This window comes from Pelmatolapia mariae, linkage group LG23 (genome assembly GCF_036321145.2).
Source record: "Pelmatolapia mariae isolate MD_Pm_ZW linkage group LG23, Pm_UMD_F_2, whole genome shotgun sequence".
Taxonomy (NCBI): Eukaryota; Metazoa; Chordata; class Actinopteri; order Cichliformes; family Cichlidae; genus Pelmatolapia; species Pelmatolapia mariae.
In genome coordinates, this window is record NC_086246.1 from 26,264,886 (window position 1) to 26,336,974 (window position 72,089).

The 72,089-nt window shown below is 40.2% G+C and overlaps 3 protein-coding genes across 11 annotated transcripts in view; 2 read left to right on the forward strand and 1 right to left on the reverse strand.

Moving 5' to 3' along the window:
• The first annotated feature begins 10,161 nt into the window (after positions 1-10,161).
• On the forward strand, positions 10,162-37,864 carry LOC134620135 (poly(rC)-binding protein 3-like). Of its 9 annotated transcripts, none has more exons than XM_063466108.1 (13): positions 10,162-10,262; positions 20,342-20,510; positions 20,647-20,670; positions 20,771-20,803; positions 20,893-21,009; positions 24,402-24,533; positions 24,845-24,973; positions 27,996-28,139; positions 30,340-30,381; positions 32,298-32,376; positions 32,872-32,930; positions 33,616-33,785; positions 34,565-37,864. In XM_063466108.1, exons 2-13 carry the CDS (start codon positions 20,436-20,438, stop codon positions 34,617-34,619), a joined length of 1,059 nt encoding a protein of 352 aa, XP_063322178.1. In that variant the 5' UTR covers positions 10,162-10,262; positions 20,342-20,435; the 3' UTR covers positions 34,620-37,864. The 9 variants fall into 9 exon arrangements, with proteins under 9 accessions (XP_063322178.1, XP_065325770.1, XP_065325769.1 ...); XM_065469698.1 differs by having other exon boundaries at positions 32,875-32,930; XM_065469697.1 differs by having other exon boundaries at positions 32,301-32,376.
• An 8,610-nt stretch (positions 37,865-46,474) lies between these two features.
• On the forward strand, positions 46,475-51,116 carry LOC134620587 (leucine-rich repeat-containing protein 3-like). Its single transcript, XM_063466800.1, has 2 exons — positions 46,475-46,617; positions 47,624-51,116. The coding sequence occupies exon 2, from the start codon at positions 48,076-48,078 to the stop codon at positions 48,862-48,864; it is 789 nt and encodes a 262-aa protein (XP_063322870.1). The 5' UTR covers positions 46,475-46,617; positions 47,624-48,075; the 3' UTR covers positions 48,865-51,116.
• An 11,737-nt stretch (positions 51,117-62,853) lies between these two features.
• Positions 62,854-72,089, reverse strand: part of atp7b (ATPase copper transporting beta) — a 93,433-nt gene continuing 84,197 nt past the window's right edge. Inside the window, exons 12-21 of the mRNA XM_063466094.1 lie at positions 67,939-68,073; positions 67,669-67,863; positions 67,023-67,205; positions 66,766-66,949; positions 65,346-65,486; positions 65,125-65,267; positions 64,851-65,054; positions 64,656-64,773; positions 64,380-64,482; positions 62,854-63,417 (exon numbers count right to left, since the gene is read on the reverse strand). Of these exons, the coding sequence (XP_063322164.1) occupies positions 63,135-63,417; positions 64,380-64,482; positions 64,656-64,773; positions 64,851-65,054; positions 65,125-65,267; positions 65,346-65,486; positions 66,766-66,949; positions 67,023-67,205; positions 67,669-67,863; positions 67,939-68,073 (1,689 nt within the window). The 3' untranslated portion in view covers positions 62,854-63,134. The remainder of the gene's footprint in view (positions 63,418-64,379; positions 64,483-64,655; positions 64,774-64,850; positions 65,055-65,124; positions 65,268-65,345; positions 65,487-66,765; positions 66,950-67,022; positions 67,206-67,668; positions 67,864-67,938; positions 68,074-72,089) is intronic.

A 72,089-nucleotide genomic window follows, 5' to 3' on the forward strand; every position in this document is an offset into this window, starting at 1 on the left:
TCAGAAGTGCAACATCAACAGTACATTTCAGTTTTTATTCATGATAAGGAAGTGCCACTGTAGTAAATTATTGTAATTATAAAAGATTTTGTTAATTCACAGAAAATGTCCTTTTTTAAAACTGTAGACCCTTTGTTTAAAAAGAGCTACATTTTTAATGACTACTCTTTCATGTAATTGTTTATCTGTTACTCATTTACTTTGGTTTAATATGAATGGCAATGATGGAGGTCTTTATCTGTTCCAAAGCTCTAGTCTTTGCTGAGTCGATTCTGTCCCTTCTCCTTAAGTTTGAGTTAATGCAATAGTCTTCTTAAACCCCTTAAATTAAGGCTAAAAGTCTACACTTCAAACAATCCACTGTGGTGGTGTACAGAAGCAAAAAATGGTGGACCAAACTCACTACAGGTTTATGTTGGGGGTCGAAACAGCAGGTACCAATGCAAAGCAGCAGATGAATGAGACATTTTGCAGTTTAAACAGACTTCAAAATGGGAGGGTGTGTTTTGTATGAGGAGAGAAGCGTGTATGACATGGTGTAGCTGCCTGAGCTGGCTCGCAGGCTTTTGCTCCATTCAACTCAAAAAAATGTGCAAAGAGTTTGAGCCCATTATTATCGTGACCTTCATATTGGAAGTAGAGTTTCAGCGCCACTCCAGCTTCATTAAGCCAAACTAATTCACCCAAGTGACTCATCTTCATCTTGCCTGACACTAAACTGTTCATATCTGTCCGACTATCAAACATCCCCTAATCTGGTCTAATCTATGTTTAATACCCCAAACCAGGATTTCCTTCTGCTGCTTTGGTTGTATAGATTTTGATCAAAATCCTCAAATCTGCCAGGCGCTCTGATCTAAATGTGCTTGCATGGATTTGTGATCCCTGAGAAACACTTCCCGTAAACATTTAATACTTCATATAAACTGCACATGTTTGAGGTATTTCCCAGTACACCTTCTGCTGGCACACACACACACACACACACACACAGGCCCTTTGCATACAGTATGGAGACACTCAGACGTGCACCCACACGCTAACAGTGACACTTCCAGTATATTCAGGGCATCAAGGCTTCAGTCCTACTGACACCCAGGGGAACTTGTGTCCTTTGTCAAAGCAACTGGTTCTGTTGCAATGGCAGCTTCAGCTAGAAGGCAGCCAGACTGTGTGTGTGTGTGTGTGTGTCTGTCTGTGAGTGCGTGTGTGTGTGTCTGTGGATAAGAGACACTATGAAGGTGAAATAACTGTATGTGTGCTGTATTCGATTGGCAGGTCTACAGTAACACCTACAAACCCAATCTGCATAAAATGCAAATGCAAAAGTGCTCTCAGCTGCCAGGTTTGATTAGCATGTGAGCTACAGCTGCTGCTCGGCTAGTGCTTAGCAACAAGAACGGAGACAAGATGCATCAGCACTTAATCTCTTATCCTGAAAACATTTTCCCGGCAGGGACTGCAGCCAAAAAAGGAAAACAATTGCTGTATGTCAGAAACGTCCACATTTAATTAGAAAGAGCCACTGAGAAAACACTTATCAATAATCTGGAGTCATGGAGCAGTGCCAAATCTTACATCACGCCAGCATCCAGCATCCTAAGGTTAAATCAGTGGTTTTCGTTACAGTTCCACCGTAATTAAAAAAAAAAAAAAAAAAAAAAAAATCCATTATACAATACATAATAATCTAAAAAACCTAATATTTTGCATGGCCTCCTTTAGCCTTGATAACAGCTTGCATTCTTGCTGGCACTGTTTAAGTGGGAGAAAATGGACGGCTAGATAATCTCTGCAAACACACATCTACATACAAACACACAAAGTCTTTCAGCGGGGCTTAAGATTTACAGAGTTGTTTGTAAAAAGTAAATTGAGATCATTTGCTCATCAAACATTACTTGCTTCAATCATTCCTTTGAAAAACTGCTCTTCTAATGTGAAGATTTTCTGCTTTTCCTGGTGTTCATTTATAACAAACAGAATGATTTGATGGAGAAAAAAGGCAATAAATCCGAAGACTTTATTTGGGAAGTACAGAGCAGATAATCAAGAAAATAACTAGCAGATTAAAGGAGAGTTTCTAGCATTTTTTTTTCAAATCCGTGCCACTCTGGCTGCTTCAGTTGACTGTACTTGAGGCCCCCGAGGTTGTCTGGAGTGTTTGTGCATTACGGGCCCTCTAACTTTGCTAGCGTCAAAAACTGTCCTTCTGAGGTTCAGTGATGTTCCTTCGTGTGTGTGTGTGTGTGGTTGTGTCTCATCTCCAGCCTCTGGCATGGTCAGGTCCAATTTCTATCACTGTGCTCTTTGGACGGGCTAAGAAAAATGGTTTGCTCTGCCTCTGCAATGCACCAGTCATCCGTCCATTCACTCATGCATCCTCTGTTCGTCCACCTATAGATCCTTCTGTCCATTGATTTATCCATCATGAGTCCTCTGCGCTTTAAATCATCTCCAGATGTGCATTCTTGTACTGCCTGCACTGCAGCTACCACACCCATAATCCCCTGGCTCATATCACTGCAGTTCAGCACATGGTTGCCCCTTGCAACATCATCATCCTCATCTGATTTCACATCTGCACATACCCCGCATCTTAACGCGTCAGATCTCATCGAATGGCATGAGTCTAAAATCCTATTGGGACTGTTCCGGAGGAGCCCACGTGTCGATGAGTTGTGATGATTAAAATAGATTTCAGTCATAGAGTGTTTGCCGTGACTCAATACTAATGTTCTGTCCTGTATTACCACCGAGGTAATCCTCGGATTGGAGCAGACACCCTCAGAGAGAGACTGTGCCACTTCCAACGCCTCTGCGTGTCTGCGGAGAGCAGAGAGACACACGCTGAAAATGTAAGCAAGGAGCACAAAAATCAACACAACTGCCGTGGTGGTTTTAAAGCTGAGCGGGGCAAGATTTTAATAAGATACTACAATTTTATCAGCACAGGCAAACGATTCATGAATCTGCCCTCAAGAAATGACAAATATCAGTTGAACACCATCAAGGTTGGTTTGCAGCTTAAAACAGTGACTTTGAGGTTTTTGATGAAGTCTGATGCTCTGCAAAAATGTGTTTAATGTTATGATGCTAGCATTTCCAAGAAGGTAGAAATGTTATAATAGGGGATAAATTAAAGCAGGAATTTCATGTATAATCTTATGCTTGAGAAAAAAAAATGTTTTTATTCCTTTAAGTCTCAGGAAAAGCTCCAGCAATAAGGCCTGCTGCTCATTTTTAACCTGTTCACACAGCAAAATATAAAATAGTATTCATCGAGACAAACTGTGCCCTTTTTTTTGCTTGGAATGAACGTGAGGACTTAAATCTGTACTCTTCTTAAAAAAGGAAAATCGCCATTTCATGGAGTCAGCAGATATACTGATGCAAAATGTTGTTGATGTAAATTTTAAAAAAGGAGGGAAATGTCATATCCAGTATCGTGGGAAAGTCTTGAGCCACCCTTCATTTCTTCATGTTTTGCTAGGCAAATGGGAAATAGGTGCAACAATTTAATCAAACCTGTGCAAACATACATGGAAATAAAGTATATAAGGTCTGATTTAGACTTCTAACCTATGTAAGTGGCAGATGTCGTTATCAGCAATTACTGTGTGGTCATGCCCCAGTGTTTTATATGCGGTACCAGTCGACTGAGACAAATAAAGTACTGTGACTTTTTCCCCTCCTGGGTCACAACTATTTATTGGTGACAGTGTTTTTTCAAAGGCAAACATATTCGTCCCTGAAGTTTTTCCACTTATTTGTGCATTTCCCTCAGGTCACTTCCAATAATTTCAGATGTCTCCCTCCAAGTAATTGCTGATGTTCGTGAGTTGAAGCTATTACTCTTAATGCTAAATTTAACAACTGTAGTGAAAAAGTACCTAAAAATACTCAAGATGAATTGACAGCACTGCATCGACCCGACGTGTGGCTACATTTCTCAGGAGGTCCATGTCAAGTTATGACGTAGAGTTTCTGAGTAGTTTGGGGTTACAATATAACAACGTCACCAATTTCATGCTGAAGTGTAAATCCCCAGTAAGGCCAAAACATAAAAACGACATCTAAACTAATTGCCTCCCCAGAGCCCAGACCCCAACATTATTGAAGCAGTGTGGGATCATCTTGACAGAGAACAGAACAAAAGGCAGAAACATCCAAAGAAGAGCTTTGAAAGTCCTTTAAGAAGCCTGGAGAACTATTCCTGAAGACTACTTAAAGAAATGACAAGAAAGCTGCCTAAGAGAGTTACGGCTGTGTTGAAGAACAAACAAATCAGAGCAGGCAATGTTTTTCTAATCTTCAACTGACCAATTTTGGTGAGCTTGTGTAAATTTTAGCCTAATCCTAATCTAGCATGGTCTTATTAAATTGAGCTCTTGTTTTTTTACCGTTGGTGCTTTTATTTGTGTGCAGGCGTGAACACAGTAATCGCACTTGCGTGTGGACCAAAATAACTGCACCGAGACCCCTTTGGGGGAGGTGCTTTCTGTACGGTCCCAACAAACTCCAGAGTGACTCGTTTACAATGTGAATGTGGCCCAACACCAATCTGAACCAACTACCAGGTGTATGTTAGAAGTTTGAGCTAAAAGATTTCCCGTAGCCACACATGCTTTGTATTCTCAATACAGGATGGTGCAACGGTCTGCATAGGCTAGCAACTAGCTGTGAAATGAACGTAAATTCTCAGTGTTCTCCGATAGTCCAGAACACAGCACCATCTTACTGTACTTACTGCTGTTGCCCCCACCTCAAACACATCTGGTCACTGAGAAGAGTGAATATTGTCACATGGTTTGTAGGGATGCATTTTGGTCTGCTTGGAGTTCACTTGGGTTTTTCTCTGTGTAAAAACAGACCAAACCACACAAAAATGCGACAAGTTTACAAACTAATCAACTGATCTTGACCAGAATAAACAAACTATAGGAGTGAAAACATCCTAAGTTTCCTGTTTGTAGCTCACAGGAGTGGCACCTGATGTGGTCTTCTGCTTCTTCAAGTCTAAATATCCCGTGTGTTCAGAGATGCTCTTCTGCATACCTTGGGTGTAACAAGTGGTTATTTGAGTTACTGTTGAAGAACTCTGAACTCTGTGACCTCTGACATAAACAAGGAATTTTCTCCTGGAGAACTGGATATTTTCTCTTTTCCAGATCCTTCACTCTAAGCTCTATAGATGGTTGTGTGGGAAATACCAGAAGATCAGCAGTTCCTGAAAGTCTCTTAAATCACCTTTTTGCCTCCTTCTGATGCTCACTTTGAACTTAGGTTTGGCTGCATGCCAAAATGCACAGAGCTGCTGCCATGTGATTGGCCAATTAGATACTGGTGTATTTAATGAAGTGGTCAGTCAATGTATGTAAAGCTCCGTTGCACCGACTTGATTTTTACATAAAGTGTTTTATAAATAAAAGAACTACTATTTCTTCTTCCAGTAATTTAATTCAGTGTTGATAATAAATTCTGTGGCATTAAAGGCCAAAGAAAAACTACAGCAACTTCTTTTGAAGGCCTTAAAAACTGAGGCGACAGTACTCTCTTTCTAATAAAACCTCCAAACTGTCATGTTTGTTCTGATGTTTCATGTTTCAATTTTTAAACAGTCGGGATCCAAAAAAGAGGCAAGAATTTATCCTAATGTTTATCTGCTAAGCAAGTTAGACCCTGACAACTGTGAAGGAGAAAAAAACGAGCCCTTAAGATGTTGAAGTCTATTTTTATTCATGCTTTTCTCTTCTTCTTTCAAGGTAGACAACATCTGCATTTCCTAAGGGCGTTTTGGTTTTTCTAAAGAGGATATACTTTGATAAGAGATCTGAAGTAATCTGCAGCTTTGGAGTCAAGATAAGGCCATGTTCAAGTGTTGAGAAATGTGCAACTTTGGAAACTTATGAGACCTGTTTTCCATACAAACTCGTGTTCATTGTTAAAAACGCTCCAGGAGATCAAGGTTAATATTTCATTGCATCCACCTTTAGAAGACAACGAGATGGGAAACAAAGCCTCCCTCCTGACTCTGGTCATCAATGTGTAATATGTTTTCTTTTTCCTCCTGTGTGCCATCAAATAAACTAAACTTCCTTACAGATAAATGCTCAACATATCTCATATTTGTGTTGTTTTTGAACACTAGTAAAGTATGACCACAGCATTTGAGCCCAGAGGAGTTGCACACACTCAAAGCTCCTCACCAAACAAAAGTCTATTCATCATCGGTTTTTGCCAGGAGGCAATGTGTACCCATTATGGGCCGCATTGACCACATGAACAGAAAGGGTCAGACAGTATTTTCCATTAGGAGCGTGGAGCAGCTTTAGAGTTGAGGGCGAAGGCTTTTAGAGCATGCTGAACACTTATGAGTGCTTTATTGTTCCCAAGACACAGGAGTGCTCCGGTTTGAGCTATCGGGGATAAATTCTCAACATAAAAGAGGATAGGAGCACATTATAAAAAGGAAATTGGTTCAAAAGGGCTTATATGTTGCTCTTCATGATTGTCATCATTTATGTTTAAGCAAAGCTTCATCTTTATCACCAAACCGTATATCTACTTCTTTTTTTCCCACTACAGGCTTAGAAAAATAATGTTTTAATACCTATAAAATAGGAAATCATTGGAGGTTTTCATGTCCTCACCCAGATTTAAAATATTTCAAGAAAGAGTGGAGAGGGTGTATCAACTGTTCCTGTAACAAATATTTACTGTAATCACTATTTATAAGAGGAAAAAAAAATCCCCAGCATTAATCCACCACCTTCATCAGAATTAAATGTTTGAATAACCATCAGAGTAATTTGATTTTGGTGTGACAGAAAGGAACCCTGAAATGGGTAGCCAAAGGAAAGATATGTAGATGGATGGATGGATGGATGGATGGATGGATGGATGGATTGAGAGGAGCTTGACATTTGTGATTCTGAGTCAACATCTTAATCCGTTTCATGGATTACAGTGCTGATGGTCCAACTGGCAATCCACCCAATAAGGGTGATTAGAGAAGTCTAAAGTTGGCCAACACTGGCTTATTACCAATTCCTGCTAAGATTTTCACATGTTCAAATGAATATTGTGTCTTAATTATTTTTGTGATGGTTATGTGTTGATTTCACTTTTGGGTTTGCAACTGTAAATACTGTGCCAGTGACCTGGTCCCTAGTTTGGCTTGTTGGTTGATTTTATTAGAACTTCCATTAGGCTGCAATCTAAAATGATCCAATTCATATCAGAGAGCCAATATAGGAGACCAGTGATACATTTTACAGATTCAAGCAGCCAGACAGCATTGAGAAATTCTTTTGGAGAAACCTGTCTGGTTTCTCTGCATTACTGCGTCTTCTCATCATGGAGTTTATCTGTGGAATCTGATAAGCAGCACTAACAGCACTGACAACAAAAGCTTGAAATACAAAAAACCAACACTAAGTGCACCGGATAAAAAAGAAGTATCAAATCTTACATGGTAACAATAGTAAGACAAACTTACACTTCAGGGGGTAAAATGCTTTGATGTTTATGTATTTGAGTTCTGGGAAAGGGGCTCATGAAAGCAACAACATCAAATTAAAAATTGCACTCGCCAGCCACCTCATTATAGATACGTGTTCAACGAGTTGCTGCCATATGATTGTCTGATTAGATATCTGCATTAACAACCAGTTGAAGTTCTTAGTGAGCATCACAATGGGGAAGAAAAATCATTAAAGTGACTCTGAACGTGGCATGGCATTTAGTGTGAATATTTTAGATGATGATCTTCTGGGATTTTCCCACACAGCCATCTGTAGAGTTTACACAAAATAGTTTGCAAAAGAAAATATATCCAGTGAGTAACAGTTCTCTGGGAGAAAATGGCTTTTTCATGTTAGAGGTTAGAGAAGAATAGGCAGAATTCTTTGAGATAATAGGAAGGAAACAGTAACTCAATCACCACCACTTTACAACCAATTTATGCAGAAGAGCATCACTACAGCATCAGAAGACCACACTGCAAACCACCCCTGTCAGCTAAGAACAGGAAACTGAGGCTTGCAGTTCACAAAGGCTCAGCAACTGAAGAAACTTTGCCTGGTTTAATGAGTCTTAATTTCTGCTGTGATACTCGAATAGTAGGGTCAGCATTGGTCTATGCACACTTTGGGTCCCTTAGTACCAACTGAGCATCATCTAAGTACCACAGCCTACCTGAGTGTCGTTGCTGACCATCCCTTTATGACCACAGTGTACCATCTTCTAATGGCTGCTTCCAGCAGGGTGTCACAAAGCTCAGATCATCTCAGACTGGTTTCTTGAACATGACAATCAGTTCACTGTACTCACATGGCTTCCACAATCACCACATCTGAATCTAACAGGGCTGGGATGTGGTGGTTTTTGATCTGTAACTGACAAATCTGCAGCAACTGTAATGCTGTCATGTCAATACAGACCATAGATGAATCTATATCTTTGTGGCATTGATGAATCTATGCCATGAAGAATCAAGACAGTTTTGAAGGCAACAGGGAGTCTAACCTGGATCTAGAATGATTTAAGTAAAAAAGTTTTTGTATTAGAAGCCGAGTGTATTTTTTAAAAAGCTCTTGATCACATTTAAAGCCTCAGAGCAATTTACCTCAGTTTGATTTAGAAATAAGTCCAATAAAAACATCAATATACAACAGCCTTCAGCTGAAACAAGAAAAAATATAAAGGTAGATACAGAACCTATATAAAGTTCAAAAAGAAGGTAAAGGCTAGCCTTAATATAGATTATCTGATGTGGGATGCAGAAAAACAGATCTGTATCTAGCTAATGGTAAAACCAACATTGTGTCCTTGAACACTTATCTGAAAACTCGCTAGAATCTAGTATTAGAATAATAATATATAATATAACAGACAGGTGAAAATCTAAAATTACAGGGGGGCATGAATACTTCCTCGTGCTACACCAAAGTTTTATTAAAAAATAAATTCTGGTCATCTATGGACATGTCAGCTGTGTAATTTCTCATAAACATGACTAAACCGTGCCTGCAGTCATCTTTAAACAGCTATATGGCTTTTTAAAAATATCATATAAGGATTATTATCAGCATATAAGTGACAACACATACAGATAGATGCAGGAGGCCCAGAATATTGCTTTATGACACATACAAGTTTTATTAGAATATTTTGATATAATTTATTTATTCTTTACTTATTTCATTTCCAATAACCAGCAGACGGTGGAGATTTTGAGGATATTTTGAAAGTTGAATGGCTGTAGCCCAAGTCTATGACAGTCAGTGGTTACATGTTGTTGCTGTTACTCACGGAAAATCAATACTGACTGCAGAGGAAGGGATAACAGGCGTAGCTCAAAGTCAGTATGAATCGTCACTCTCCTACTTTGCCTCTTTAATGTCTGCATGAAAGAGATTCATTACATTTCTAAGTTGAGGTGTTTCTCAGAGTCATTTTAGCACTTTTAATTCTAGTCTTTTATGCTCATTTTCTACTTTAGCTCAAGGTGGCCTAGACTCAAGTCTGTGAATTGGAAACTCAAGGAACATGAGAGGCAATAAGCTGTATATTGCAACTTAGTGTTGTGCAAAAGTCTTGAGTCACTTGTTATTTCTTTATATTCTTCCCCCCAAAAAGAGAAACAGTTGTAGCAATTTACACTGAAACAGCAAAAGAACCCAATTAATTTTGGAATTTCCTGTATTTTGTGACTTAATAATTGCAGTGATGGTAGATACTGGTACCTTAACTGCTGAGCCACCAGGACAACCCTTTATGAGTTTGAGTTTCACAACTAACATGGAAAAGTTGAATTCTGCTGCCAGCTCTTCCATCTCTTTCCCCACATGTGTGACCACTTTCATCCTCTCATCAACAATCAGTGGGATTGACTGTCAGTGCGATCTTCCCTCACTCTCTCCTTCACGCCTCTCTGCCTCCATTAGGACCCTGGTACCCTGATAGGGGATGTGGGTGGATATGAGGACAGGCTCTGTTCGGCAGGAGTGTTGGGGGTGGGGTTGGGGGTACATTTACTGGATCAGCCTGGGTTCATCACCTTGCTGGAGGCCATAGGCAGCGGGGGGCGGGGGGGGGGGGGGGGTGGGGGGGGGGGGTGGGGGGGTGGACTCTACTTATAGGGCCTTGGGAGCTGTCCCAACTCTCAGTGTGCCCAAAATCTGCCATCTTGGTCCTAAACTCCCAGACTGCACCCAGCCTGCTCTGCCCTGATCAGGAGCATCCCTACATCTTAACCGGTAAGCAGTTTAACCTTTGACCTTTTGGTCCTTGTGGCCATTAACACTCCATCTCAAAACATTCCACAGATTCTCAAAGGACTGCTCACAGAGCGTACTTAGAACCAACAAAGATTAGACTTAATTATACAAGGGTGTTACATAAACTAGCTTTTTTTGACGGTTACCACTACTCTTGGATTTTTTGGAGTTCTGAAGATGAGCCAAGACATTTTTTTTGGGGGGGGGGTCAAATATTGAGCAGATTTCCTCTGACGTGGTGCTCCATTTTACCCCACACTCCTTCTCCTTTTTTGCCTCTTATGATTGAATGTGGAGCAAATTTAATGCTCTATTTGTAGTTTATCCCATGGGCCATTTTACAGTCGGGTGGGTAGGTGGGTAGGCATGTTTACCATTTAGTGGGCTATAGGTAGAAAAATTAAAAGCCTCATCACAAAAACCCGCTTTTGTAATTTGATACATAATCAGTTTTTCCAATGGAGCGCTTCGGTGTCAAATAAAAAACACAGACAAAGAGGTGAATCATGTTCTTCATTGTCTGCACTTGCCCCTAATCCAGACAGTATAACCCCACTGTTTTGCTTTCTCCTGGCAGCTCCCTTAAATGTTCTGCCGCTGCTGCCGTCCCACCCTAATAATGTCAGATTAAGCTCTGCACAACTGTCCATCTGACATGAGGGCTGGATTTGTGCTGGATTTGAAAATCTGGACGGGATGCCTCCATCCAAAAGCTCTGTAATTCTGCACACACACACTCACAGAAGCAGATTAAAAAGCAGAGGATGCGCAAGTCCACGCAGCCTGTCGGTCCGCCACGCTGCCGTGCACAGTTTGGCGCGGTTGCATTTTGCTTTGACCTCGATCGCTTTGAGGTGTCTGGTTGCATCAAGCCCCGAAAAAGTTCCTCAACTGTCCTGAGCCGAGTCCCTCATAAACAAGCACTTTGGCAGCAGCGCCGCAGCATTGTTTTAATCTGAGGTTGGGATTATTTGAACATGTAGCTGGGTTATTCATGTGTCGATTGTTATCGGCAACGACAAGGACGCCGGCTTTGTGGATTTCAGAGATTTGGGGGGGTTGGTGGGTGCTCGACCCTCCCCTGGCACAGATGAACACCCCGGAGGCTACAGTTCTGATTCAGACCAGCCTCATCCCCAGACATGCCCCGGTGATGCCCGTGTGCCTCACTGGGCACGTCCCTATTTTGTTGCAGCTGAGGGAAAGAGGGGGGTGTTGGGGGTTGATGGGGTGGTGGGTGATGGTCACCCAGATTATGCCTCATCATACGGCCTATTTACAATTGGCACCAAACAGTGCGGCAAACAGCGGCGCAGAAACGCAAACTGAGCTCATCGGGGGAGTCGGTTTTGTGTCATCATATAATTTCGAGAACCGTCACGTGTTCCTCTGGTTGCTCATGTGACCTGTCGGCAAGGACCAATAGGGTGTAAGAGTTTGTTCTGGGCAGAGCAAAAGGCAAAAAAAATAATTTTCCCTTTGCAATTTTTAATCGTCCAACGCCGAAAGTGGTCGTCAGCGACTGTCTCCTGCACTGCATAAAGGTAAACCCTCTTCTTGTTGCTTCTATTCAGGAAAAACTTGTTAAAGCTCCAGAGTGAGCTTTACAATAATAATAATGAATAATTTGCATTCTTATAAAAATGATTTGTTCTCTACTTTAGTTAAATACATACTTGAGTTGATTACTTGACTTCCAGGCACATTAAACAGTTGAAACTTTAAAAAATGCCGCTCCTCACCGAGTTGGGTATCGCCATCAATAATTAATTAACTTGATAACTTACCCACAGCCAGGAATAAATCATTACGCACATAATGAGCTGTGACATGGTGCAACTTATCGACCTATTGTTACCTAATTTGATGCTTTCAAGTTTATGTTTTTTGTAAGTTAGCCTCAGTGAGCGCCAATAAGATGACCCATACGGGAGGAAATATTTTGGTTCTCCCTGGGGAATTGTCGATTTTATGGTCAGTCGATTTTGCTTTCAGGCGTCTCTTGATTCACATTGTTTAGGTGTTCGTTGTCTTGGTTTAGATTCAAGCATCAGCGATTTTATTGTTTCGAGAATTAGCAGTGAGCACGAAAACAATAGTAAGTGGAAGAAAACCTGCTTAAATTCTGCTAACGATGAAGCCAGACCGCCCGAATTTATAGTAGAAATGATGCTCAGTGGAATTGATACATCAGCCCCCGTGCCGCCCCCCAACAAAAGATCATTATTCCAATTATCGTCACACAGATATTAGCACTGCTGATGGCCTTATTTGCAGCTAGTCATAGACCAAAAATGTCATTTGCCATTACTTCAGAAGCGGCTCTCTGTGTTGCACTTGGAAACCGGCGATGAATAACTCCTTTGTTTGGGTGAAAAGCTTCTGTTTGGCACTCAGATTAATAAAGTCTGATACACTCGGAAATTTTCTGTTGGGAGGTGACAGAGGCCGAAAAAGAAAAGAGGATGAGGACCTGGATGAGGATGCGATCTCGAGCCGTTCTGCTCGACCGCTCGGCGAAAGCCCCCACGTATGGAAGCCATGACTTTGTGACAAGCAGTGATCTCACATTACAAATTGTGGCAAATCTAAAATGGCCGACTTAACGCTGGGCTCTTAGCGCCGCATTCACATCACAACATGGTGCGCCTGCATTGTAAAGCCTCCTCCTCGGCCTCCCCACCCACCCCAGGACACTCGGGCTATTTTAAGGGAACGCAGAGTAGGCGGTGAGGTACTTTTAAAGCCACTTGGCGATACTTGGTCTTCACGTCTTCCTCGCTCAATTTGTTCTCTGATTTGACTGGTCGCGGTGAAGATGTGGTGGCCAGAGTTTTGATTGTGATTTGGGCTGAGGTATCAGGATGCTGGGCTGCTGATGTGGGCTGACAGCTCTTGAGAGCACTGTCATAGCGGCGTATAGGAAGGCTAACTGGGCGGACGCCCCCCCACTCAGCCGCGTACAACAAAAGCCTGTGCCAGACGAGACGAGAGCTGCTCATATACCAGGAAACGCAGGGCGAAAACCTCAGGACTTAGAGCAACTCTTCTCCATTTCTTCTACTTGATCTGCCTACAGTTCCTATTTCTGACAGCAGCTAGCAATTATACACCACCATTTTCCTGTTACTTCAACTATCACAAACTGTAACTGAGAAGAGATTTGTGGGTGTAAATGTAGAAGAGAATTGTCAAACAGTGATTTGAGCGGATGCACGGGAAACATATGGATCAATGAGGTCACCCTCTGCACAACAGCCCGGTTCTGGGCAAACATATTGGCCACATTACGGATACACCTTTTCTCTTGGTTGCCTGACATGCACCTGCACACATTTGTCAAGGGGTTTGCAGCATCATTAAATACTGCACCACTGATTTACTTAACCCCATAATTGAAATGCAAGTGTTTACTGAACCTTCTGAAAAATTTAATATAAATGAATTAATACAATAAACATTCATTAGCATATGTACATTTTAATTTGCATCATATTTGTTCAGTTTGGCATTGTTGTGAAATTAATTTTGTTTTTTCAGAAGGAAGAAAAAATCACACTGATGTAGAAGTCTCAAAAACTCATGCATCAAATACGATACAAATGGGGTTGCAGGCTCAACGTTAGCATGGTTGGTGCTGGAGGTGGAGCTAACAGAAGTCAGAAAATTTTAAACAAATCTTGTCAAAATTTCTAACAGCCAAATGCAGTTCAATTTTTATGACATAAAATACAAAAAAAATACCCCTATATTTTAATGAAAAGAGAATCTGCTTTAGTTATATTCTCTTGGTTATCAATATGGTGGTCGACCCACATAAGCTCCACCCACCAAGTGCTTGAGAAACTAGGACTGGTGACTAAAGGACCAATTGCATATGTTGTTGTCGCCCTTGGCAACAGCGAGAGTGACTGCAGACTGTAAAAGTGCATTATCTGTTTTACAGAAGCTTTTGTAAATGGTAAAATTCAATAGTAAAAATATGTTGGTTAAAAACATGTATATGTAAAATACGGCACACTGTACTGTATTTTTACATCATTTTTACAATCATTGTTTTACCATGCTTAAGCCACGCCTTCTCATTTTTTGCCTCACACAAAGGTTAGAGTGGTTTTATTGCAATTTAAACGAAATACCAGCTCAGAAACTTTGCGATTTTATACCATTGGAATAGCTTGAAAAGGTGAGACTATTTAGATAAAAATAAAAATTTGAATTTAACAATGAAGAGAACGCTGCAGCTGGTGACAGGTCTGTGCTGATGCCACTGTTTACAACAAGTACAGTAAAAATAACGGGCCCTAATAATGAAGGCTAAATAAAACATGTGCTGATCGAAAGTTAGGTGTTTAATAGTTCGTTAGACATGTCATTAATGTCCTTTTACCTTTATCAGAACGGTTGCAGAGATGGGAGTGTTGGGAGTGCAGCTGTCCAAAGAGTTCAGGGAGACCTCATAAATGAACACCACACAAGAAATTGGATGGTATTCAGAACAAAGATGTTCCGATATTTGCATTATTATATTAAAGGTAATTAATTAACTATCCCATGAGCACTTTTTTAATGACAGAAGACTGCACACAACTCGCTTGAAACTTGCCACCTAATCAGTAAAAATCTTGCCGTCTCAAGCTGCAGATTCAATTTCACAAACCTCGGCCGTGCAGCTTTGGCTCAGGCTCTGTTTGATGTCGAAACGTCATAATGACATATCTGTAGATATGTGGATTAGGATGGAACAGATGACAGAGGCTTTGGCCTAGATTAGACTACCGGTCGCCCATTTAATGATTTTTCTTTTTCTGCTCCTCTGTTATTCTCGTGACATGAAACAGCAGCAGTTAGTGCCTTGTTTTTCTATTCCACAGGAAGGAGTTTGATTAATTATCCTCTTTATCTTCGACTTTCACATTATGGCGGATGTCACGGTGACGGTTTGCACCGTCAGTTTAGCCCCGCAAAATAAAAACAGCTCAGAGTCGAGGCCGAGGGTGGAATGAGAGAAAGTCGCAGAGAGTGACTTCATCCATAATGTAGCTCTTGAAATGCAAAGCACCGACAGCTTCTGAATTCATTAACCTACATTTTAAATCAGTATGTGAGGCACTAGATTAGTTTCCTGGCCAGATAAAGTTTCACATTGCAACGTTAATCTATACAAAATGGCCTAAAGCTGAACATTTTATGCAGAAATCTGATATTCTGACCCCTCACACCAAGTTCACTTTGATCTGCAACCACCTCTGCCCAATAATTTCCAATTAAGAATAGATAATACAGTTAATGTTAGTTTATAATCAATAACCAGCTTCCCTCCTTACTAAATCAATTTTCAAAAAGAACCCCTTAACTTCACTTCTGCGAGTGTTTTTCCATCATTCACGCAACACCGGCTCTGCACAACAACAGCGTCTCCTCATTGTTGGCGGGAGATAAAAGAGGAGGAGTTCGAGTTCTTCTAGAGCGGCGCTCGAGCCTTTTCTGTGGCGAGTGCCGAGCAGACGCAGCGTGAGATGATGGGAGGAGAGGGGAGTTGGGAAGAGTGTGTGTGCGGAGGTGTGGGGGGGGCATTTTGTGCACTGCGTTGTCCAGCCGAGCGTAAAGCGTGATTAATTCAATAGCCGCCATAGAGGAGGAGGCTAGCAGTGCTGCAACACCGAGCATGACCCACTTTCCCCATCAGATGTCATGAAAAATTCCCTCTCTGCATTCCCCTTCTCCAACTTCCTGCCTGAGCAACGGAGACAAGGAGAGCAGAATTATATATAAAAAATAAAAGTATATAAATCAATGCAATAGCAGAAATGATGGACACAGGAGGAAGGACTCCTATCAGAGACCAATCCTTTAGCTTTTATCAGGATGTCTTTAAATTAGAGTTTTTATCAGGCTTGGAATTTTTTTTTTTAAAAGCTGCAAGGTTTTTGCCCATTGGCACCAATGATTCACAAGGCCTTGACCCAATTCTATTATTATACAGGAAACATGAGCAGAATACAGTCTGAGAAAGCCACTACTGAAATGCAGCTCTTAGCGCTGTGACCCCGTTCGACTCTGAGGTTCAGGCAGCCTCGAATTTTGTTGACCTAAATCTACAGAGAGGTTTCACGGTCTTAATCACAGGGAAGGAGGCTCCTCCATCAAGGAGGGTTTTTTTGTTGTTGTTGTTGGGAGGGGAGCTGTATTGTCCGAAATATTTAAAAAAGAAGAAAGGATGTGAAATGATTTTTAATCTGAAAGATCAATCTTCCCAGCAAAGACCCTTCTTTAAGCACCTTCCTGCCCCTGATGTGAAGTTTAGAAAGGGATAAGGATCTTCCCTCGCTCATCTTCAATCCCGTTGTCAATCTTAAATGTTTTTACTTTTTTTTTTTTATTCCCCCCTCTCTCTCTCCAAGCCCCTGGAGAGGACCTGCACCACTGGCTTGGGTCTTAAACCCGGATTAAAGCTTTTTATGTAATCTGGTCTCCTCTGGGAGATTGGAGAGACAGCTGGCAGCAGAATCCCCGTCCTTATCTCTCGACCCTCCTCTGGCCTCTGACCAGCATCCCAGCGTAGATTAAAGGATGAATCTACGGCTATCGTTTCACAAAAAAGCATTATTTTCAACATATGTCTGTCTAGGTTAGAGGGTATAAGAACTGTACATTACAAAAAGAAAGATTAGGCATTTAGTCTACTAATCGATTTTGATATATTCAATTAATTATTTAACCCTGTGGGGTCATAGTTCATGGCATGTTTCTTTTCCCCAGCACAAACCCAACCGTGAGTCCGACATCCAAGCCTGAAATTTCAGTTTAAGACAGTAAAAAATAAATAAATGAATGAATAAATAAATGCTTTACAGGCATGAAATGCTAAATGAAATGATACTTTGGTTTATTTTATTATCATAAACTCAGTATATTTCAGTTTCTGGACTGCTGGTCAAACAATATGAGAGACGTGAAGCCATGTTCTGCACTTCATGTTGTTACGGTTTAGGGTTTGGAGTTCCTTCATTTCTTTAATGTGAATATTTCCTGCTTTTGTCCATTTTTATATGAAAATCACCTAAAAATCTTCTGGTTTTTGTACCTCTCTAATCTCTAGCACCCTGACTCCCTCACTTGGACTTTTATTTCACATATTCACAGCCAACAAAAAGACAAAAACTATTCAACATAACATCTTCCACATAAAGTGATGCCAAAAAGGAAAAATGTACACCCTCTAACAGCTAAAACCCTGAAGAAAATACACAAGTCTTGCACTTTTTTACATACATTTCTAAAAAGGGCGTCACATACCGTCCTTTAGCTCAGAGCACCGAATAAAGCCTGATCTGAAATGCGAGGCATCATAAAAGCAGATTTTTTTGCCACGTAACAACTGCGACTCGGTCGTCTGAAGGCCTCGACAAACATCTCACCAGCAGGCACAGCTGGTCAGGTCACAGTTTCAAGCAACACTCATTTGAATGATTCACAGCTACAAATGACATCAAGTGATTAGAAATTACACAGGAAGGCAGCCAGAGAACACATTACATATAGATATATATATATATATATATATATATATATATATATATATATATATATATATATAAAACACAGCAATAATGACTGTGATTGGCAGACTGTGACATTATCTGTCTCTGCAGTCAAGGTCAGCCACTTCAGGATCTCTCCTGTCCATATTTCTGTCTTTTTCTTGACTGCATTGTCAATCACCAGAAAAAATATTCATACTGACTAAAGCAGAGGTTTCTAAAGCGTACTTGGGAAGGTTAACTCGTCTTGTACTTCCTGTCTCTGAATTTGATCTGAAAAAAGGGACATCTCTCTTCTCCCCCCCCTTTTTTTTCTCTCTCCATCTGCAGTGCGTAACTCTTTTATTCCTCTGATTTATTTTAATAGATTTCCTAATAATTCAGTCTCACAAAAAATGGCTTTCCCTTCTGGAAAAAAAATTGGATTATCATCATTTAAATCTTGTTATATCAGACAATTCTCCCCGTCAAGATATTCCTGATTTATTTATTAGCAGGCACAGTTTCCAGTTGTGGATTTTAAAAAAAGAAAAAAAAAGAAAGAAGTCCTGCAGAGCCACGTTCAGGTACGTAGCGCCATCTTGTGCGTGCTCTCGTCACTGCGAGTCCTGCCTGAGTCATTACATCACTTGTCAGGCAGAATTAGAGGCGATCCGGCTGAAATGGGCTCGATAAAAATAAATATGGCGCTCGTCGTTTGATGGCTCATCTCGTGACTGTGGAGACATATGCTGACCTACATTTCAACTGCTTTTATTGCATTGGATCAGGAGACCACTTATCATTCCATGTATTCTGTAATATTTGTGGTATTACCGATATATTTAATACCTAAGGGGAGAATAACAAGATGCTCTTCTATTATTTAACCCCTTCTCCCATCTATGCTTCTGTGTGTGCAGTGGTTACTGGTCATTTTTAAGTACAGTTGAGGTATGTGTCACAAAACCTGCACAAAAAAGTTGCAAAATCCAGTTTTTCTTAAGAAAAGACAAAGCAGCGACATTAAAACCTTGATAATCTTCCTATAACACCTCTAAGACTATTAAAAACACAGGATTGAGCCACACCGTTGCACTGACCTGTTTCTTCATTATTATGAGCAAATACACTGTTGTTTATTTTCACTCAGTCCCACAGAGACTGAGTGTGGATTAATCCACAGCTAAAAATAGTCGACAACAAATCCAGTTTTGTTTTATTTGTTTGGTTTTTTTCACTGCTGTTTGAGTGATGGTTGCTATAAACTGCAGTTCACATCCATTTTGTTAAATTACATCTTTTTTTTACGACATTCCCAAATTTAGTAAGAACAAATTAGGCAAACAGTCAAGAAAAATACTGAATGCAACCATGTTTGTAGTATTTTTAAATGTACATTTCCAGGTGATTTTACACAGTCTGCATAATGAGCCGGGTCCCAAAGAGAAGTTCAGACTTTCATGCAGGCCTACATTTTTATAAAAGCTTCAGGCGAAGACTATAAATGTCTACAGCTTTAGACTTGCATGGTTTGGATACATTAAACAAAACAAAAAGTGCTGCACTGAATCTCTGTCCGACAGCGGCCCCCAGTGGGCCAAGAAGGCACTGCAGTTAGGCTTGTTTTAAATTACGAGTTAATATTAAAAAAAAAATGTAAAACCACAAAAACTAAGCCATGTCGTTATATTATTACTACATATTTAGTTTCTTATTATATATATATATATATATATATATATATATATGTACACAAGGAATAAAATACATAATTTCTCATTTTAAACACGTTTTTGACAGACTTCTAAACTATTTGCATTTTATTCCTTTTATGAAATAAATTTGTTATGCACTTAATTCTGAGGATTATTTTTAATTTCTCCGACCTATTATTAGCCCAGAAAGAGTTAAAACTCATCAGATGATCGTAAAAGGATAATAAGTACAAAAATATAGTACAATGTAATGTTTAATTTAAAGGAATTTCCCATATCAAATTCATTACAGATGTTAAATTTTTCACAGTAAAGGTCAAAGGCTGGATAAAAGTTATCTCCACAACTAAAAAAACATCATTTCCATCTTACAAATATTAGAAAAATGTTGTGTATCAACCGCAGTTTGTATTTACGGAGTATTGTTGTTTTAAATAACTGACTGCTGTAAATCTTGTTTGTTCATTGTGGATGTAAGAGCCCAACAAAGGATACATGTTTACAGCTATAAACTCTACATGCAGCACATCAGTATTATAACCATGTTAAACATGAATTGCCCTGTTTAAATAAATAAATACAAATAAAAAATACATTTTTACAGATTTTCCGTACTTTTCAACCACACATCAAATTTTAACACAAAAAAGTAGAATTTACTGGCATTTCCCGTTTCTTTTACAGTGTGGGTTGTAGAAAGTGCTCTGATAGGTCAAATTTAAATTTGGGAATGGCTGCCCTACACTAACTGAAGCAGAATAAATTAAAATGAAAGCATCAAGCATTTTTGCATGTCTGCGTTTCTTTTACCTGGCAGGTGACCGGTTGGCTGACTCTACCATCACACTCGCATTGGCCCTCGACTTCCTCTGTCACGTGACCACGCCCCTTCCTTCACATCCAATCCCGACATGGAGCCCATTAAGGTCCAATCAGAAGGTGGACTGAATGTGACCCTCACCATCAGGCTGCTGATGCACGGCAAGGTACAAACACACGAATCCAAACTTGACTTTTCTTGTTCTGCTTCTGCTTCCAATTATCTGTAAAAAGAGCAAAGAAAACAAAAACTAATTTCAAGGAGCCCGTGGCGTCTAACATTTCTTTCTGTTGTTTCTGCAGGAGGTTGGAAGCATCATAGGAAAGGTATTTATCACAAGCACAACAAGCAGAGCATGTAAAGCATGATAACGCCGGTGGGAAATGCACAAAACATCTCACTGCTCTTTCTCCCCTTTGCTTTCAGAAAGGAGAGACGGTCAAGAAAATGCGTGAAGACGTAAGAAGAATTTTTCTCAAACTCTTGTTAATTATTTTTGTCCTATAATCACGTATTTAATGATTTTTTCTCTCTCTTTCTCTCTAAAGAGCGGCGCCCGTATCAACATCTCAGAGGGGAACTGCCCTGAACGGATAGTCACCATCACCGGGCCAACAGATGCCATTTTCAAGGCCTTTGCCATGATAGCCTACAAGTTTGAAGAGGTACCATTTATTATTTTACACCACAAAGAATCTGTTTTTACAACACTAATAAACTTAGTATTATTTAAGCACTGATTTCAAACCAAATCTGAACCATTTTCCTCTATAAGAATTTTTAAAAATGACACATTTTAAGAGAAAAATTAGCAAATGTAGCAACATTTTTACTTTAACATCTTAGTGGTTGCATTCAAGAATCTTACAACTGTATGTAAAGTAACAGCGTAAAGGCTGTATGTGCATCTGAGTGCGACCGTACTTATGAGAGAATCCAGCACCACTGGCCTGCTTTAGCACCTGTACTGACTCATTTCCAGGTGGAATGCAAAGCAGCTTTGGCCCTGATATGTAGGACAGAAATGTGCTGATCTAACCTTGCAACACCCTCTGAAAATGGGCCAGTGCTGTGTTTTGATTTGGGTGCCGTATCAGCATACTTTCAGCCCGACCAAGCCAAGTGTCTCCATAATACAATAGAGAGACTCAACCACTTATTATTCACGCGCTGCACACAAGTGCTGCTTTAAGTAAGTGTGGAAATTTCAGGGTCAGTTGTCGTACTACGACACAAACATTTTGATTTTGTTTAACTCTGCAACTCAGCTACTCTCATATATTAGTGTAGTCAAGGTTTTATCGATTACGCCTGAATTCAGTGTAAAGTAAGTGTGAAGGTACCCACATGCCACGCTTACCAAATTACTAGAACCCCACCCCATGTAAGGTTTATGTCACAGCTGCTCTGAATTAACAGTAGTGGTAATTACAAAAAATAATTTTTAATGTTCCTGTAAGGGTTAATTCACCAGCATGTGCAGGCTCTTTAATCTAAATTATAGTTTTAATGCTAAAAATAAGAATTTTCATTAATCTTAATCAATTATCCATGAATGGAGTCCATTTACAAAAAAAGGTGAAAAAAAGGCAAAGCACATTTTTTTAAAAAATATTACAGTCTTTGCTGAATAATGATACAATGTTTAGTTTTAAACAAGTTTTCGACAGATTTCTGAAATATTTGTCTTTTCCTCCTTTAATGACAGGTGGTAGTAATCACTGTACTTTGTACTTTTACAAACCCCCATTAAAATAAATGTTGTGTTTGCTCTGTGTACTGTAGGTGAACAGGGACTACAGCGATGTTAATCATTTAAATGCTCTATTTAAGTGAAAATATTTCACGGACTGCATATTAAATTGGCAAACTGAGAAGCTTTTTATTTTTTATTTTTTAGGAATCATGGATGTCACGCTCTCTAGATAACAAGATCTGTCTTGTTTTCAATGATAAGTTTAGAAGCCAGAATCTGTGATGCTAATCGAGTGTTGTGCCTGCAACAATGCAATTTATATGCATTTATACAGGGCTTTACTCAAAGCACTATTATGCAGAACTTTGTTCACAGCTAGCTTGTGGGAAATACATGTCGGCACAGGAAGATCATCTACTCCACACAGAAAGGCTCCAGCCAGGTGAGGCTTGACAGTGCTGCCAGCGGACGTGGTATTAGCATGCAGCACATCTGTGAAGGCCCCATTAATGCTAAACAAAGCACACAGGTTTTAAAGCAACGCTGCCTACCAGACAAAGTGTTTTTCACGGACGTTGTTGCTTATTTCAGCAAGACTACGCAAAACAACAATCACATATCCCAGCAGCAGATCTTCATAGAAAATGAGTGCAGAGCTAAGTTGGCTGAATCAGTCCCACTGAAAAACATACATTTAAAAACAAAACAAAACAGAAAAAACTGTACGAGCAAACAAAAATGGCAAAAACCTTTCAAAGTTACAGAAATTTGACTTCTCAATGCCATTGCCAAACCACTTAAAGTCTGGTACAGTGGTCCCTCGCTATAACCCGGTTCACCTTTCGCGGCCTCGCTGTTTCGTGGATTTTTTTGTGCAATTTTCCATGGGTTTTTTTGTGGGGTTTTTTACGGCACATTGTGTTCTGCGTCCTCACTGGCTGTAGACCATTCTCAATCAATCTTGTGCAGTGTCTCCTGTACAGTACAGAATGCGTTCAGCTTGTCAAATTTACATAAATCTTCGATTGTTAGCAGTGTGACTCTGAAGTGCTGTACTGTATGTTTGTAAGTTTTCTCGCCAAAAAACACAACAATGTCGACGAAACGTTTTGCACCATCAAAGGCAAACACGGGTGCCTTTGGTTTCATTCTATAATACTGGACTTATTTTTCTACGAAGGTTTGAACTTTGAGAGTGTTTAAACAAGAGAGAAAAGTGTGAAAATGTTAGTGCCTGTCTAAGAAAAGTGTATAAAGTGGGTAGTGAGGGGTTTTACAGCCTTAAAACATCTATAATAATTGTAAGAAATAAAGTTGGCGACTTCGCGGATTTCACCTATCGTGGGTTATTTTTGGAACGTAACTCCCGCCTGTATCATTAAAAGCCCCTACCTTGACCATTTCACCTTTTTTTCTCCTCAAAAGAAGTCATATGCACATGATTTGGACATGCATTTGCCCATTAAACTTGTAAAAATCCTGCAACCACAGCTGTCTCTAACACAAGGGCATAATGGTACATGTTAATTATGCTATTACATAATAAACCGAGGTAATACACGAGATCATGAGGGCAGAAATAGAACAATCAAGACTTCCATGTGTGGCAATCATACATTTACATGGTTCTATGATAAACTCTTTTTCAGTTTCCTGTGCTTGATAAACAACTTGGAGTTATTTTTAGTTAAATGCAAAGGACTAGCTTTCTTTTGCAATAACTAGACTTAATTATATTTCTTGAAATATGATTTTTGGACCATGTATCAGGATTTTATGCTTCAGTGACACTGATTTATTTTAAGTAAACTCTCTTACTGCTCTGGCAGCCAAATTCGCCTTTTTTAAGTGAAAAAATGGCTCATATCTCAAAATCTTGCTCTCATTTTTTCAGGAAATGTATGCACTGTCATCTCGACAGGATACCTTCTGTTAGTGCTTCATCATTAAATAGGATTATATTAATAATACTGCTCTGGTCAGTTTCTACTGCTGTACACTAGCTGTACAGTACCTTATAAAATAGGATTAGGTGGAAAATATTATGATTATAGCCAACAGATAAAATGGTCAACTTTAAAGTAGCATCATACTGAAATACCGAGGCTTTAGCCCTGTTTATAAGAAGAATATTAATAAAAGCAGCAACTTAAAAGTGTGAAGAGATGTTATTGCCAAAAAGTAAACATCATTTTAGCTTTTTAAAGGTCATTTTGTGCTGAAGCAAAGAGTTTTCTTAAAGCGCTGATGGTGAGTTAAGAACCATGAAGGTAGATTTATTACAAAGCCTCCACTTCACAGACAGAAAAACACTGTGAAAGTCATCGCATCTGACAAAATGTGTTCTTTCCTCGCCCGCAGGATATAATCAACTCCATGAGCAACAGCCCAGCCACCAGCAAACCCCCCGTAACCCTGAGGCTCGTTGTCCCGGCCAGCCAGTGTGGATCCCTCATCGGCAAAGGAGGCTCCAAAATCAAAGAAATGAGAGAGGTGGCGGCACATTTTTCATCCTAACGATGTCTATAAACATAAAATCAATCATGTTTTTTAAAATAATGACACTGCCAGAGGATATGCTCATATTTATCCCTCATATAGCTCCCATGTAAGCTTCCCAAATCCCACATTTCTGGTTCATGTAGTTTCCATTTAAGCGTCCAGTCTTGCATAATCCCCGGTGTGCAGGGCTCCAAGAGATCATTTTGCTCTCCCATATCGGTTTCTGCTCAGTTTGAAGGGATGCAGGGTCATGTAATGAGATGATATTAATTTTTAAAAAAATGTTTCTTTCTTGCCTCCAGTCCACAGGAGCTCAGGTCCAGGTGGCAGGAGACATGCTCCCCAACTCCACTGAGAGAGCGGTGACAATCTCAGGGGCCCCCGAGGCCATCATCCAGTGTGTCAAACAGATATGTGTGGTGTTGCTCGAGGTACGGTGAGGGGGGTGGGGTGGCCACACAGGGGACATGAAAGAAATGTTATGTAGCTGAAAATAAGTTTGATACGGAGAATTCAGAGGCTTGACTACACTTTTAAAAGTAATTTACTCCTAGAGTTTCTGCTGTATCCAAAGATTTGTTTCTAAATGTAATTTTTCACATTTAATGTATCCGCATATGTTTTGATATTGTTTATGTTTGCAAGTCTGGATTATTAACATTACTGAACTGCTGCAGACACATTTCTTTGCCTTTTAGATGGCAAATGTGACACCAAGTACTCAGTACATGACGGCAGAGACATGCACATGTCCTGCACTGACTTAATGTTTGCACAGTCGGGAGAAAAGCAGGTTTCCATAAATCGAAAACAGCAGCCTTAAAACCTCGTGTGTGGACTTTTGGGTGATTTTTGTTTATAGATAACAAACTGACACATCTGCAAATAGGTTCAGGCCATAGGCTGTACATAAAAGATGTACACAGTCATCGTAAAGAAACTCTTTGTTTTTGTGAACTCCTATTCTGAAGCCTCAAATTTGGGGTGTAGTGCCAAGTTGTGAACTAATGCTAATTAGCTGGGTTATTACAGTTCATTACAAAGACCGGGGACTTAAATATGGGTAGCTTTAAATAAATGCTAACTTAAGGATAAAACACTAAAATTTCACTCAGGAAAAACTGAAGTACAGACTTCCTCCAAACCAGAAAATAAACCACACAGCAATCTAGTAATACCACAGTCACAATGGAAAGGTTTACTTCACTTGAATTGTATGGTAAAGCCGACAGTGAAGAAACCTTATGGAGCTCAACAGTGAGCTTCCAAAAATCCCATTCCCATTCATATTGTTCATAGGGATTTTGATTATTACCATAATGCTATGAGTCAACTTACTACAACCTGCGACACTGTGAAACGATGATAATCTCTCCTTTAGAAACCATAACTCTGCATTACATCTATAGTTCAAAAATACAGGATTTTTAAGACCAATACCAGTAGTGATATTGATACCAGTACCAATACCGATACTGATATTTGGTAAAAACCCAATATATTGGACAATAAATTTTCTTTCACAGATATGAAACTCAAACAGAGTTACGAAGCATTTGTTATGTGTAGTTATTTATGAATCCTTACTGAGATAATATGAGAGTGCAGTTCAAAAGTTGCCATGCTTCATTGTCACAACAAGTCATGAATTATTATGCTCGGTCTGATTCTGCTCGTCAGCTGGTTGATCTCTTTGTGGCATTCCAAACGTGTTGCCAAGAGGAAAGTTGTGGAGTGCCCTCTGGTGGACAAACTATGCAACAGCAACACTCATAACAGAGCTGAAGAGTGTTTCTCCCATCTGTTCTGTATAGGCCTTTAGAAATGCCAGTACTGATATATGAGATCAACTTTGTTTTAGCAAAAACACAGTTTAGTCGTAACTTTGGGGGAAAAGAATACTCTTCCACTTTCCTAAACTGAAACAGCAATTTCTCTGTTTTGTGAAAGTCACTGTTTAAACCTACGAACATCAGGTCGCTTAGTGAGTGTAAAACTTGCTGTGACTGCAGTCAAGAACTAAGCACCGTCAAAAACAATACTACAACCTTACAAACTCTGAAAACTATGACAATGAAAAGGAGGAATTTTAAAAAGGCTGGAAGCCAATCCCATTTGTAGTGCATTATGGGATAGGTTGTTTCCTAACCCTAAAAAGTAGTTATGTACATAGTCTTGTACCTCTGTCTTTTTTTATTATTATTATTCTCCTGGGGTTTTTTTTATCCAAATCAGATTTTCTAATGGTCAGCATGGCTTTTCAGTGGTCATGGCTTAGATCAAGGCTTAAAACTCTTTATGTAAGGATCTTATGAAACATTAACAGAGAAAGTTCACTCCTGGAACCGGACTTCTTAAAAAAGTGGGCAGTCACTGCTGAGCTCAATCTATCACTATCTCATATTTACACCTTATTACAAGTCAAGTGTTAAAATCCCACCCAACCCCAGTTTTAGAGTCAACCTAAAGATATTACAATTACAGATTTCATTTTTATAGCCATGGAGTGTAGTTTATTAAATCCAAGATTAAACTCAGGATTGTGTTTAAGCTAGTTTGGATCACTGAAAGCTTTAACTTATGATATTTATATCATCTTCTAATGAAGGTGGATGTTGGTGCAAAATTTCACAGCAATCTGTGTCATAGTTGCTGAGATAATTAAGTGATGGACTTACCTGTGAACAGCATAAATAGCATTAACCCTTTCATGCATAGTGGTCACTACAGTGGACAGCTATTCAAAGACTGTTTTCTTATATTTGTGTCAGTGTGTACTTACACATTAACCACTACACTGGACACTGATGTGTCATCCTGATTGAGGTTGTCATAATTCATGCATGAAAGGGTTAAAGCCTGATGTATCAGTAAGAAAAATTCACCCAAAAGATCAAAGCAGGAGGCATATATTTGATGTTTTTGACAAAAGTATTGTTACCTTCTTGTAATTCTGTGTCGGAAATGGAAAAAAATGCTTTGGATCAAAGGGCTACACGGTATTTAGGTGTCTCTCTTTTTCTTGCACCATTAATTTGAACTATCTGCACAGCCAGTTCTCCATTGGGCCTTCATGATGGCACCAGCCATGGATACTAGGACATTTGTGACATGACTGTAAGTCTCTAGACTTAAGAAAAAAAAACCTTAAATAACAATATGTTGAGTCATCATTATCCAGTTGAAAGTGGTGTTCCAGGTAAATCCAAGTTTAGTTGTGCACTGAACCACGATTTGGACATGTAATGTCAGCATGAACGCACAGTGAAGAGCACTTTTTGTGTGGGTGTCCACAGGTTGTCTTCCCTAAGGCACTCTCCCTTCTGGTCTCACTTTATGCAACTTCTTTCTTTCTCTCTCTCTATTATTTTCTGTCTTCCCGTTCTAACACTCTCTCCACATCCCGCCCTTTCTTCTTCTTCCCCCCACTCTCTCCTCCTTTGCTCTCCTCAGTCCCCACCGAAAGGTGCCACCATCCCCTACCGCCCCAAGCCTGCCTCCACCCCTGTCATTTTTTCAGGTGGCCAGGTAAGAGCAGACCCACTGGGGGCGTCCACAGCCAACCTCAGCCTCTTACTGCAGCACCAGCCACTGCCTGTTAGTGTCGCACCAGGTTTTACTCACTTTTCCTCCCTTCCTCACTCCCCTCACCCACCCAAATCCCAACTAGCATGAAACCCTCACTGCTTTTATTTGTTTTTAAACTGTCATCCATCACCCCCAGCCACTCGAACCAGAACTGAGATCAATTGCGTTCAGCTCATCTGAGTCAGAGGATCCATCAGGTGACTTACCTTTTATTTAGTGAAAACTGATGCTGGTGCTTCTCACTGAAAATACTCTGCTTAAAAGTCTAAAAGAAAATCAGGAAAAACAAATGTTAAGCTTGATGAAGCTTGGGGAAATTAAACTTTACTCTAAAGCCTAAAACACAAGTAACCAAGTTACCAAGACAGGAAAAATCCTCTAGAGTAGATACTCTTGGAAACACAGCTTTTTCTTAGTTTGGAACCAAAAGCAGTAAAAATACACAAATATACTTCTGTAATTTTACTTCAGCCGTAAACAGACACAGGGAGTAAAGGAGCTCACAGCAACAGCGCCAGCCACAATGGGGAGGCTCACAGGAGCAAGGTGTGTTGCTAATTAAGGTGGTCTGCAGGGGAAGGGAAACTCAGTGGCAGCAGCTAGTGGATAGGGGTAGTATGGCAGGACAACAAATGAAGCTGCAGCTTATATTAATTATATTTTAAAGGGTACCTGTTTTATTCATTTCAAAGTACATATTTTTATTTTTGGACACTAATAGAGCAGCTTTGTATGATTCACAGTTAAAAATAATCCCAGTTTATCTTATACTGAGACACGTGCAGCTCCTCTCCTTTTATGGAAATCCATTGGTCAAGCAAGCTTTCTTGTGATTTTGAGCTGTAGGTTTTGGCTACAAGTGAGGTGTGTCTGGCTCACTTGTAGAGTGCTAAACACATTTTTAGATCATCTATAACAAAAGGAAGAAAACATCAACATTTTAGAAATCTGTCTGTTTAAAACAAAAAAAATTATATTGTTAGTTGTTAATATTATTATTATTATTGAGACACACACGCACACACACAGGTCTTGCTTTTCTTTACTTTAGCTCCAATTAACTAGAGCTTATTTTTTACCATAGGCTATGTTCACCTTTGTAGCTTTGCTGATCAGTAGGTTGGAGGCTTTCTATCCTCTACTATAACAGGACATGAGTGAAAACACCCAGCAAATGGCCTGGGGCAGATTCACACCTGTGCCTCTGCAACAGCCTTAAGGTATATGAATCACTTGAGCAACACTGTGAGTTAAACTGGCACCCCTGCTTGGTGGTTACATCAATTATAAAACAGGGCAAAATTGTGAAGGAAAAATCTTCAAAATCATCTTAATTAATAAATATTTACATCTAAAAAGCTTGAATTTGTGGAAACTTGGCTATATTTATATTCAGCTGTGCAAATTACTGCTGGTTGACAAATCTATGAATAAAAAAACTGCTTCAGCTCTATGTTATTCAGGTCAGGTTTGAGTCAAAAGATTCAATACTTCCCTTTAATTACCTTTAAGAGTGGAAAAACTTAATATAAGAACCCATAACAGGAGTCTGGAGGCAGATTTTTAATTAAATTATTCAGTTATTCAAATAGTTGCAGGCAAAGTTCTTGTGACTAACTGATTAATCACTTTCACTACATTCATCTATAGCATCTATAACTGTTTTGTTTGTTTTTAGATTTTAGTAGTTGATGTGAGACTATTGAGAAAGGCAGTAAAATATCTAAAGCAGAAGCCACAGACTTGGTGTGTTTTTATTCTTATATTAAAAATCAGCTTTGTATCTTGTGGGATAAAATTCAATTTTGCTCAGTTCTGACCTCTGTGGCTCCTATAAACCACATGTCCAATAGGACACGACACCTTACTCCCCTCAGGGTCGCTCCTTTGGTTTACTCCACACCCTCCCAATCACCTTCCTGCTGTCTGATTTGTCCCTTTTTTATTTAGTTCAACTGGATTTGATTGATGAATTGTAGGAGAACTTGACAGGAAATCTATAATGCATGACTTACATGTAATATGACTCATAAGATATAAAAAAACATTTAAGTCTATGTTGTCCTTGAGCTGTAGAAATGTCGACAGTTCATTTTTTCTTGATTTATATTTTGTTTCAGTCCACTTTTGTTTATTTAGCTTTTCAGAACTTATTTAATAATGTGTCTTGTGGCATCGTAACAGTGAGCTCTTCTTCTCATGTTTGCAGGCGTATACCATTCAAGGACAGTATGCCATCCCACATCCAGATGTGAGTGCCCCACGAGGCAGTCAACCTTGCACCCTCTATAACTCTGTCTCGCTGCATCCAGATTTTCTTACTTTCTTTCCACCCTTATTAATATTAATTGTTAATATTAATACAGCTTTTATTCTGATATGTTATTTCCTATGTTTTCTAACTTTTCTTATTCTTGCCTCTGTGCCCTCTGATTGGCATTAAACCTCATGGAGCTTGGCCTGAAGAAGTTATCAGATTAGTCTTGAAGTTTTTGATGGACTTCAGATCGACTTCCGACCTCCACTCCATTTCTTTTTACAATCTAATTTTAATTAAACTAACTAACTTTAATTAAACTTTCCACTTGTTGGCATGTTCAAACAAGCTCAAGAGGAAGAAGAGGAAAAATGCTTTTTTTGCAAGTAGAAAGGAAACTGTATGGAATCCCAAAATGAGGAATTTTAATTTGATGGTAAAGATGACTTTGAATACAAGAAGGTTTTGAAACTCTCAGTGTTCAACTCACCTTCAATTTGAGTTATTTATCTTAAAGATAACCCCCTGTGGGCAAGCACTTGGTGAGAGTGGGAAGAAAAAGCTCCCTTTTAAAAGAAAGAAACCTTCAGCAGATTCAGGTTCAAGGAGCAGCAGCCATCTGTCATGACCAGCTGGTGGTAAACATTCAAAATGTAAAGTTACAGCTGTTAGAAAATGTAAACTCATGAGCCTGATTGATTTACTGACAGTCAGTGAGCGTGAACAATATCATTGACTGACATATGAAAAGGTGATATTAGGCATTAGGGGAAGGTGACATCAAGGTATTACATGGGCAAACATCCACCCATCCATCCACTATCCTCGACTATCTAAAGTTGGATCACAGTTATCTAGGCAGACTATTCCAGATATCCATCTCACTGGCAACGCATTTCAGGAGGTATCCAGGAGTCATCCTAACAAGATCCCCAACTCAGCTGGTTGGTTGTTCGCTTGTGGACATTCAAGGCTTCAGTTGCCTAGATAATCCTCTAATGTTGTTACCACCAGGTAATATCTCAAAGGTATTTTTCTCTCTCATTGCTTGTAGCTTTAACCACTCACTTGGAAGTTGAGAAAAGCTTATCCCAGGTCCTGTCCACTTTGCGTCACCAGTAGTGTCGTTGGCAGGTGCTTGAAGTCGTGGAATGTCATTCAAATTCTACAGTTTCTGCTCAGCACGTTGCTGCAAATCACTTTTAGTTTGTTTGGGTTTAAATGATAGTCACTAGTTTTATAATTTCATACCCTCTTTTGCTCTCCACACAGACTGTTTATCTGCATTCGAACAACACCTGCTTTAAAAAAATGGCAAATAAAAATCAGACAAGAAGCACATTATATACGGCAACCAGAATGCCTCTGCTACTAAAACTCTCATCTGTGGTCACCAGATTCTGAATGTGAACCTGTGCAGAGTGATTGATTGATTGCAGAGTTCTGTTCTAGAAATGCAGAGTTTAGCTCAAGAGTTTAGTTTAACAACTGCAAAGGTCTATTTCAGAACTGCAGCAATTATTTTAGCAAGTGCAGGATTCCAGGCCAGAACAGCACAGTGACATTTTATTCCCTAAGCTGCAGTTTCAACATAGGCTGTTCCACGTGTAGCAACAGTAACAATGAGGGGCGGGGCTTATGAAATCCTCCCAAATGCTCCAATCTCAGGCCAAGTCCTTCATGAGGTTCTCCTCTTCTTCTGTCTTTCTTTCATGGTCTCTCTCTTTTCTTTCTGTCTTTGTCCTTCACCTGTCAGTGTTGTTACTTCTCCTCAGATCCTTACTTTACTCTTGTAGCATTTCGGACTGACCTTTGTGCGTGTGTGTATGTGTCTGGTGAGCGTGTGCGTGTCAGAGTGCGTTTTTAACGATGACCTCATAGCTCTGCTGTCCTCCTCCTCCCCCCCTCAGCAGTTGAGCAAGCTCCACCAGTTGGCTATGCAGCAAACCCCCTTTACCCCCCTCGGACAGACCACCCCTGCCTTCCCCGGTACGTACCCACCTACACAATGACCCTCTTCACCAAAGATCCTTCTCTCGTTTTTACCTGTAGAGACGAACACATTCTCTTCCTCCTTTTTTTCTCTTTCTCTTCTTTTCCTGTCTCTGTCCTTTCTTTCTTCTTCTCGTTGTTCTCCTCCTAATGGTCTCTGTGGTTCACTGCCATTGACATGGCCTGCTGGTGGTCTGCTCTTGTTGATGTTGAGGCTTCTTTTGTTTTTTGTTTTTCCCTTAGTTTCCTTATTGTATAGAATTGCAGTTGTCTTGGATTTTTTTTTCTTCAAAAGTTAAAACTCAAATTTGTTGTATTGCATAGGCTCTGCATAGGGCTGAGCCACATTTCCAGTGACATGCGTTTGCTGCTGGTTTATAGATAACATAGTATTTTATAGTAGATCATCGCAGTTTGCCTCCTTAACGTGCCAAACTGTACTTTATGTCCTTTCCCTTTCCTCCACTCTTTCTGTCTGCTTCCTGTGTTCAGCAGCAGGTCTGGATGCCAGTAACCAGGCCAGTACTCATGAACTCACCATTCCCAATGATGTGAGTACATTTGTCATGATATGCAGACACCCAACAATGCGCTTTCACTCACCATTCGTCACTTTCATTTTTTCCTGACAGGGTTTAACGAAACTTGCAAACAGCAGTGGTTTAAAATGAGACATTTTTCACGAAATCTGACAGAGAATCAGGTTATCCATTATCAGGCTTCAGGCAAGTCAATATTGTGAATGCTGTTGCAGAAATACTGTTGTCTTCTTCAGTCACACTTATTCAGCAGTTTGGGTAATTTGTGCCCACTTTCTGCTGTTTTGTCACTCCCTAAAGCTATAATCGGGGCGAATGCTCAAAACTGCTACAAAGGAATAAATAAAACAACAGAAAGTCTGCATTAAACTGGTAAAACTGGTTATCAAAGCACAAACTCCCAGACATGCTCTGTTTTATCATCTTTTCACATGGCTTCCTGCTGAAGTTTCCAGCTATGCAATGTGACAGCAATTCAGCTGCAACAATCAGAGACAAAGTGCAGCCAAAGGCAGTTAGCTTTGCAAAGTGAATGTCCTTAATGGAGAAGACTTGTTGGACCTAAATAAGGAGCATCTAAGTTATAGTTGAAAAGCTGTCAAAGACTGGCCAGTACTCACACGCTCCACAGAGAATCTATCAAATGTCTCTTTTATGTGCTCTTGCCATGCTAAGTCCCATCCTCTTTTCTTCCCAGCTAATAGGCTGCATAATCGGACGCCAGGGAACCAAAATCAACGAGATCCGTCAGATGTCTGGGGCGCAGATCAAAATAGCTAACGCCATGGAAGGGTCATCGGAACGCCAGATTACCATCACAGGGACTCCCGCCAACATCAGCCTGGCCCAGTACCTCATCAATGCAAGGTCAGAGATCAGTGACTGTTTGACTGCAAAAATAGCCCAAACAAAGAGAAAAATGTGAAAAACTTCCTCCTTGTGAACATGGATGATATCTTTTGAATTAGTGCCTAATTAGCTGCTTTCACTTTGTCAAGATTTTGCAAAAGCACTTTTTTCTTCTCTTAATGAGCTCTCAGTGAGTGTTATTTGTTTATTTTATTCTTTGTTTTTAATTGCCTTTCCATCAATGTTTTGCTTTGTAACATCACGTTTTACCACCATAACTGTTTAAAAATACATCATAAATAAATAGTAATGCGCAAGAGTTTTGAGCCATCCCCCATTTCTTTATATTTTAAATTGTATATTTAGGCTCTTTGTTTCTAGCAGCCTATCACAAAGACAAATAATTTTTATCCATTTCTTTAACTCAATCTATGAAAAATACCAAAGATAAATATAAAATGATATTTTAAATCATAAAAATACATAAAATAGTACTTTTGAGTTACCAAACTTCAAATACATCTGTAAAAATTTAAGGAGGGCAAAAGCAGACGTGTCAAAAACTATCTACAGCAGATGAACAATATCTGAAAATCATGTCCTTAAGAAACTGTAAAAAATCCAGTAAACACCTGATACAGGACCTGAGCGATACATCTGGACCTGTAGAAATGGTCTCAGTTGAAGGGTGGCAGTCAATAAGCCATTTTTAAGGAAAGGAAACGGGGAAATGGGGTGAGGTATGCTGAATTACACAAGAACTGGACTGAAAATCATCTCCAATCATTCTCCTTTAGGTTCAGAGACGTGGCGGCTATGTGGACTGACCCATCTTCCATGACCACATCCTGAGATCCCTGACTGGCTCCTCCGTTTGGCCCTTTCCAATGACTGACTACCGCAGACAACCCTGATGAAGCCCTTCGGACTCTGGCTCTGGCTCTCCGAAAACCCTGACCACCTCCCCACCCTGGTTCAAAGCACCTCAGGGAGGATTGGGTGCTCACTTTTGTTTCAGAGAGCCAAATTAAATTAACAAAAAAAGAAAAAAAGAAAATGGATAACAAAAAAGAAATTCTCTGTTGCTTAGATTTTTTAGAGAACTGTTGAAGCATGTTGAATGTTTATTAGGAACAACTTGTGTTACTCTTTCTTCTTTTTCTCTCTATCTCTTGCTTTCGCTTTCTCTCTGTCAGTGCTGCGTCATAGAACATCATTTAAAAGTAAAAAAAAGTACTAGTAAAAGACTGAACGTTTTTTGTAGGACGTAGTTATTTGCATATAACAGCTGCTCAGTGATGCTATCGGTAGAGTGCGTGGTGGGATGTAGCCAAATTATCAAATTTTGATAATGTATTTCTGAAAAGACAAAAAAATTGGACTGTTCTGCTTTTGTCCTAATTTGCATCTCTGTCAAATCTCTACCCATGACTCTTTGCTGCATCACATGACCCTTTCAAGCCAATGGTATCACTCCTAGAGCCTCCCTTCTCATGTTAATTTCCTAGGTTTGCATTATATTGCATGTTTTCAGTGTTGTATCGTCGCGTATTTCAGTAAGCCTGTTCCGTGTACTTCAGATGTTATTATTATATCTTTGTTTTCCTGTTCTTTTCCGCAAACTGTTTTCAGCATTTTTGGCCACTCGCGTCTAGTTCTACTCCCTGCCCAGACAAAAAACCTTCCGACACAGCCTCCTTCTATCAACACCGAATATTAGTATATAGATGCATGAATGGGAATTAGTGAATAACCAGTGGCTAAAACACTGACTGAAATTTAAAATGATTGTTTACTAACTTATTATTCTACTGTATTTGTTTTTGTATGAGGACTCTTGTGACTTAGCACATTAGTCGACTACGCGGCGCTCATGCAATAGACTACTCAACACTTTACTCTGGACTGCCTCTGATGTAGAGAGGATTAGTTGGACTTAAAAGCCAAGCGTTGCGTCCAAACCTTTCGGCTTCTTTCCCTTGTCTTGGAAAAAACTTGCTAGGCCGAGAGAGGTTTCTAAAAACTTAAAACTAAAAAATTGGAGGGAAAGAAGCCGAATTTTAATGGCACAGAGGCCTAGACGTTTGGACGAAGCCAGATGGTATTTTTTGGGCCAAGGAATGTTCAGGGGTTCATTGGGGGGAACCCGCGGGGCCTGGGCGGACGTGACCACTCAGTCTCTTTTTCACGATTGTTCATCTCGTCATGTTCTTTTCATTGTCATGCAGTTGATTTTAACGCTTTAGGTTTGAATGTCATTTTATTGTCGCGACTGTGTCAGCAACATAATTGTTTTTATTTTAAAAAGTAAAAAGAGGACAGGTTGGATGACAATTCCTGCTTTGCTGTTTTCCAGTAAAGCCAGCATGTATTTATTTATGGTGTGTTGATGCACTTATGAATTTTCATTCGTTGATCATGAACATTAAGCTAAGTTAGTTTTGTTGTATTGTACTTAATATGAGAGGGAGGTGTGGGTGATATTTGGTATGATTCAGTAATTCAACTTCTCCCACCATCTTCTGCTTATGAAGATGCGCTAAAGATAATAGACAGCTTTGGGTCATCTTTACTTCTGAGTTTCAGCTAAGCTCTTTTCAGCGTTGACGCTAACAAACAGCTGTTGAATGTTATTGTCGACTCACATTATCTGCCATCCAACACAGAAACTTTCTGCATTTACAGAACGTTTGTTTTATTGCCAGTAACCTACACTGAGCTTAAAGGAGAAGTTTAACTGTTTGGGGGAAGGTTTTTAGGGAAATATGCTTATTTCTGTATTTTTACATTGAACAATTGATGTTTGCATGCTAAACACTGACTAGCACAAGTCTATGAAGCTTATAAGCACATAAAGACTTTTAAATTGTATGCAGCACCTTATTTATACTATTAAAAATGGTCAAATCTTTATGCTAAGCTAAGCTAACTGGCTCCAAGCTAAAGTTTCAGATCCCCTTTTCTTTTTTTATGTACCAGTGGTTCCTGTAGTTCATCCCACATTAGAAACCATAGACAATCTAGTTGTCTCTGTTTTTCATGCTAGGTTAAGTAAGCTTACTGCTAACTTAGCCTAGCTATAAGTACACAAATAAGCATATTTATATTTATTCCTATGACTTTTAGGTGCGTTGATGACATAAATGGACCAAATGCTGTATCAATATACTGAAGGAGGCATAGTCAGTGATAATTCTGCAATAATTCTTACATTTTGATGTGAACTCAAGTAGTAGTGATAGAAATGACATTTGGGATTCGTGTTTCTTTTTGCTTTCACTTGTCATAGCTTGTATTCTAATGGGAATGTTTGTCAAATTACAAGAAATTTTGTTTTTTGGCAAACTTGTTTTTTTGTTTTTTGTTTTTTTTTAGAACTGTTAGCTAATACCTGTTAAGAGGATATTCTTTCTAAAATTGCCCACAACACTGTAATGGTGAAAAAATATCCTCAAGGGCATTGTGGCTCTTATAAAACAGTTATCAGTGCATGCTGAAATGTTTGCTTAAAACGTGAATAATCAATGACTAGACAGCCGGAGTGTGCATTTTACAAATTTAATCTTGTTGTGTTTTATGAATTTGATTAATAAGCAGGAATATTGACTTGTAAGTGATGGCAGTGTGACTTCAATAACATCAATTTTCATGTGTTACTCAGTGTTTGAAAACTGTATTTACATTTGTGTATATGCCTGAGTATACTGCGACTTTGAAACAAACTGCAACTAATGCAATAATAGGGTGCAATGTGCAATTATTTATTCAGTTTATTATTAGCATAGATACAGAAGAGCGGTGTAGCTTGTTTAAAAAATGCTTTTTTGAATTTTATCCACTTTTCATTTGGTGGCAACAGCGGGGGGAAAAAATGGCTAGACATGTTTGTTTTTTTTGGTTTGTTTGTTTGTTTTTCAGCTTTTCTTTGTGTGTATTGCAGTTTGGGGGGAACAAAATGATAGAACTTTGTAACTATTTTCAATTGATTTATTTGCTATGTGCAGATCTATATTAGTTGTGAGTAATTACATAGGTTTTAATTTTACAGTGTTGGTAAGTATACAAACAAATAAAGTTTCATTTTTTTCTTTCTGTGACTTGCCTTTTGACGTCTTTCTCAATTATTTTTTTCTACAACAGCTGATAAAAATCCCATAGAGACATTTTGAAAGTTCTTGAATGAAGCTAATTATTGTGCCACAATGTAATTACGATAATTAGATGATGAGATCTTAATGGGAAGCTCATCTGTCCTTTTTTGAAGGTTAGGTTTTGCATAAATCAGATTAAAGAAAGTCACCTAATTATTACCAAAGCTGCAGCATGCTTATTGTTTAGAGAAATTGTTCTAAAGTAAGGTTAGAGGGACCCTGTGAGGTCTTCTTACAGTTCTGCAGCCAAATGAGGGATAACTGTAATTTCTTAATAACCATTAACTCTAATTTCATTTTAATTCATCCTAATTAAAGAATGAATTAAAATATTATCTTAATCACAGTCTCCTTTTGTTCCACCTACAAAGATGGTGAGATAAAATCATAACTCAACAGGATGAGAGATCCCTTGGGATAAATTACGATCAACGAGGGGTGTATTAAAAACCTTTGTGGATGTATGAAGTTTAATGTATGCTTGGTTGGACCGCAATGAGCTCTCTCCAAAACAACAACAACAAACAAAACAAACAAACCTGTGTTTAAAGTTTAATGCCAGCAAAGCTTCTACAGTGAATTCAGGTTTTCACTCTTTACCCATTGAAAGCTTACTCGCAGTAATAATAATAATAATAATAATAATAATAATAATAATAATAATACATTTTATTTATAGGCGCCTTTCAGACCCTCAAGGTCACCTTACAGTAACACGTAAACAATACCATAAAAAACATAACCATTGAAGCTCTTTCCTAAACTAAGTTTTTATCACATTTCAGACCTGCTAATAGAACAAAATGACTGGATGTGCATTACAAGTTGGGACAGTGGTTTCAGCCTATGTAGCTACCCTTGGAAAAATCAGTAAACTGTTCTCATGGTTGCTGAAATATGACTTTATTGACATAGACCTAGGTGTCAAAACCATAATTAATTATTAGAGATCATTGAAGGTACAGGGGAGGTCATCAAATGTCTTTAAGAGTTCATGTATAGGCAAAAACAAAGAAGTATGATGAAGTACTGTATAAAGTTAATGTGGAAGATCTGGTGCAAGTCCATTACCTTAGTTACACACTTCATAACATTAACCAGATTCCCATCAAAATTTTATGCAAATTATAACAATGTTTTCTGGTTATCTGCTCAACAAAATGCTAATATAGACTCACTGGCCACTTAATAGGTGTTCAACAGCTTATTAAGGCAAATATGTAATCAGCCAATCACATAGCAGTAACTCAGTGCATTTAGGCACGTAGACACAGTCAAGATGAACTAACTGCTGATCTTCTGGGATTTTTGCACACTACCATCTCTAGATGGTAGTGTGCGATGGTATCTTTTGGAGATACCATCTCTAGAGTTTACAGAGAATGATCTGAAAAAAGTGAGCAGTGAGCAGCAGTTCTCTGTGTGAAAATGCCTTGTTGATGTCAGAGGTCAGAGGAGACTGGCCAGACTGCTTCAAGCTGGTAAGATGGTTAATAACCACTTGTTACAACCCAGGTGTGCAGAAGAACATCTCTGAAGACAGAACACATCAAGGCTTTTAAAGTCATCGCTTTTTTTTTTTTTGGCAACTGGATGATTTCTACATCAGTGCTTTCTGTAATTTCACATTTCATGCTGCAGCAGACATATCTCTTTCTGAAATGTTGAAATGAGGATCATGCATCTCCTATGAAGCCTTTGTTTTTCTCAGCAAAGTGTTTCCCTCCACCCCTAGTAAGAAAACGGGTCAAATACCACTCCTTTGTCAGGAATCTTTGCTGTGTACGCCTTTAAATTTAATCAGCGGACACATAGAGTAATGTCCAGAACACTCCTAAAATACTCTTTAAAAACAACAATTACATGTTAGATGGAAATCTTCTCTCATCTGCAGCTTCACTGCCAATTAAGTGGTTGAAAATTTAGCTAGAGGGGTACCCAGTGCACTAAAAAGTGATGAATCTGGCTAAACATACATCTGAATTTCTACGTGGCTTCAACTAAAGTCGTGTACTTCACATTTCTTCTCATAGTTTACTGACAGTCAATTCATTTCCTTTTTTCTAAGGGTATTGGCATACCTGCATCTGATCAGTACCTCTTTTAATGTACAGCTTCTCCTCTTTCATTAATATATCATATGTATGGACGGCATTTGTTCTAGACAGCAGCAGAGTGCGATCCAAAGATTCCTTCCTCACTGCAGTGAAACACTCCCTTCAATGTAACATCTTGATATGAGCTAGCTGTCTTTGAGCCTGCAAATTGCTTTTTCAGAGTGCAAGCTGAACATCCAAACCTGCAGACAGTTCACAGGCAGCTCCCAAACAACTGATTGAGAGCTTTTCACCCCATCGGAGTAAATCATACAGCGATCTTCATTGCAACTAAGTTATGTAGGACGTTTGTTTGCAGGAAGCACATAAAATCAGGATGTCAGTTTTAATTTCTTGTATGACTCTTCTATAAAACGTTGTTCCAAGATTTAAGGCTGAAGAGATCTGAAATGACAGAAAATTGGTCCTATTTTATGTTGCATGGGAGAGTGGGAACACTAAAGGCTTAAAACTAAGCACAGGACAATGCTGGAAAATATAAGTTTAATGCTTTTGAAGCCACAGCTTTAGACAAAAATATAATAGCTCCTGGGCTCTCGGCTGGACTAAGGCCCGATTGAGATTTTTTGGGTGATCGCCAAGAAGCTGCCTGAGAAATTTAGAAGTGGGCAGGCTATAATCACTGGCAGGGATCCAGTGCAGAGCTTTGCAGTGTGTTGCAGATTTTATTGTGCTCCTGACAGTGTATCTGACTTAGAACCTCCTGACACCCGACAGTCACACTGTACCATCAGGAAAGTCTTCAGGGAGACCTAAGCACTTCTGAGAGAAAGGATAGTGATTTATATATGTCAGCGCCAAAGCAATGAAACAAAAGTGAAACAAAAAGAAGTGAAGAAGTTGCCTACAAAGCAGTTGGAAGGTGACACTTTTTAAAATATCGTAATTGTTCCTCATCTTTTTTGTTATATTTTCAGTCCTCCTCAACTTAGAAACACAGAGGTTTCCTAGATGTGTTACCTGAAAATGGTATAGAGGACAGTACATCCACCAGTTTTAGCTTTATAACATGGTAGCAAAATACCATTGCCACATGGCCATGCATTAGTTTTGAATAGCTCCCTTTATTTGTCTCTTTGCTCTAAACATGCAGAAGTACGCTGCAGGCTGCACTTCCCTTCTATATATTCATTTCATATATTATATAGAAGACCAGATTTAATGCTCAGGTGAGAGCTGGACCCAGTTATTTGGACGTGATCATGTTTCTCGAGTCTAATCACAGAATCTAATTAAGTGTACAAAATTACATGTAACACCAGCACACTAAATGTCTTTTGAGCATCCGCTGGCAATTTTTGGTTTCTACAGTTCACAGGTTTCTTCTGAGTGTGCCACATGCAGTGTACAAACAGTTTAACAGCAGATGAACTCAGTGAATGTGTGCATGTGTGAGATTGTTCCTGTTCAATTCGTGGTTGTGCAGACCGGGAAGATTGCAGGCTGCAATTTTCTCCAGAACCGCTCATCCAGAAAAAACAAGTGAGTGACCAAAGTCATTTGTCTCAATAAACCGGAGACAAAAAGATAAACGAAATTAAATGTCCAGCTATCTTTGAACAGATCTGAGTCTCAGACCACCACAGTCGAGTCATGTTTTAAAAGTTATAACTTTGCGGCTGGATTTCATTTTTTCACACGTTTCAAACCCTTCAAATTGTTTTGTTTCAGGGTTAAGGGTTGGCCTTTTGATTAAAGTTGGATTTTGATCAGGATATGAGTTCTGCTTTTAGTTTTGATAGTTAACTTTGCAGTTCTGATCAGAAGTTGACATTCACTCATCTTGGGCATGAATGTGATGGTATTTTTGGACTTTTAATGATTTCTTTAAACTGTTCTTTTCCAGCATGGAATGATTGTGCATCATACATCTTTAATGACTTTAAAAAACAAGAATTGGGTTTGCATACATTATTTTTGGTTTTCTCTAATCCACAAAGGGTCAAAAGCATATATTCACCTAGAGCTATTAAAAGGTGGTTCTGAAGGTTCTACATTTACTTTTAACTTGACATGGCCTGTTAATTTCTTGTTAGCAATCTTTATTAGCTAACTGGTAGTTTGTCTTTACAGCATAAAAAGGATTTCTTTGACAGCACTCATTGGATTGAGCAATACTCAGAACAACGGGAAAGTGAAGATCTAATAAGGAGAATTATAGAGTTACACAAGTCGGGAAGGTATCTTGGAGCCATTTCTAAACAGCTGCAGATTCCAAGATCATCACTTCAAACAATTATACTTAAGTACAATTTATTTGGAAGTATCGCCATTTTTCCAAGGTCTGGAAGAAGAGCTGTCACCCTCAGATGAGAGGAAAATGTTTAGGAGATTCAGGAACAACCCAGGAACCACCAAGGCTCAAGTCTGCTTGAAACTGGTGGAACACCAGCATCACTATCCAGAGAGGGTGTTGACCAAGAGGGAAGTCACAAGAACAAGCCAAATGTCTTCTGGAGAAAATCTTTATGGTCAGATTGAGGTATTGAGTCACAATGACAAGAAGTATGAGTAAAGGTGAGACTTTCAAACCTAAGAACACTGTATCAGCTGTTGTGCATGGTGTTGGTAGCATCATGCTCGGGCTGTTTTGCTGCCAGTGTTATTGGTACACCGGATAAAGGGGATAGACTAATGAAGAAGGAGGACTACCTCCAAATTCTTCAACTTCACCTCAAATCAATCAAACAACTAGATGGTTGAAACTTGGACACAGTTGGGTGTTCTAACAGGACAATGATCCCAAACACATCAAAACTGGTTTTGGAACAGACAAAGTGGGCTAACAAAACTTCTGAAATGGGCTTCACAAACCCCGGACTTCAACCCGGTTGAAAATTATTGAAAAGAAGAGAAGCCTCCCCCTAAACACAGAGTGGAGCAGTCAGCGGTCACTTTAATGGAAAACTTTTATTGAAAATATGAGGACCACTCAGCCAAATGACCTCAAACTCAGCACTTTACTTTCTCGTGCCCCCAGCTTTACACCTGCCAAGTTTGAAATGGATCAGATAAAGTGTTTTTCAGCAAGAAAAGAACAGATAGATGGACAAATTCAGAGAGATGTCTCATATTTTTAGTATGATAAATGCAAACCTTGAGATGAGTTTGTTTCTTTTCTCAAAAGTAGCCCCAAACCCTCTGAAAGCTGGACTTTAATCCTGCCGTCATCAGTCTGTCTCTCTGTGCTCTTCTCACTTAATTTACCCTTAATAAAGTTTCAATAAAGGTTTGTCCGACTGGCCTCGTCCAGAAGTTCTCTGCCCCAGTGTTGGCTCAGGATATGAACGTTGGAGGCTGTCCATGCTCTCACTTAGCAATGCTGTAAGCTGCTTATAGACAACCTTCTCTCTAATGCAAACGACTTTTTATCAAAGCAATGAGGACAGCAATGACATGCAGATCTCAAAGATGCTCCAAATCTTTTGTGAGCCGGGGTCTCGCCTGTCCTGGTCCTTTGTCACAGGGTCACAGAGCTAAAACATGCTGTGACTGAAAGCAACTGGAAGCAGAGTGAGCAAAATCCAATGTCAGATAGCCTCTGCAGCCTGAAATCATTATCAAATGTACCGAGTGTGGCTTTGGAGAGGTCAATATATACTGTAGGGCAGCGCGGTGCTGCTTTCAGAGAGTGACTTTACAATGTCATCTATAACAAGCCAGGCAGGAGGTGTCAAAAACAGTATCTTTGTTCACAGGAAGTAATGTCATCTGTTGCAATTCAGCACTGATACAGCAAATGTGAAATATGACAGAAGTACTCTGTCTCTAATGCTTATCCGACACTTTAACTGGCCCGGCTCCATATCATTGTGATCCTGAGGAGGACTGAATTTATTTAAGACGGGATACCATGCAGGAATTTTGCCAGGAGCCTGACAAGATGAGTAAGGATATTAAACAAATGCCTTGGCAAGTTTTACTAAGCTTAAATGGCAGCGGATGTGAAGTAAATCTATCACCGATCACCTAAGAGGCAAAATAAATAAATAAACAAAAAGCCGCCATTGAGCTGCTACAGCATTTATCAGTGTGCCTAGGGAGGGCTATGGATGCAGCCACAGTAAAAGCAAACTCATGCACGCTGAAATGCTTCACTGGTCAATACAATCAATGATTCTGCCTTTCAGCAAAATTGACGGGGCTGAACTCTGCACATGGCTGCCATTTAATCATACAGATGCTTGGCAAAGCGCTGCCTGCATTCAGGCGGTCTTTGCATGTCCGCCATACCTTCAAAAAGGTCTTTTGTCACAATGACTGATCCAGCATTGAAGTGACAGCATTGAAGTCCTCCATTGGGGCAGGACAATTGTAATCAATGTTTATGAAGAATGACAGAGAGCGGCATGCAGGGCAAGCAATCAGTCACACACAGAGCGCGGGGACAATAGGGTGGCAGTAGGTTAACAAAACAGGGTGCAGGGACCTCCAGGCTCTTTTAAACGGGATGTTCATGAAGAGAATAAAAAGTTTATTGTTCCTTTTGATTAAAATGGATGCTCAGTATACTCTAAGTGGGCTAATAAGTGAGCAATTTCAATGGCACAGTACAAAACACTCATTAATTTAGTTTGTCGTGCCTTTTGGGGCTACAAAAGTGCTCATTGCAGTGTTGTTTCTTTTTAATAATCAAACAAATACAGACTGGGGTTAAAATATACATCAGAGAGGGAGAGAAGATGTCCCAAAGAAAAGGTTTAGCTGTCATTCAAAAGTGCAAGCAAGCTTGAAATTTAAATTTGATACATCAGTAGGTGCCGGGAAATAAAGAGATAATGCACGTGGACTGATTTATACAATAGGGGAGTCACAAAAACTCATTTTCAGGAGCTCAGCCAATCATTTAGTGGAGTGAATGCCACAAATGATAAGCAGAACGTTTGTAGATATGCAGTTTGTCAGAAGCTTTCTCTGCATAAAAACCCCCCAAAATGAATTCAGAATTTACAACACACATGCATGCATTCATGTTTTCCAATCTTCTATTCTTCATTTTGGTGAGCCTGTGTGATCTGAGCTTCCTGTTCTAAGCTGACAGCACTGGTTCTGCTCCTGCTGAGACTGAGTGATTCTTGCAGGTTGTCTTGATAACTTCTAGATGCACGGAGTTGTTTCATTGTGATTGCGAGTGCCTAAACATCATTCTATATAAACTTATGGCCAGTGTGTGTATTGGTTTTTATTAGCAATACACTCTAACCATTTAAGCCAACCAGTTAGCTATAAATCAGCAGGTATACCTAATAAAAGTGGCCAGTGCCTGTAACTTACAAACTGCAAACATTCAAGCAAGAAAAGCTCCTATAAGTCTTTCGTTGTGACTTTTCAGCAGGGAAGGGGATAGAACCCATGGCCTTGGTGTGTTTAGCACCATGATCTAACCATCTGAGCTAACCAGCTAGCTTCATGCCCCCAGTGTACCTAATGAAGTGGTCAGAGAGTATAATTTACAAGAAGACATGCTGATATTGTTGGCTGGTACTGAGCTTGAACCCATGAACCCTCTCAGTGTTCTTAGCATCAGGCTCTAGCCATCAGAGCTAACTGGCTAGCATCATGGGCCGTGGTGTACCTAATAAAGTGGCCAGTGAGTGTGATTCACAAATTGCAAATATTTAACCAAGAAAAGAGAAGAGCAAGCAAGTCTTTCACTGCAACTTTTTGACCAGCCTGCGGATTGAACCCTCTGTCTAATAATCTGAGCTAACCCTTCAGCTATACACGAATAGCTGTACCTACTAAAGTGATCAGTGAGCGTTAACTTACAAACTTACAGCTTTACATCATAAACTACACATGAGCAAATTTCCCTAATAAAGTGGCCAGCTACTGCAATAGTTTTTCTTCCTCTGTTCCTTGTTTTTAGATGAGTCACTACATTTGAGCACTTTTGGGATATATATATATATATATATATATATATATATATATATATATATATATATATATATATATATATATTCTAAATTTATTTATTTTTAATCCCTTTGAATTGGAAGAAAACAAGAAAACACGTTTTTCTACCACTGGGGGGGACCCCTCAAAATTTCCACTTAAAGATTAGAAAGATTTTTTTTCTTCCATATTTAAAAAAATGCTAGAATCTACCATTAAATGACTATCAACTTTAGTGTGTCAGCCTACAAAGCGGTAATATACAGTGCTACTGTACACGGACACAGCTCTGTGACAAACACACTAAGCGGAAACTTTCTGTGTTTATGCTGATGGCTCTGATCACCTTCTGTAGTGTACGTATCAGTTTTCCCGGAGTCTTCCAAGTGCTGCATTTACCGGAAGCAAACAAAGGAAGAACCGGGACCCCAGCGGTGCTACCTCACCTCTCCATCTCTGCACACACACACATACACAGACTCACCGCTGCTGCTGCTGCAAAGATCCACCGACAGGAGGTCCTGACTGAACAGCTGGACTCTTTAAGCAGCTGCTTTTTCTCAGCTGGACTCTGAGCGGAGACGTCTGTTTGTTTGCAGAGGATGAGGCGGTGATTTACTCCTGGATATTTCTCCGGTCCGTTTAAGACACAGTGATCCCAGCAGGACAGAGTGAAGCTGTCAGGTAAGTTGCCAACTCCAAATTTAGTTTAAAATAATTAAGCCAAATGAGACGAAAATGGAAAAAAAATGTTTTTTTCTGCCTGTATTGATCAGTATAAGATTACTTTATCTTGAATAGAAATAATAATGTATGCAAAAGTGTTTCTATGGTATTCCTAAGGGGAGCTGGGCATTTATTGTTGTATTTGTTAATTAATATATCAGTTAATCAGATACTTTTTACATTAACAAATTAATTAAGTTTGCCATTTAGAATCTACTTTATCATGTAAAATATTAAATTAAGAACAAAAATAGAAGGTAGATGCTTTAAAGGAAATTTAAACTCAATTAGCTGAAACTTATGAGAGTTTATCTCCCAATTATGCCCCCATTTAATAACATCTACACCTGTAATATCCTTTTTTATTTCCTGCATCCTTATCTCTGCTACACCCCCGTTAATATCCCTGTAATTTCCAAAAGGGCACCACAGTTTCTGAGACATTTAGCTTATCGTATGAACATCATTCAGAAGCCATTACACAGCAGCTTGTTTGAGACTCGCAGTCTTGATCAAAAAGCTGCTTATCACTCGGTCTGCGCCTTGTCGTCGGCCGCCCTGAATGCAGTGCATCCTGTAGAGGGTTTTAATTTGCATCCCGACCTTCGATGCTCCCACATACATCACTGCTAACCTTATAGACTACAGGCAGCTTCTTATTTAATCACAAATCACTGTTTTTCAAAGTTCATCTGCTGCATATTGATGAGCCCACACCTTGTTTAATGACTTGTCGTTTTCTCGCGGGGACAGATTTTGAGTTGAGGGACCCATGCTATAGAAAACCTTGTATTATTATGATAATCTTGAACTTTACCGACTTCCCCCTCCAAGGAGTAAGGAGTCGGAGAAGAGGGGGAGGATTTTATTTATTTATTTACTTTTCCTGGAAAGAGGCTGTGAGATGAAGGGACCACGATATCTTTTTCACCCTTTGTTTCATTGTCATCTTTTTTTCTCGCAGGTTTCTTGCAGCCGGGTGGAGAAGAGGTGTCCCTCCCACCCTGGACTACATTTCCCACCGTGTACTGTCTCTGGGTTACGTCATCCATACCTCACTGTGAAATCTCATTTAGCAAGAATGCAAAATTTCAAACGTTTGCCTTCTTTTGAGATGGATCAGTTAACTGTCGGAATAAATGATGTTCAAGCGAATGTTGAGAATGAAACTGTAGCCACATCATTTGCTTGAATGGCAGCTGGGCAACATCTCCCACAATGCAAGGCCAGTGGACATTTCTGATAGATCATCTGCAACCTATGAGTAATTCTGCTGTTAACTGCTGCAACAGAATTACCTTACAGTCCTGTTTCTCTGAGTAAGGGATCTTTGGCCGACTGGTGGATTGTATTTCATGCCTCTAAAGCAACACACCCTCATACCAGCAGCACTGATTTCAGTCCTAACGCTGGCTAATGGGGCCCTCTCAAAGGTGCAGGTCATCCATAAACCCTTCTTCTTTTAGTTCTCTTTTCTTTGTGGGAACACTTCTCTTCTCTTTGATGATGACCGCCTATGCCTGCCCTAAGCTCTGCCACTGCACAGAGAGGAACGGCATGGTGGTGCAGTGCACTTCGCGCAACCTGGAGAGCATCCCGCCGAACTTACCCAAGGACACTGTGGTTCTCCTGCTCTCGTCGAACCGGATCCGACACGTCCCGAAAGGAGCCTTCGCTGACCTTCACCGCCTCAGGGAGCTGGATCTATCTCACAACGCCTTGGAGAGCGTGGAGGTCGGTGCCTTTCAGGGGGTTTCCGAAGCCCTGCGGACCTTGGATCTTTCAAACAACCATCTGAGCGGCCTCCCCAGGGACACCTTCACCAAGCTGCACGCCCGAATCCGCCTCTCCCAGAACCCCTGGCACTGCGAGTGCTCGCTGCAGGAGACACTGAGGGAGCTGAGGCTCGACCCCGAGACGGTGAACGAGGTCAGCTGTTTCACGTCAGAGCAGGAGGAGTACGTGGGACAGCCAGTGATCCAGGTCCTGGACTCGGGGATCAACTTTTGCAACTTCCACCACAAGACGACTGACGTCGCCATGTTTGTGGCCATGTTCTGCTGGTTCTCCATGGTGACAGCTTACATTATTTACTACATCAAACACAATCAGGAGGACGCCAGAAGGCATATGGAGTACCTCAAATCACTGCCCAGCACTTCTCACATGAGCAAGGACTACGACACAGTGAGCAGCGTGTTTTAGGATGAATATGGATCAAAGTGCAGCGATGAATACAAATGACAGAGAGCCGATGAATATGTTTACAGCAAGCAATACTGAGAAGTGACAGGCGTGAAGGCACAAAGATTTAAGGAGGAGGTTTTAAAATGTTGCTGTCATCTTCAAGTGCAGGCTTTAAACAAAAAGAAAGACACAGCTCAGACTCAGATATTTTACTTCTTTAATAACAAAAGATGTCAGATCATTATTTCTCACTCCAACCATGTGCTTAACACACCTCAAAGGTTTGCATATCACACCAAGTTATAGGAGTTCAGCTACCAGCTGAGGAGAACCTGAGAGCCACGTGAGTGTGAAACAGAAATGAGCTCCTCGACAAATAATTCCCATGGCTTCACAGAAAAATATCCAAGTTTGATTTTGTTTAATGCATTTTAAAAAAAGAAGAAGCAGGGGGACCTTTAGGGGCAACAGCGGAGAAATTAGCTGTAGTAGCTGTTAATCTCTGTTAAAACTGATATATGTTTCCCTCCTAATGTTAAGATGATGTATGCTTAATGATGCAATGCATAAAGGATATAGGTGTTGTAGAGGGGATTTGATGGCTGTAGGAACCCCTGTGACACCCCTGCACTGTCAATTTAAGGTGGCTTGGCAGCCCAGAATTAAATTTCACACTTGAGCCCTCGTTTTGCTTCAAATGGTGATAAGTTTGTTACTTTTGGAAGACGAAATATGATAAATTCCTGCCACAAAAACAAAGTTCAGTTTGAGAGCTCAAATACTGAACTGATCGTCTCTTTCTCTATTTTTGCTTAACTAAACTGCACACACGAAATGTTTCATCGAATTTCAGATTCTGGAAAGTCTAGTCGGCCACAACCAATTTGGCTCAAGGATTCTTCCGGCTAAAAGGGAGATTTTCCTCCCCGCTATCGCCAAGTGCTTGCTCACATGGGTCATTGGATTGTTGTGGCTTTCTCTGTATTATTATAGGTTCTTAACCTTACAATATAAAGCGCCTTGAGGCGAGCATTGTCATAATTTGGTGCTATATAATAGGGATATTGGCTTTGTATGACATCATCCAGAGTAACAAGTAGAAAAAACAGTCCAAAATTGAGTATTTAGAGCAGTCTGAAGTCTGAGCATTTTGTACATAAGGATTCCTTGATTGTATTCTGAGTGATTTACTTGAAATTTTAACCATGTTTATTATGAGCATTTACAAGTGTAACAGTGTATATTGCAGGATATAAGTGAAAGAATAACAGGTCCCCTTTAAACAAACTCGATATCGACATGATTTAATCTGTTGTCAACATGTAGGCTCATTGAATCTGCACTTCCCCTGCACGGTGGGTGCATGGTTGTTGTTTTTTAATTTCCTCAGTCTCTTCCTGTTGTGCCTGACATCTGAAAGCAGCTTAACCAAAGTGGACCCCACCCACAGGTTTTTACACCTAAAGCTTCCAACTACTTGACTGTGGAATTCACACCAATTAGGACCGGCTTGACTTGTAGCACTCGCAGAAGAAGAAGTGGTGACAAATAAGGCAAGAACCTGAAAACATGTGTTTTTGTTTGTTTTCATCTATTAATTTGTATTGCATCACACAAATTTCATGCCTGTTGACACACACACTGGTTTTTACTGGAAGAATTATTTTATTTAGACTTAACATAAAACCATATTTTTCAATATATGACCTTTTTTTGTGTACAAGTTGATGCTCATTAAAAATAGTTGGACAGAAATCAACCAGAAAATATGGACATAGCTAGCTGTGATCTCACCCGTTATGTGTGTATTGTTCTATTCATTTATTTATTTATTTTAAGTAATGAGTAATAATCAAAGGGTAGATCGTAACTGACAGACACTGTGCACTGACAGGGTAGCAATTTGTAGGTAGTCACACCTGAAAGTATTCCCTACTCAGTTTCAAGGGAGTTGTTGAAAACTCTCCCCCAATCTGCTCAAACAATCTGCAGGCATAACACATTCCTCACAGTGAGATCCTGTTATCTGTTCGTACAGATTTTACGATGAAAAATACCCCTGGCTCCAAATATGGAAGTCATATATCTTCAGCTGCATAGATCTAGATGGAGCTGAATATTAATACGTGTCTTAAAACCCAGAAATAGTTTCATCCAATAACGGCTCAAGTTCATAAATCTAACGAGCCATTGTGGAGGGTGCTTCAGTATCCACAGTGTAGTGATCCATTTATCCATTTACATAGTCGTTTACGCGAACGTGGTTTCTATCAAACTGTGCAAAAGTCTTGAGCCACCCTCTTAATATATCTTGATATTTTGGAAGGAAAATGGGAAATGGGTGTAACAGTTTATTGGCCGGCAAAAACACTAGTTTGAACTATCCTAATGAGCCTGAAAGTCAACATTTAGTGTGACCACTTGTATTCTTTAGCACAGTCTGAACTGTCTTAGGCAGCTTTCTTATAATTTCTTTAAGGGATTGTAGCGGGGCGTGGTCGGTGGTGCCAGGGCAGGGAAGGCGGACGCACCTGCAGGGCATCTGCAATCACGCCTCGCTGGGTTAAAACACTGAACGGGGTCCTATCATGTCGTTGTTGTGGTTGGTGATGTGTGCGGTTGGCAGTAGGAGAGCTGTGGCTGTTCGTGTGTTTATAAGCATAAATATGTCATCAGGTCTGCCGTGGTTCATTACAGTAGTCTTCAGGAATAGTTCTCCAGGCTTCTTGAAGGACATTTAAAGCTCTTCTTTGGATGTTTCTGCCTTTTGTTCTGTTCTTTGTCAACATGATCTCACACTGCTTCAATAATGTTGAGGTCCGGGCTCTGGGGAGGCCAATCCATGACTGATAGTGCTCCACTGTATGTTTTTCTATCCAGTTATGACTTTACTGACCTTCTCTGTACATACTGACGATGATTTAGATTCATCACTCCATCAGCCCCGTTATCACTGATTTTCACTCTAGTTCTTGTGTAATTTTCATATCTCAGGCTTTTCTCCCTGTTTCCTTTCCTTAAGAAGAGTTTCTTGCCACCACCTTTCCACTGAAACCATTTTTCAGTGTAAAGGTGAAATCTTTTTTGATGCTTAAATGATTCATACGTCAGTGTTAATTGGCTTAACCTCTTAAGCCCCAATGCCCCCTGATACGGGGGCAAAAGGCAGGAGATCAGGTAGGCTTGGGGCTTAAGAGGTTAACAAACATTAACATTCCTTTGAAAATGATCAGGCACAAGGACTGGACTGAAAGTGAGTGAACAAACAGCCAATGTCCAAAGAAACAGTTTCAAAGACCTTCAGAAATCCTGGAGAACTATTGCTCAAGAAGAAAATCTGGCTGCTTGGAAGCTAAATAGAAAGAAACGAGGGCAGCTCAAGACTTTTGTACCATATCCAGCCCCTAGAAAAGTGCATTTAACTTTCTTTTTTTTTTTTTGCTTAAAATCTAACGCTGACCTTGTAGTCTCTAAACCTCGACCTATCCCTCCTGTCACACAGTCAGGACTTTAATTACGATCCACATTACTTTGTCTTACAAGTCCCGAGGGCTGCAGTGTACATCATATTGAAGCGAATATTATTAATTATCTGGATACAGCTGAGGTCAGTGTGTCTCGCTAACTTTAAGTTCAGAGTGGCACTTCATTAGAGTTGTGTAAGTGCTTTAGCCAAATGGAGAGAAATGCTCAGTATCGCAGCAGACAACAGCTTTCGTTGACACCTGAGAGGCGCACTGTGTCGATTAATAGCTTTCTTTGTTTGTTAAATTCTAAAAACATCACCTCAGACAGGAGAAAGTCAATAAAATTATCTGTTTGTCTTCTCTCTGCTGTTTCTTCTTTGCCAGCACTCATGAATTTTTAGACCTTTTCTCCCTTTGTTTGCTGTTTAAGTCTGTTATCAGTAGAATCTAAACAAGCCTCCAGTGAACTGAAATATGTAGATTTTTCTCCACAAAATAAGAAAATAAGACTAAATAAAAAGTCCCCTTATAATGAAGTCTTCATCAGTTGACTGTCACACTTCCATTTCTTTGACACTATGTCTTACAAAGTAATTTTAGCTGTTTTTAAGCAGATTTTGGAAGGAAAAATATAGGGATTAAAGAGTGCCTTTTGTGCCGTTGCGGAAGTTCGTATAAAATTTAAGGAGGCAAACCTAAATTTTAAGTTTAAACTGCCCCTGCAAAGTGATTTTTACTTCTTTTTTTTTTTACAATGATTTTTAAGTGTGTGGGGATTTTTGAGGGGAAATGGAAAATGAAAGCTTTGAATCTATTTTCATTTAGACAGTTCACATCAAAACAACCAAAAATCAAAGACACTCATTGTACTTTCAAATGTTAACAACCTGAAAATCAAAGTGCAATACTCTTTTGTTATTCTCACAAGTATCAAACACTCCCTGCAGACACAGTCCTGAGACAAAAGTTTTTATGAGATCACTTGAAGTAATTGTTTACAGTGCAACTTTATAAGTGGAGGAATTTTGGCTCATTCTTCAGTTCATTGAGTTTTGTTGGCTTTCATTTATGTACAGCTCTTTGCAGCCCATTGCAGCACTCTGATTCATTGCTTTTCACTCATTTGCTGCTGTGCTTGGGGTCAGTTTCAGACAAGCTTTAGCTGTGAAACAGATATCCTCACATTTGACTATAGACAACTTTGGTATACAGAGGAGTTCATGGTCAAATCCATCACTGCCAGGTGTCCAGGGCCTCTGTCTCCAAAACAAGCTCAAAGACCCCTCCACCAGAGTGCCGACAGCTGATATGAGGTGTTTGGTTTTGTGCATTATACCAAACATCTCCACTTTGGTCTCATCTGTCCATAAGACATTGTTCCAGTCTTGTGGTTTCTTCAGATGCACTTTTTAGAGAGAAGAGGCTTTCCCTGGCCTTTAGAGTCTTAGATGGAGCTCTTGGTTTTATGTAGTTTCTCTGAGCATTGCAAGGTCTGACCTTGGGCTGAATTTGCTGGGATGTCACATTTTTAATGATAAAACCTGCCTACATGAAACACAGTGAATATTTATACATATACTTACTAACCTTCAGAGTAAAATGGGAAGTAACCAAAGACAAATAACTTATACAGAATGTGAAAACTTGACAAGGAAAACATGAGAAGAAATAATGCAGAAGAAACTCAAAGCACTGCAAAACTAACGGGCAATGCAAACAGAAACCGTGTTTTTGTGAGACAAGGTGAAACGTCTCACTAATGCTGAGAGATGAAATGGAGTTTGAATCTACCTGCTGTACTTACTTAAAAACCTAACACACACATGCTGTGGTGAATGGTCAGGTGGAAGGAGTGGACTGAAAATTTGTGAAAAAGCAGTCAATGCCCAAAAAAACACCTTTGTAAGACTTTCAGAAAGCCTGAAGAACTATTGCTCAAGAGCACTTCAAAAGATTACAAGAAAATCTGGCTCCTTGGAAGCAAAATATGAAGAACTGAGGGCCAGCTCAAGACTTTTGCACAGCACTGTACGTCATGTTAACTAATATTCATATATATGTGTGTGTGTGTGTCTGTGTGTGTGTGTGTGTGTGTGTGTGTGTTTTATATATATATAACACAATGTCCTCGCTAATGGAAGATTAAAAAGAATTTAATTCTTCCTTGGAGAGCACTTTAGGTTGTGCTACCAGCCGGACTCATTGAAAGTAATAACACCAGCAACAAAGTTGTTCTTAGTTGACATATTCAGCAATTTCGTCTGAAACTCATAGCAGCTCCCTGGTGATTTTACTGTATCACAAAACTTTGATTGGACACAGGTGCAACGATGCTTCACACCAAAAGCACAACATCATATTGTTCATTCACGACAAGTAAAATAAATATTGAGTATCGTTCAAACACGTTTTGATAGGCAGCCCAAGGGCGCCTCCGTACAAACCCCTGCAGATGAACCTTGAACAGTGATCCGTGAAAGTGCGGCGTCACGCATCAGCTCTGACCGATAAAGGTGAAGGCTGCAAACGAGTATCTGTTTGTGTGTGCGTCTGTGTGTAAATGAGCACTTCAAAAAGTCAGTGTGACCGAGAGGCGTTTAGATTTTGATGGATTGACAGTCGAACTTGATCAAGGAAACATTTTTTTTTTCAAACTACTGTAAGGGACAACAGAGAAACTCTCACTTTCATCTGTGTGAAAAACATGTTTAAATATATGGAGAGTTGCACAGTATCTCCTTAATGGCGGTGTGAAGGAGGGACAGACACTCAGAAACCACTGTGATAGCAGCACAGGCTCCCATAACACAACTGCAGCCAGATGGCAACAGAACAACCTGAGGGCTGATGAAGTGAGGAAACTGAATTATCCAGGTAATTTTGTGACATCTGAAGTACCTCCATGGATAAGTTTAACCCATACCATCTTGGGTTTTTTTCAACAAGACTTGCCTTATATGGATAATTGACCAGCTAATTTTGGCAAGCTCATAAACTGTATAAATGTAATGCACAGGTATAAATTAGTGATAAAATTAATAACCACATAATCTAACTCATGTCCAGTTTTGACTTGAAGTAGTGGATAAGGTCGAGCAGACTCTTCTGATTCTGTCGTCCTCCCCTCACGCCCAACCAGTTGCAGGGGGTGGGCGCCCCTCCCTGAGCCTGGTTCTGCTGGAGGTTTCTTCCTTTAAAGAAGAGAGCTTTTCCTCCCCACTGTCGCCAAGTGCTTGCCAAAAGGGGGTCTTTACCATACAATATAAAGCGCCTTGAGGTGAGTGGTGTTGTGATTTAGCGCTACATAAATAAAATTGAATTGAAATTGATTTGATTGGCTCGAGCTGCCTGTGCATGTGCCAATCATGGCCACAGCCATAACTCCACAGTCGTATCTCAATTTTCATCAAGTTTTAAAGCTGTTCATTTCTGCTGTAAAGTTGGACAGTAGCCTCAAATGGCCAATAGAGGAACTGCAGTTTGTGTTGCTTTCATTTTTAAGATCCTTGAAAGTGAAATTAAAGCCAGACAGGTTGAATGTGAGAAAAATAAAGAAGGCTGACTTTTTAAATAAAAGGACTAGCCAATCGAACAAGTCAAACCAAAATCCAAAAATGGCAATACAAAAACCAGGACCAAGACAGCATGTTTTAATGGGACAAGGTGAAGCATGTCACTAATGCTGAGAGATGATATGCCACTAAAAAAGGTTGTAGTGGCAGGTCCACAACTGGGTCATCATACACTGACTGGGAAGACACAGGAGATGAACAAACACAAAGACTCGAACACAGGCTGAGATAACACTAAGGGAGAGAGGACTAAGGTCACTGAGAACTAAAGAAACTAAAAAATGATCAACATAATCAAAGTCTGAGATGCAGACCCAGTACCATGACAGAAGTGCTCCAACTATGATATGCGACTTCACCAATGAGCATCAAGGAGACATGGACTCTCAGAAACTGAACTTTGTTCCTCACACAATTTGTCTTCCTGCTGACAGAAAGTAATTTAATGCTATTTCATTGTTTTTCAGGCATTTGTATAGCGAGCTAATTCCTTCAGGAATTTCTTCAAGCTGTTTTAGATTGTTATTAGATTGACTGATCAGATTTCTTATACTGTCATTCAGTATATAAATTAGACAAGAAAAGACTGTAGTGTTTTACACAGAGCACAAAGATTGTATTATACTGTATAAGTAAATAAAATAAATAAAAACGATATATACAAATATCTGTATGTGCATTTTGAATTTAACAGTCTGGAGGCAGTTATATAAAAGTCAGCAGCAAGCTTACAAGGTAAGAAGTGAAAGTGAAAGGAATGCTATGATGTGAGGTTTGGAGATGGTGGCGCTGACAAAAAAAAACAGGAGCTGGATTTGATTTTTTGAGTGGACAAGATTAGAAATAAGTATATGAGCACTGAGCAGGTTGGAGACAAAGTTAGAGAGGCAAGGCTAAGATGATTTGGAGATTCACAGAGGAGGGAGAGTGGATATATTGGATGCTGAGCTACCAGGCAGGAGGAAAAGAGGAAGATGTAGTGAAGGAGGACATGCAGATGGTCGGTTTGACAGAGGAGGATGTTGAAGATAGAGGTGCAAGCAGATGATCAACTGTGGTGAACCCTAAAGGGAGCAGCTGGAAGAAGAAGAAGAAGAAGAAGAAGGCGGGCTTAATTACTAGAAGGTGGATCTTATACGTTGCCTTCTGGTTGCCAAAATTGCATTAAGTACCTTTAAACAGCCACAGGAAACATGTCATTTAATTATCTTGTCATCGAAGACATTTACCAGGGTTCATGTAGTGCTTCCCACAAGAGTGCTCTGCTCCCACACGTTATTCAACTGCATCCTTAAAAAAATGTTTCCTTTAATTAGTGTAGCTGCTTAACAGCTACACTTGATGCACATTTAATGTATGCACTTGGCTTTTCCTTTTAAACATTTGAAATTCTCGTTACACGTATATAAAAGCACACACACGCAGAGATATCACTCGGCCTCCCAGCAGCATTTATTTTTGTTCATGTTGTTTCTGAAGATGGACAAATGACGGGGGCAAACTAGTAGACCTACAACAGCACATGCACAGAGACACAAACAATGTGCCTCAGTGAATACAAACTCCTGTTGTCAGGCTATTCATGGAGTGCATAATGTGTCACGGTGATGTCTGTTCTTCCATAGAGCACAGGAAGCGCATGCTAATGAGAGGAGCGTTAAAGCAAAGATTAATGACATGTTTGTTTTCCCGTCCATTCAGACTGCATTTCCTGGGCACATTTCAGTGTTTTTAATTAGTTAGGAAGCAATTAAGGAGCAGAAAGGAGACCAACACCCCCCCCAAAAAAAACAAAAAACAAAAAAACATTCACATTGCAACAGAAAGTTGTGAAAAAAGAAGATGTAGTGTTTGGATGTTTGGATTTAGAGTGGAGGGGGAATGGGAGGAAAAATCATTTATTTTCATTGTGTTGCACAAACATGCTCGGTTTGGGATAAGGGCTGAGAGCTATGAAACAGTGGAAATGTGTTTGTGTGAGGTGAGAGAACGATGAGGCAGAGTCAGATAAAAAAAAAAAAACCTGAATGAATGAATTTGAACTTCTGAAGTTTTTAAATCTGTGACTGGGTGTCTGATGCTCATACATTACCAGTGACCTAATGGTTAAGGCGCTGCCCTCCTAAACCAGGGAATGTGGGTCCTAGTCCCATCCATAGGGGAGGCCGTTACTCTCCTGGCATCTTTAATGACACATAAAAATAAGATAACTGGTTAAAAATTTGTAGCGTGTGCAAAATCTTTCTTCAGGAATTTAAGTACAGGTGTCAAGTTGCTTCCTGCGTCGCTCAAAGTTTATTAAGGCTTCCTTGTTAATCTATGAATGTGTGTAATGAATTACTCAGGAAAAATGTATAATAATGCAATAATCTAATCAGTCAGTCAGATGGCAGGAACTCGGTTTATTTTGGCATTTAGACCTGATCAAGTTCTAACTGAGTATAAGAATCAGGAAGAAAGGTGATTTAAGTGATTTTGAATTGCAGGCAGAGCAGAATGGCCAGATTTGCTTAAGGATGGTGGTGGTGTAATATTTTCTTGGCACATTTTGGGCCCTTTAGTCCCAGCTGAGCATCATTTAAACACCACGGCCTGAGTATTGTTGCTGACCATGTCCATCCCTTTATGACCACAGTGTACCATCTTCTGATGGCTGCTTCCAGCAGGATAACACACCATTTCACGAAACTTAGATCATCTCATACTGGTTTCTTGAACATGACAATAAGTTCTCTGTACTCAGATGGCCTCCACAGTCACAAGATCTCAGTCTAACGGAGCACCTTTGAGATGTGGTGAAACTGGAAATTCTTATCGTGGATGTGCAGCTGACAAATCTGCACCAACTGTGTGATGCTGTCATGTCAACATGGACCAAAGTCTCTGAGGAACATTTCCAACACGTTGATGAATCTGTGCCGTGAAGAATTAAATCAGCCCTAAAGGCAAAAAGAAGTCCAAAGTGGTACTAACAAGTAGTGGTGTGTGATACTCCAAATTTTGGTATCGAACCAATACCAAAAAAGTACAAGTACAAGTGCTGATATCAATACTTATACTTTTAAATTATTAAAAAATAAGGCAGCTTATGTAGGAAGGAGCAGTGTGTAATCATTTATGAAATCAATGATCATTTATTTGCAAATTCTGATTTTAACAACCACGAAATCACTGTGATTTTTAATTTCCACAATAATTAGTTAACACAACAAAACACACCTTTCAGCTTTTCATGTATTTTGAAACTGGATTTTTGAGACCTGGATGTAAATGTGCCTGTTTACAGAGCACTTGGGTCAGTTTCTGTTTTTTACACACTGAACTTAGAGGATAGGAACAAACTATCACAACAGTATCGATCCGACACCAGTACCAGCATTAGTATCAAAACTATCGTTATCTGGATCAAACCGTCCACCTATACTAATAAGGTGCACCTAATAAACTAGTAGGTGAATAGATATACTTTGAAAATAAATACAAAAGTGTGGTAAATAAACATAAGCAGGTAATTAAATGAAGGAAAGTGAATGATGCTTGCTTTTCTAAAGATCAATGTGCTAAAAAATAAATGCAAATGGCGGGGGGGGGGGCGTCTAAAGCTACAGCACGTTCAATTAAAATGTTCTATTTAACATATTTAACATATTTCTAAATTGACTAAATCAGTAAAAAATCACCAACACTTTAATTTTATTACAATATAATAACATAAAAGATCACAAAACCTTAGAATGATTGAATGCTGCAGATACTCTTGTTGAAACACAGTTTTCATTAAGATTCAAAGCAGACAAAGCAGTCACCACTGCAGAGGAGAAGCCGGGCCCTCAGCAGCCCATTACCACCAGTGGCCAGGGAGGTTATTCTTCAGAAGCTGCTACAGCTCTTGAACCGGAGGACCACACAACAAAGAGCTTGTTTATATCTGTGAAGGGAACCATTAAACACAGCTGTATCACAGCCAAGCGTACCTTTGCAGAGTAAAATGTTTCTCCCCTCGTGACCACTGGATCACTGGATCACCACTTAATCTTCTGCTTCTCCACTGCTCCAGTGTTGGTCTTAGAAGGGAATTTGTCATTCAGAGGATTTTTGAGCTCCCAGAAGTGTGAGAGGTGTGAATGTTTAAATGAGAGGGCTTACACCTGTTTCATAAATCTGTAAGTCAGGAAAACATTCAGCAACCTCCTGGAGCTCAGCCAGCAGAGGGTAAAGTCTTCTGTGGCCTTTAGCTGAGAGGAACTCAAGAAAAAGAAAAGACAAAATTTAAAAGAAATTGTTATTAAATGCCAGTCTAAGAGTGCCTTGTCCTAAAAAACAACCTTTGAGGTCCCTCAAAGTCAAAGGCGTGGACGGCAGGTTTTTAACACATGCATTTTCCCCTTCTAAGACACAGTCAGACCTGAAAATACATAAATAAATGAAGCTATCGCCTCCTCATTGCCTGTCAGAGGGTTTTCTCCAAGACTTTTGAAACTTCCCCGAGACCAGCAGACTGTGTCCGTATATGTATTTCTCTGACCTAAAAGTGCATCGGCCCTGAACCTGGCACGATTACAGACCGAAAGCTGAGCGAGCAATGAACTCCCCAGAGTAATCCTGCAAAATGTGCAATATATTTTGACACACTATTAAGTCAGAAGAGATTTGCACAGGAAGTAGCTACAACAATGAAATATTACAAAATCGAATGAGAAGATGCCCTTCAAAGTCAGTAATGTAACACAAAACAAACATTTTTTAATCAAATACAAGCAGAAATCTTACAAGACTGTCTTTAAGACCACAGCAACAAGACTGAAGTCAGTAAAGCGTGTTGTGAAACAATGACAATGCCAGCCCTGCATTTTTTGCAAAAAAATTGTCCTCAAAAAACGCACTGTGAAAAAAAGGACTGTACCGAGCATCTCACAACAAATTTGCCTTGCTTTTGATTTTTTAAAACACATTTAATATCTCTTGACTTTTTCAAGGGGTCTGGATCCCTAGTTTGGTTCCACTGAGTGTTAACAAACTTCTGTTCAGGTTTGTAGCCACCAGTTTGTGAAGTCCTGTTTTTTTAACCTTGAGTTTTGACACCAGACATGGATCTGACTTTGAAACCATATGGTTACTGATTGATGAGTTGTAATTGATAAACCAGACCACAAGATATTTACTGAGAGCTTAATAATGTATGGTTTGTTATCTCACAGTGCATAACCTTGGGGGATTACAACCACGACTACAAACACTTCAAGCTGGCAAAGTTGGCTAGTGGCAGGATTGCAAGGATACCAGAGGCACTAAAAGGAACATTTACAAGGTGGGACTAAGCCCTGCTGTGATGTATGGTTTGGAGACAGTGGCACTTCCAGGAGGCAGATCTGAGGATGTAAGATTCCCATCAGAAGGGACAAGAATGACAGACATGAACCGGTCCCTAGGGCTGTGAGAGTGGGGCCTTACCCACTTGACCTTAAATTACTATCATGATTCTCAGTCCCTCTAACTTTTCTCCAAATGCAGGGTTGGAGGAAGGGTTGAAGCAATCACTGAAGACCTCACAGGATTCAAAGTAGCGTCATTTCAAAAAGCTCCAACAGAGAAATGTAAGGTTTTTTTTACAAACTGACACACTAGCAAAAAGATTTGTCAGTTATGTCAAAATAGTTTCACATTGTGGACAAATACAGCCCACTTTGACTTTAAGTGGGCCAGACCTGTGAAATTCCCTCATTCTGTCCATGTAAAGAAGTTTAACTACACAGTGATATCTTCATGTAAGAACAAAGAAGTGCAATTTCAACTGCATGTCTCAGTTTTCCTGCATGACAAAAGAAATTCTGCTGTGGTAAATTGACAAAATCTGTCAGTACAACTGTTTGGGACCAAATGGTAAGAAACAGATGTGCAAAATTACACAAAAAAAATAGGCAATTACCAAGATTATCCTGTAATAATAAAGCAAAGGTTTTGGTTTTTTTAGCTGTTTCTTTCTTTCTTTGGTTTTACTGTGTACCCACTATAAAAACAGAAACTTCTATAGCACATAGTGAAACTGTGGGAACTTTTCTGTCATTTCATATTTTATTAAATGGCACAATTATTGGTGTAGTATTAATAGCTGTCTAGGAGGTCTTTATCAGCAGGAAATGCTGTAAAAAATCCAAGAAAAAAATCCAAAATCTATGCCCTTCTTCACATTTTCCAAAGCTTTGGAGTCTTATCTGCACAGCGAGTACTTCTATTATAAAGAAATTTGGTAATATTGGAGCATTTTGCAGTGCTCTGCTGAGGATTTTATGCAAACATGCTCAGTATTTTTAAGGTTTCGTTTCTGATAACCAAAAAAGAAATGAATGAAATGAGAGCAAATTACATTTTGTGAGCACCAGCCTTGCTTCTAGACTCACTATAATAGGGAGCTAATTAGTAGCCCTTTGACTTGTTCCCTTGGCAGGCGTGAATAATGACACGAATAAAGGCGTACCAGGTTACAGCTGTGCTTTTCCTGCTTCCATATGTCAGACTGTCGTAATAAAAAAGTCTATTGTGCAGGCTAAATGCGAGACACGAGTCATATTTATAACCCTGACGTCCATATATCTACTCACTCGTAATTAAGCTCAACAAGATGTGAAACTAACTATAGAATCCATGTGTGAGGTGATTTGATTAATGTGCTCCATTAATTAACCCTGGCACAGTGTGAAGCAGATATGGAAAAAAAGAAAGGAAAAAATACTGCACTCCAATTTTTTGTCTTCACATCTGTGAAGCTTTACTGGAAAATATCCCACAAGGCAACATGAAAAGAGTAGTTTTCTTCTCTGGAGTGTTTTTATTTTCTTCTTGGATTTGGTGGAACTTAAGTTGCATTGAGAATGTGCAAATTTGCAAACAAATCACAAAATCAGATGAAACGGATGAAGGGATTTTTACACAGAAAATGATTTCCCTCTATCAACACATGCATTATTTATAAGCTCTCAGATCCACACTCTCACTGACGGCCTTATCCGAACAGTAGCTTTACTCTGACTCGTGGATATTGTAAAAGTCGATTGCACCGAAGTTATTTGTCTGGAGGATTTATGTGACACATAAGCAAACCAACTTTATACATGTGGCTTCAGTAAAACTTTAATGTTGCATCAAAATAAAAGAGCACTTTAGGTTTGACAATTAGTGTATTTACATAAATACTTTTTTTTTTTAGTCGTAAACATGAGTACCAGGTAAAAAACATCTTCCTGTTTTCCCTTTACAACACGTTGAGGACGTCTGCAGTCTGGTGCTCCAGCAGGGAGTAGCGGTCCTGCTCCTCAGCAACAACCTTAATGGATGCCCCTTGACTGGGTGAGCGGCTGGAGAAGCCGGGTGGAGTCATGGCGCTTGGGTTCCTCTGTTCCCGAATTGCGTTGGGGAGAGCGGGACTGCGCCGCCGGCCGTCCAGACCCAGATGTGTGCTGATCTGAGACGAACGAAGGCTCCTCATTTGGCCTCTAGCACGCATCTCATAGAACTCCACTGAGGTTTTCTTGTACCTGGAGGAAATACGGGGTGATTAATTTCACCACTAAACTTAAGCACGAGTGAAAACAGACCAGGTATGCGGGAGAAGGGAAAACATGAGCTTCATATCACATAAAGTTTATTGTGTTCATCTGGACGCTGAGATTTCAGACAGATAAATGTTTTTAGTCTGAGCTGACTGCAGGTTTCCCCACTGTATAAACAGTATATTTACATAATTAATGATACTGGCACCACTGACTAACTAACAATGGGCTGTGAGGACAGTGTGAGGTCAGTTTCATGATCATGGTTACCCCAACCGGTCGCAGCAGATGGCCACCCCTCCCTGACCCTGGTTCTGCTGGAGGTTTTCTTCCTGTTAAAAGGGAGTTTTTCCTTCCCACTGTCGCCAAAGTGCTTGCTCATAGGGGGTCATTTGATTATTGGGTTTTTCTCTGTATGTATTATTGTAGGGTCTACCTTAAAATATAAAGCGCCTTGAGGTGACTGTTGTGTGATTTGGCACTATATAAATAAAATCAAATTGAATCATTGAAATGCAGATTTTCCTTGTCCAGTATGGGGCTTGAACCTGTGACCTTGGCATTATTAGCACCACACCCTAACCATCTGAGCCAACTGGCTGGAATCCCTGTGAGCAAAAATGTCCCAAGAAAATGTGCCCCATGCCATTACACCGCCACTCCCAGGATGAATTGTTGATATAAAGCAGGATGAATCCATGTATTCATACTGTTTTCGTCAAATTCTAAACTGAAATAGACTCATCCAACCACGGAATATGTTTCCAGATATCTATTGTCCGATTTTGGTGAGCCCCTGTGATGCACGATGTATCATCTTAATTTCCCTCACAGGGGTCAGTCAGGCACCACCAACAGGTCTGATTTAAATTGTGGCTGCTTTGCCCTGCTGTTTCCTCCCTAATCTTTAATATAAGTGTAGATAATGTAAATGCAGATGGACTCACATTTTCAGCAGTAAAGAAGACAGGACCACTGAAACTGATGAGGCGGCCATTGCAGCTGAGCCCATCCAGGGTTGGAGCACCAGGCCAACGGGCATGAACACACCTACGACCAACAGTTCACATTTGAGAAAGAGGCACCTCAATGTCATCCACAATGTGCCAGGATAAGAATAATTTCTGATTTCATTTTGGATTTTGGTTTCCCAAAATATCAAGCTTGCACGTTCACCTTGACTAGAGTCGGTTATTGGTTCAGGATTTTACTGTAGCTCTCACCTGCAGCAATTGGTATTCCAACAAGATTGTAGAAGAGAGCAAAGACAAAGTTGATCCTTATCCGATGCACCGTCTTCTTGGACAGCTCGATGCTGGCCACCACATCTAGCAGGTCATTCTGCAGAGCGCGAAAAGCTTCAGGTGAGACAGTTTAAACGAGCCAATGTATCTGCACACAGACTATCTGACACCTACTCGGATCAAGACAATGTCAGCCGCCTCAATAGCCACGTCGGTGCCTGTGCCAATGGCGATGCCGACGTCGGCACGGGCGAGGGCGGGGGAGTCGTTCACGCCGTCTCCCACCATGGCCACACGCAGGCCTCGTTTCTGCAGCTCCTGGACTTTTGCCACCTTGTGTGATGGCAGCACTTCTGCAAATACCTTTCTGATCCCCACCTGCAGCCAATCAAACGCTTTGATTACATGTTAAACATTCAGGTAGATTTTAAGAGTGTGCAAGTGTTACCTGTGCTGCTATGGCTTTAGCTGTGCGCCTGTTGTCTCCCGTCATCATCACCACCTCAATGCCCATAGTGTTCAGTGTATGCACTGCTAATGCTGACTCTGCTTTCACCGTGTCTGCGATGGCTAACATTGCACACAAAACACCTACACACACACACACAGCATAAGATGAAGTTTAAATGTGGCACCAAAGCCACAAAGAAAACTTTGTTTTCCCCTCACCATCTATAGCCACCAGTATGGCTGTCTGCCCTTTGGTTTCGTGGCTCGACATCGCGGCATCCACATCTGCTCCTATGTGGTGGCCATTCCTCCTCATCCACTCTCTGTTTCCAATCAGGACAGAATAAAACAGCCCTTCAGCTGGAAACAGAAGAATTTGATTAACAACAATGACTGCTTACAGTTACACCTCACTAGCACCAGGTTGGACGCTCTCTGCCTTCAGAACTGCCGTGGTTCTTCATGGCATAGATTCAACAAGTTGCTGAATGGTACTCTTTGTGGCCTTCTGCTGCTTTTGAGATGGTCTTCTGCATACCTTGGTTGTAAAGAGTGATTATTTGAGTTACTGTTGCCTTCGTCTAACTAGGTGAATAATTTCCCCTTTTCAGACCATTCTCTGTAAACCTTAAATATGGTGATGTGGGAAATATCTGAAAAACTCAGACCAAAAATCATGCCACGTTCAAAGTCACTTAATCACTTCCAAACTCTGATGCTCAATTTGAACTTCAGCAGGTCACTTGTTAACATCGCTGCCAACTGAACATGCATAGTTTGAAAAAACAAAACAGAAAACTAGCCAGTGTCTGCTATCTACAAAGAACTCTTCCTTGTGATTCTGTGGCCAGTATGGGGCTTGAACCCATGACCTTAGCGTTATTAGTACCACGCTCTGACCACCTGAGCTAACTGGCCTACACTGTCTGAAAAGTTGCTCTTAGAACCCGGGTGGATGATCACAGCGGTTTCCTGAGCGGTTTAACACTGTCTATTAATTTTAATTAATAGACAAATGCTTCATTACTATAAACTTCAACAGAATATTCTGGTATCTGTACTTGAGTAGTTTTTTTCTGACTTTTTACTTTTACTCCCTACATTTAAAAAAAAATATCTGTACTTTCTGACCTGCAGTCAGCTGAGACTGAAGAAGTCACTTGGATGAGTGACGAAACGTTTCTCCCACAAAACGCTACGTCCAGATGAACAGAATCAACTTTTGGAGGTTTCTACTCCTTACATTTTCAAAACAGGTTCATGAATTTATACTCGGGGGTGAAACATTTTGTTAAGTGGCAGGTTATTACAAATTACCTGACAACTGTACACTGTGTAAGATAAAGACAGTATAAACAGTATAGTGTCAGTGTAGAGGATGGACATTAGCCATGATAGCTGTGAAACATCTGCTGCCATCTTGTTGAATTCAGTTATGTGCATCCGCAAAGAGCAGCAGGTCAGCTGATCACAGCCTGTACACTAAGAAAATCTACTGAAGCTCATATTAGAAATTATTGTGCGTTTTACTGGAGTATTTTTAACCCAGGTATTTGTACTTCTACTTAACTAAAGAAAAAATCTGTACTTTTGCCACCTCTGCCTTGAATAAAGTTTACAGTTACAGTTTTTTTCTGACCTGCAGAGGTGGACTCTCCTGCAGGCAGCATGCTGCTTTCTTCAATAGTGGCCCCCGGCAGCAGGAATCGCTCCTCGCTCGGCTGCAGCAGCAGATGTTCCACGCTGGACACCCGGCAGCTGATCCCACAGCCGGGCACAGCCTGGAAGTCCTGGCAGCACCCGAGGACATCGGAGCCCAGCTCCTGTCAGAAAGTTGATAGAAAGTCAGTAAAGTTTTCTCCTGAACAAAAAGGCAGGCAGAAATAGACCTCTCACCTGTTTGCAGTGTTTGGCAACTGCTATGCCTAGCGGATGCTCGCTGCTGGCCTCTGCAGTACCCACCACTGCCAGGATCTTCCTCAGGGGCATGCGGGCCACTTCCCACAACACCAGGACTCGAGTCACCCGCGGTACGCCGTTTGTAATCGTGCCAGTTTTATCAAACATCACCACACCGATCTGATTCAGACACATAGAGGTCAGTGTCAGGTTTAAAAGAGTTTCTAAGAAGTGCCTTATTACACTCTGAGCACTGCACTCTAAATATCCCTTCTCAAGATTCCTTGATATTATTATTTATTCTATTTTTATAATGTATTTTTTTACTTGTTTGTTTTTATTTATTTAATTTGTTATTTATAGCATAATTGATCTCTGGTTGGAGGGGCCCATTTCTGCCTCATTCCCCAACAGATGCTAGAATCGTCCCTGGCTGTAATCAAGCAGCAATGCCACATGGTGTCACCAGTTAATTAGAATAGAGGCCGACTCAAATATTGAAGTGAAATATTACATTTCTGTGGTTGTTCCAGCTCTTTTCTCTTTCATTTATTCGCTCATTACAGACATATTTTCTTTCTACCCGCCTCAGTGTTTCTGCAGTGTAAAAAAATAAGCATTAAAGGAATCGTAAGGGTCTCGCCTTATGCGCCATCTCCAGCGGCTCGCCTCCTTTAATGAGGATGCCGTTCTGAGCGCCAACCCCCGTGCCAACCATGACCGCCGTCGGAGTTGCCAGCCCCAGAGAGCAGGGGCAGGCGATGGAGAGAACGGTGATGGATGCCTGGAAGGCGAAGCGGACGATGACCTCTGCCTTGGAGATGCTCTGGTTGTAACCCTTTGAGGAGGAGAGTGGTGTGATCAGGCTACAGCTGTTTTTATTCACACACAAGTCGTCTGCATGCACACTTACCGGGAAGTTCTCCTTCACAATGTCGAAGTTGACAAAGCCAATGGCCAGCCACACTATCAGTGTTAACAGGGACACGATAACAATGAAGGGCACGAAGTAGCCACTGAGTCTATCTGCAAACTGCTGGATGGGGGCCTGAGGAGAAGAAGGGAAAGCAAAATTAGTCTTTATTCTCTTTGTAAAACATTCATTCTAGTAAGTCAAAGGAGTTTGCGAAGAAAAGCGTCTGGACTTCTTTAAGTTGCTTGAAGACGTTTCACCTCTCATCCGAGAAGCTTCTTCAGTTCTAAGGTCAAATGGCAGAGAGTTCCAGATTTAAAACCAGTGGGAGTGTCCCCCCAAAGAGGGACAAAGGACCGCCTGGTGATCCTCTAATCACATGAGCCAAGGTGTGAAAGCGGGTGTGGGACCTAATCAGCCAGGGTTTCGGGTGAGCTCATTGTGAAACCTGGCCCCACCTTGTCATGTGAATTCCTGAGGTCAGATGGCCCAGGATGTGAGTGGGCATTAAGGCGTCTGGGGAGGGAACTCAAAACTGGATTATAGATGGCAGACAGTTGGTGTCGTAAACCAAAGATGGTCGCTCACAGTGGACATACAGTCAGGTCCATAAATATTGGGACATCGACACAATTCTAACATTTATGGCTCCATACACCACCACAATGGATTCCAAATGAAACGAACAAGACATGCTTTAACTGCAGAGTGTCAGCTTTTATTTGAGGGTATTTACATCCAAATCAGGTGAACGGTGTAGGAATTACAACAGTTTGCAAATGTGCCTCCCACTTCTTGAGGGACCAAAAGTAATGGGACAGAATAAGAACCATAAATCAAACATTCATTTTTTAATACTTGGTTGCAAATCCTTTACAGTCAATCACAGCCTGAAGTCTGGAACACAGACATCACCAGACGCCGGGTTTCATCCCTGGTGATGCTCTGCCAGGCCTCTACTGCAACAGTCTTCAGTTCCTGCTTGTTCTTGGGGCATTTTCCCTTCAGTTTTGTCTTCAGCAAGTGAAATACATGCTCAATCGGATTCAGGTCAGGTGACTGACTTGGTCATTGCAAAACAGTCCACTTCTTTCCCTTCAAAAACTCTTTGGTTGCTTTTGCAGTATGCTTTGGGTTGTTGTCCACCTGCACTGTGAAGCGCCGTCCAATGAGTTTTGAAGCATTTGTCTGAATATGAGCAGATAATATTGCCCGAAACACTTCAGAATTCATTGTGCTGCTTTTGTCAGCAGTCACATCATCAATAAATACAAGAGAACCAGTTCCACTGGCAGCCATACATGCCCACGCCATGACACTTCCACCACAATGCTTCACTGATGAGGTGGTATGCTTAGGATCATGAGCAGTTCCTTTCCTTCTCCATACTCTTCTCTTCCCATCACTCTGGTACAAGTTGATGTTGGTCTCATCTGTCCATAGGATGTTGTTCCAGAACTGCGACGGCTTTTTCAGATGTCGTTCGGCAAACTCTAATCTGGCCTGCCTGTTTTTGGGGCTCACCAAAGGTTTACATCTTGTGGTGAACCCTCTGTATTCACACTGGTGGAGTCTTCTCTTGATTGTTGACTCTGACGCACATACACCTGCCTCCTAGAGAGTGTTCTTGATCTGGCCAACTGTTGTGAAGGGTGTTTTCTTCACCAGGGAAAGGATTCTTTGGTCATCCACCACAGTTGTGTCCCGTGGTCTTCCTAGTCTTTTGGTGTTGCTGAGCTCACCAGTGCGTTCCTTCTTTTTGGGAATGTTCTAAACAGTTGTTTTGGCCACACCTGATGTTTTTGCAATCTCTCTGATGGGTTTGTTTTGTTTTTTCAGCCTAATGATGGCTTGCTTCACTGGTAGTGACAGCTCTTTGGATCTCATCCTGGCAGTTGACAGCAACAGGTTCAAAAAGCAAACAGCACACTTGAAATGAACTCTGGACCTTTTATTTGTTCATTGTAATTGGGGTAATGAGGGAATAACACACACCTGGCCATGGAACAGCTGAGAAGCCAATTGTCCCATTACTTTTGGTCCCTTAAGAAGTGGGAGGCACATATACAAACTGTCATAATTCCTATACTGTTCACCTGATTTGGATGTAAAAACCCTCAAATAAAAGCTGGCAGTCTGCAGTTAAAGCACATCTTGTTCGTTTCATTTGGAATCCATTGTGGTGGTGTATAGAGCCAAAAATGTTAGAATTGTGTCGATGTCCCAATATTTATGGACCTGACTGTAGATGGCCTCTTTCACTCCTCTTTCAAACCATCTGTCCTCTCTGTCCAAAATGTGAACGTTGGCATCCTCGAAAGAGTGACCTTTATCCTTAAGATGCAGATGGACTGCTGAGTCTTGTCCTGTGGAGGTGGCTCTTCTATGTTGTGCCATGCGCTTGTGAAGTGGCTGTTTGGTCTCTCCAATGTAGAGGTCTGGGCATTCCTCGCTGCACTGTACAGCATACACCACGTTGTTAAGTCTGTGTTTTGGAGTTTTGCCTTTCGGGTGAACCAGTTTCTGTCTGAGTGTGTTGCTGGGTCTGAAGTACACTGGGATGTCGTGCTTGGAGAAAACTTAGAACCTTAGAACTGAAGAAGCTTCTCGGATGAGAGGTGAAACGTCTTCAAGCAACTTAAAGAAGTCCAGACGCTTTTCTTCGCAAACTCCTTTCACTACGATGACCTGGATGACTGAGAACCTTCACAGACATATTCATTCTAGTAACTTTTCCTAAGAGCTTTTCTTGTTTGAGAAGAGTGTATGTAGTGCATAAAGCTCTTTTTTGTATTATACATGCAGAAATTATTTGAAGGAGTTACATTAAGAACAGTGAGTGACCTTTACAGGCAGAAAGTGGCCAGTATGGGGGTTGAACCCATGACCTTGACGTTATTAGCAACACACTCTAATCAGCTGAGCTAACTGGCCAACCGGAAGACAAAGCGAAACGTCTAAATGTGGAAAAGTCTAAATGACAAAGGAATCCAAACTCTTTATCCTTACTTATTCAAACAGAACCAGGGGCAAAATACAACATAGTTTAGTGTTAACAGTCTCTTTTTGTGAACAGTCTCTTTTGAGTGTCTACGGTGTCTGCGCACCTCGGTAGCAGTAAGCACTGCCTTCATCATAACTACACTGTAAAAACTCAGCAACTAGAACTTTTCAACCATGCAGGACTTCCAGCCCTCCAAGAGCAGGTTCTTTATGGAACTTTATCCATTTGCCACACTGTCCACATGACAGCCAATCATATTACAGTAAATTTATCAATGTTAGACAACCATACGAACGTGACCTTGGTTTCTTGGTTCATCTCTTGAGTTGGGAGCCTGTTTATGCTTGAATGATTCATAGTACAGTGTTAAGTGGCTTAACAAACAAAAATAATAAATTAAAAAATTCCTTTAAAAATGCTCAGGTACAAGGACTGGACTGAAAATGAGTTAACAAGCAGCCAATGTCCAAAGAAACAGTTTCAAAGAGCTTTAGAAAGCTGGAGAACTATTGCTCAAGAAAGTCTGTAAGCTATTAAGGGACTGCTGCAAATATTCCATTTGTGTCATCCGATCATATAAAAACAGTCCAAAATGCGGCGGCCCGCCTCCTGACTGGTACCAGGAAATTCTGCTCTATTACTCCTGTTCTAGCTGGCTTGCACTGGCTGCCCATAAAGTACCGTATTCAATTTAAAATATTACTCCTTACGTTCAAAACTATTAATGAATTAGCGCCAAGTTATCTTAGTGAACTTCTCAGGCCACATACTCCTGCTAGAACACTTAGATCTGCTACTCAACTACTTCTGACGCAACCTAGATCTCGGCTGAAGTCACGGGGTGACCGTGTGTTTGCTCTGGCTGCCCCGGTACTGTGGAATAACCTCCCTCTCGCTATCCACACCTCTGATTCTATTGCACTGTTTAAATCACGACTAAAGACCCACTTATTCAATCTTGCCTTTCCTTCTAGTTAACATTTGGTAATAGAAATGGTCCTATTTCTAATTCTTTTATCTTCCTTTTATTCTCTATGTTACTTGTTAAGCACCTTGGTATACACTTGGTTTTAAGTGTGCTTTATAAATAAAGTTTATTATCATTATTATTATTATTAAACCCATGTGAGTAACCTTATAGTTTAAA

Excerpts from the sequence above, each read along its gene's own strand:
- LOC134620135 (XM_063466108.1), top strand. The coding sequence starts at position 20,436 with ATGGAGCCCATTAAGGTCCAATCAGAAGGTGGACTGAATGTGACCCTC. Across the intron at positions 20,804-20,892 it reads TCAAGAAAATGCGTGAAGAC|AGCGGCGCCCGTATCAACAT; the intron begins GTAAGAAGAATT and ends TTCTCTCTAAAG. Across the intron at positions 32,377-32,871 it reads GACCACCCCTGCCTTCCCCG|CAGCAGGTCTGGATGCCAGT; the intron begins GTACGTACCCAC and ends TCCTGTGTTCAG.
- LOC134620587 (XM_063466800.1), top strand. The coding sequence starts at position 48,076 with ATGGGGCCCTCTCAAAGGTGCAGGTCATCCATAAACCCTTCTTCTTTT.